The sequence below is a fragment of the Rhinoderma darwinii genome, chromosome 10, assembly GCF_050947455.1.
Source record: "Rhinoderma darwinii isolate aRhiDar2 chromosome 10, aRhiDar2.hap1, whole genome shotgun sequence".
NCBI lineage: Eukaryota > Metazoa > Chordata > Amphibia > Anura > Rhinodermatidae > Rhinoderma > Rhinoderma darwinii.
Genome location: NC_134696.1, coordinates 84,670,490 through 84,742,578, shown reverse-complemented (window position 1 = coordinate 84,742,578; position 72,089 = coordinate 84,670,490). Strand labels below are relative to the sequence as shown.

General features: G+C 45.5%; 1 protein-coding gene across 1 annotated transcript; it reads left to right on the top strand.

The window, feature by feature from the left end:
• Positions 1–20,921: 20,921 nt before the first annotated feature.
• Positions 20,922–41,070, top strand: IL10RA (interleukin 10 receptor subunit alpha). The gene is made up of 7 exons (XM_075838939.1): positions 20,922–21,024; positions 25,417–25,537; positions 25,971–26,143; positions 26,277–26,446; positions 35,417–35,564; positions 37,087–37,211; positions 39,151–41,070. Exons 1-7 carry the CDS (start codon positions 20,946–20,948, stop codon positions 39,880–39,882), a joined length of 1,548 nt encoding a protein of 515 aa, XP_075695054.1. The 5' UTR covers positions 20,922–20,945; the 3' UTR covers positions 39,883–41,070.
• Positions 41,071–72,089: the final 31,019 nt, after the last annotated feature.

Sequence of the window (72,089 nt, the reverse complement as noted above, 5' to 3'; positions counted from 1 at the left end):
AATCCAAAATGGACCTAAACTTGGACCTAAACTTGACCACTGCCGCTCATGCTGTATCTTCTCATTCACATGAAGGAAAGACCCTTACATACTATGGCACTCAATTGTATCCGTGTTCTTAGGACACGGATACAATTGACAGCGCTGGCGAAGCAAGGGAACCATAGGTTCCCTTCACTGCCATTCGGTGCTTTTCGTGTTGCAGGCACCTGCGTCATTCCACTGGAGCAGGCCTGGTCAGAAGAGTCCAGGCCCTCAACGCTGAAGGAAAAGACGGCGCAGGAATAGGGGCAGTAAAGTGATTTTTTTAAGCATGCGGCACTACCTACATGGGCAATTTGGCACTAGCCACTTGGGCACTGTGTGTGGCACTACCAACACGGGCACTGTGTGTGGCACTACCTGCATGGGCACTGTGTGTGGCAATACCTGCATGGGCACTGCGTGTGGCTCTATCTACAGGGGGCACTGTGCCACTACCTACATTGGCACTGTGGTACTACTCATATGACACTGTGTGTGGCACTACCTATATGGCACTGTGTGTGGCACTACCTATATGGTACTGTGTGTGGCACTATCTACATGGGCAGTGTGTGGCAATATCTACAGGGGGCACTGTGGCACTAACTTCCTGGGGCACTGTGGCACTATTGACATGGGCACTGTGTGTGGCAATATCTACATGGGCAGTGTGTGGCACTATCTACATGGGAATGGTTTGGTACTATCTACTGGGAGCACTGTGGCACTATCTACGTGGACTGTTTTTGACACTATCTTCAGTGGGCACTGGCACTATCTACAGGGGGCAATGTAGCAGTATCTATAAGGGACACTGTGGCACTTTCTAAAGGGGCAATGTAGATGTAACAGTACAATACTGCGCATTATTGTGAATTTGTCCGATTTTTTGCAATCAGAAATCACAGGTGCATGGAACGACATGTAGACATGCGATTTCATTCCCTCCAGAGACCAATATAACCAGCGATAATGCGCAATATTGCACCGTACTGATTTAGCAGTGTTATTCGGGCGCTGTATGGTGGTGATCATCAGACACTCTATGGTATCATTATTTGTGCACTGTATGATTGTAATATTTGGCCACTATAGGGCATATCATAATGGAATGGGGGTGGGTCTATAGTAGAAGGATGAATGGATGAATATGAGTGATGTGATAGAGAACATAAATCAATTAGTATATTGTACTATTGATATCAATAAGCACAGCTGATAATCTATAACTTTTTTTTTAATCATTGCTTCATTAACTTTTCTGTGTTATAATACAACAAAAGATATTACATATCAAATCAGACATATAAAATACCCCCCCTCATATAAGTAGAGTTTAAAAATCAATTACATCAATTTTCTTTTAGTGTTTTATTAAAACATTTTTTATTTATTTGTGTGTTTGTGTTTTACTTTTTTTTCTTTTTTCACTTTTTCTTCCCTATGGGGGCTGCCATTTTTTTTGCCATCTCTGTATGTGTCGATAAACGACACATACAGACATGGAATACGGCACATACAGTCCCATAGTGAATGCGAACGGGGCCCGTTCCATCCACTATGCTGTACGCCGTCTTTGGGGGAACGGCGCATGCGCCGCTCCCACACAGTCCAAATTGAAATGTGCACCGTCCGGCGCCATTTTCTTGTGGACCGGAAGTCGCGGCCGGACAGTAAGATTACTACTTCCGGTCGCGGCTTCCGGACTTGTGCACTTGGAGCGGAGGTAGCAGACGGAGCGGACGGACCGGAGGGAGCGGCGGCGGCAGGAGCAGGTAAGTTAGGTCTGTGTATGTACGTGTTTTACTGTATGTTAACCTTCTACACTGTGTGTTAGCTCAAAAAATGGCGACACACAGTGTAGGAGGTTTGACCGTTCAATCCCCTCGTTTCTCCCGGCACTAGCCAGGATAAAGGAGGGGGGATTCTGAGAGCTCACTAGAGCGAGTGAGTTTCCTCAAATTTTGCAGCATAAAGCAATGTGGTTGGTTTACCACATGCAATGCTGTAATTTTGGGAATTGCTCCATCTAGTGACCAGCACATGGAAATGTTATAAATTAGAATCTAATTTATAATATTTCCTGATAATTAGAACAATGTTTAATCACCTACACACTAACTGTTTAACTAAAAAAAAAGTTTAAAAAGTTAATAAACCAGGGTTTCCTCCATTTACTATAAAATGTATCTCTCATACATTTACCAAAGTAATATGATTATTCATATAGCAAAATCTTATAGACCTGCCCTTTCCATTCACGTAGGTGGGGAGATCGAAATGAAATCCATCTTTTCAGGATCTCCAAACGTGCTAAAAATAAGCAGTTGAAGAATCAATTGAACTCTAAATTTATTATATACTTTATCAATTTCAATAGAATCCCCTAATAGAATTAGACTAAGATCTTGATCAGGCCAAAGGGGTAATGTCAATTTAATACAATCTATTATCTGTGACCAATAGCAATGTAATTTGGGACATCCCCAAAGCAAATGTACTAGGTCTGTACTTGCAGATCCACATTTGGGACAGTCATCTATACTTCTATACCCCAAACCAAAACTGAACTTCTCGTATCACATAAAATTCAGATAAAAAGTTGTTATTCCATAATGGAGTGATTTCCATGAAGCCCCGAAAGGCCATTCTATCCCTCGCTTCTTTCCAGATCTTAGATTGTAATTTTAATAGTGGATTTAAAGAGTCATTTGGTTTGGATAACACGCCCGATTCCAGAAGTTGAATAATCTATTACTGATAAAGTCTAAAGATTGAGTTGTTTTCACAACATCTGATTAACCCCAGCGGTTAATACCATCACAGTCTTGTCACTACAAAGATGGCGTATGTTGTTGACTATACATGACATAAGTTTAGTCACGCAGACAGTTGAACTGTTTTATGGAAAATTCATGCAATGTGAGGGTTCACTGACTTGTGTCTGAAGCCTTTATGTGACCTATATGTATTTGGATATGAGTCTTTCCAGTCTGTTAAACAACTTCTAGATGTAATCCAGCACTCTTCATCTATAAAAACACTTATTTATTCCACATGAAAATTAAAGGGGTTTTCCCACTGATGGAACTAGTTCCTAAACTCCTGGTACCACATGAACTTTGTGAAGTAATACTAACTGACATGATTTCATGTAAAATTCTTACCGAGTGTTGACATTGCCGTCAGAGCGTTCAATTGGAGCTTCTGTCTGGATTCTTGGCAAGTTTGATGGAAAGAAAAGAATTGAGTATTGTTCCTGTGAAAATGAGAAAATCCACGATGGAACCTGACGGACCCCATTGTAAGTCAATGTTGCGGGTCCGGCGCCGGTTGTATCCATCGTGCGATGGATCTGACAGTGGGTTGTGGCTTTCATTATAAACAAAACACTTCCGCTCCAATGTTCTGATATGTGGGTGGTCTGTGCTGATCCCCTGCACTTTTGTGTGCAGTTCTGCACATTCCTAGACTCCACTTTCTCATTGAACATCCATGAAGATGTGAGGGAATGGCATAGTGAGCGCTCGTGTCGGCTAAGTCTGATGTGTTTATGCCCAATAAAGTTATTGTGATATTCTGGATTGACCATATATATATATATATATATATATATATATATATATATATATATATTATATATATAGCACACAAAAAATGGCGACAGCACACTGCGAACACTAATGTCACTTAAAGAGGCTCTGTCACCACATTATAAGTGTCCTATCTCATACATAAGGAGATGGGCGCTGTAATGTAGGTGACAGTAATGCTTTTTATTTAAAAAACCGATCTTTTTTCACAACGTTAGGAGCGATTTTGGTTTATGCTAATGAGCTTTCTTAATGCCCAAGTGGGCGTACTTTTACTTTCGACCAAGTGGGCGTTGTACAGAGGAGTGCATGACGCTGACCAATCGGCATCATGCACTCCTCTCCATTCATTTACACTGCACTAGCGATATAGATATATCACTATGTGCAGCCTCATACACAAACCCTAACATTACTAGTGTCCTGATAATGAATACACATGAAATCCAGCCTGGACGTCATGTGTACTCAGAATCCTGACACTTCTGACTCTTCTTTTGTGAGATTCCGGCAAGTGAAACCAAATCTCGCGAGATCACGGAGCTAAACGAGATTTGGTTTCACTTGCCGGAATCTCACAAAAAAAGAGTCAGAAGTGTCAGGATTCTGAGTACACATGACGTCCAGGCTGGATGGTCATGTGTATTCATTATCAGGACACTAGTAATGTTAGAGCTTGTGTATGAGGCTGCACATAGCGATATATCTATATCGCTAGTGCAGTGTAAATGAATGGAGAGGAGTGCATGATGCCGATTGGTCAAAGTCATCCACTCCTCTGTACAACGCCCACTTGGTCGAAAGTAAAAGTACGCCCACTTGGGCATTAAGAAAGCTCATTAGCATAAACCAAAATCGCTCCTAACGTTGTGAAAAAAGATAGTTTTTTTTAAATAAAAAGCATTACTGTCACCTACATTACAGCGCCGATCTCCTTATATAGGAGACAGGGCACTTATAATGTGGTGAAGGAGTCTTTTTAAGTCACTAAATATAAATAAATATGCATTACTGCTAAATCTGCTTACAATAGGGAGGTACTTAGCAAACATTTTGATCAAATTGTGTGAGCCCACCTGCCACAACAAGGCGACTTCTGAGGTGGGAACCTACTCTGCACATACGCCCAGAACTGGGACTAAGCCTACATATATCTGGGGATGGTAGGAACCAGCATTAAACTAATTCAAATCGCCTAGGGCAGCATGGGAGGAGTGCAAGATCAAAAAATGGTGTCAATTACAAACCATTCATATATGAATCACATAAACAACACAAAAGTTTGAACAGCGCATTCCAGCAAAATGGAATAGATAGATATGTACAAACATACAGATGTGGCCTTCTTTACCTGTCCTCTTATCTCAACACATCTTGAGATGTGTGGCGCGACATTATCTGCTTTAAAGAAAAACATTGTTTTGTGATGCTCTGTCACGAGATGTCTATGCTACATTTGTCTATGTGTGGCCACTCAGTGGTTGTGATGTGGGTTGCAGCCCCTTAAGGTTTTCGCTAGCATGTCGCTGTTATGACCAGCGGGTTGTAAATTACTCCACCGGTTTGGCTTAAGGCTACCTCTAAGGGGGTTTTCTAAGTAGCTTCCACTGTCTTCACTCTTTATCCCCAATATATGGACTTCACTGCGGGAGGCTACCAGTTCGGTACCTCTTGAGGGGTCCCAGTGCGAGCAGCGGCGGGCCCAGCAGACCAGGATACTACGGTGTAGCACACAGATGGTAGAGGCACTGGCAGATGGTACCTTGGCAGATGGGTGTGGATCAGACGACACAGTTGGTAATAGGCAGGAAGCTTCAGGCTCGTAACACATAGTTGGGTGCAGACTGAAAGTAGACAGCGGGATGCAGACTCAAGGTGGATAACACGATATGCCGCCGGCATAACAGTCGCCACATTGTATGGAAATGGAGAAATTAGAGTCCTTAACAAAATGTAAGCAAAAGTAAGTGTGGACACATCTATATATACAATTTTGTCCACTGTATTTATATGGGAGTTGGGACTATATTAAATAATATTTTTATGCTAAAATACATTTGCTTGTACAGAGGATTACCTGTATTCAGGGCTGCACTGCCCATCTGGCAATTGCGGCAAATGCCAGATGGGCTGGTGTCCCAATGGGCTGCTCTCCTCTTCCTCCCCAGCAGCACAGTGTACTCTCTGCACTATATAACGGAGAGACAGGGATAAGATACCTCATGTAGCTGCTCGGAGGCGGCACTGACATTGCTTCATGCTCTAATCAGCTGCTACGGACGGCAGCTAAGAGCTTCTTTTACTGAGCAGAAGCTATAATTGGTAGTCAGCCTGTCACCTGACAAGTGCTCCACCAATCAGCAAAAGGGAAGCTCTGACTGCACACTGACCAGTGCAGGACATGGAGGGGGAGGGCTCTCTGTCTGCACAAGCGTCTGTGGAGGGGGAGTCTTCCTGATAACATCCACTGCTTCCTGTCAAGGAATGAAAAAACACCAGCAGGAGGAGGAGGCAGGACCCTGCCCTATCTGCAACCTGGAGACACTGGAACAATCTCCTGCACATCTGTGGGCTGGTAAGTGTCTGATTCAGGGTCATGTGTTGTGGTGGAAGGTAGAGGTGACATTGTTTCAGATACTCTGTGCTTTATAGGGGGGTTAGGAATCTGTGTGATGTTGGTGGAGAAGGAATGAGAAGATACTGTGTGCTTGGGACTATATAGGCTTTGTATGAAATGGGAGTTGTATCATACCTCCCAACTTTTGAATTCGGAAAAGAGGGACATTTTAAGCCACGCCCAATATGCAGCATAAACACATCAAATCACGGCCAGATCGTTCTGAAAATAACACGCGCATTCTCACTGTGGATCTCTAGACTGTCTGGATATTACAGATATCATGGATCCGGTTATATCGTCTTTGTGTTACTTTTCCTATCTTGGGAATAACATTTGCTCATCACGGCAGTAGCTGCAGGACAAACCAAAAGGCTGAGAACAATGCAAGTCAAGAGGGAGACCCTGTGGTGGATGACTTTTCAATTGACAGGTACCAGAGTTACATGATGGGGATTTTTTTTCCCAGTTGTGTAACTCTGCTACCGGTCAATGGAAAAATCATCCACCAGAGCCCCCCTGTAGATAGCTCCAGATACAGCCCCCCTGTAATAGCGCCAGACACAGCCCCCCTGAAGATAGCTCCACACACAGCCCCCCTGTAGATAGCTCCACACACAGCCCCCCCGTAGATAGCGCCAAACACAGCCCCCCTGTAGATAGCTCCACACACAGCCCCCCTGTAGATTGCTCCACACACAGCCCCCCTGTAGATAGCGCCACACACAGCCCACCTGTAGATTGCTCTACACACAGCCCCCCTGTAGATTGCTCCACACACAGCCCCCTGTAGATTGCTCCACACACAGCCCCCCTGTAGATAGCGCCAGACACAGCCCCTCTGTAGATAGCTCCAGATACAGCCCCCCTGTATATAGCTCCAGACACAGCCCCCCTGTAGATAGCTCCACACACAGCTCCCCTGTACATAGCACCAGACACAGCCCCCCTGTAGATACCCCAGACACAGCCCCTCTGTAGATAGCGCCAGACACAGCCCCCTGTAGATAGCTTCAGACACAGCCCCCTCTGTATATAGCGCCACACACAGCCCCCCTGTAGCTAGCTCCAGACACAGCCCCTCTGTAGATAGCTCCACAAACAGCTCCCCTGTACATAGCGCCAGACACAGCCCCCTGTAGATGCCCCACACACAGCCCCCCTTTAGATAGCTCCACACACAGCCCCCCTGTAGATAGCTCCAGACACAGCCCCCCTGTAGATAGCTCCAGACACAGCCCCCCTGTAGATAGCTCCAGACACAGCCCCCCTGTAGATAGCGCCACACACAGTCCCCCTGTAGATAGCTTCAGACACAGCCCCCCTGTAGATAGCTCTAGACACAGCCCCCCTGTTGATAGCTCCAGGCACAGCCCCCCTGTAGATAGCTCCAGACAGCCCCCCTGTAGATAGCGCCACACACAGTCCCCCTGTAGATAGCTCTAGACACAGCCCCCCTGTAGATAGCTTCAGGCACAGCCCCCCTGTAGATAGCTCCAGGCACAGCCCCCCTGTAGATAGCTCCACACACAGCTCCCCTGTACATAGCGCCAGCCACAGCTCCCCTGTACATAGCGCCAGACACAGCCCCCTGTAGATTGCTCCACACACAGCCCCCTGTACATAGTGCCAGACACAGCCCCCTCTGTAGATAGTGCCACACACAGCCACACTGTAGATAGCTCCAGACACAGCAACCTGTAGATAGCTCCAAACACAGCCCCCTTGTAGATAGCTCCAGGCACAGCCCCCCTGTAGATAGCTCCACACACAGCTCCCCTGTACATAGCGCCAGACACAGCTCCCCTGTACATAGCGCCAGACACAGCCCCCTGTAGATTGCTCCACACACAGCCCCCTGTACATAGTTCCAGACACAGCCCCCCTGTAGATAGCTCCAGATACAGCCCCTCTGTAGATAGCTCCAGACACAGCCCCCCTGTAGATGGCTCCACACACAGCCCCCCTGTAGATAGCTCCAGACACATCCCCCTCTGTAGATAGTGCCACACACAGTCCCCCTGTAGATAGTGCCACACACAGTCCCCCTGTAGATAGCTCCAGACACAGCCCCCTGTAGATAGCTCCACACACACAGCCCCCCTGTAGATAGTGCCACACACAGCTCCCCTGTACATAGCTCCAGACACAGCCCACCTGTAGATAGCTCCACACACAGCTCTCCTGTACATAGCGCCAGACACAGCTCCCCTTGTACATAGTTCCAGATACAGCCCCCTGTAGATTGCTCCACACACAACCCCCCTGTACATAGTGTCAGACACAGTCCCCTTGTAGATATCTCCAGACACAGCCCCCCTGTAGATAGCTCCACACACAGCCCCCTGTACATAGTGCCAGATACAGCCCCCCTGTAGATAGGTCCAGACACAGCCCCCTGTATATATCTCCACACACAGCCCCCTTGAAGATAGCGCCAGACACAGCTCCCATGTACATAGCTCCACACACAGCCCCCCTGTAGATAGCTCCACACACACAGCCACCCTGTAGATAGCGCAACACAACCCCCTTATACTTTGTGCCACAATGCCAGCAGAGCGGTAGAGGTAGCCGGCCCTACTGCTGCCACTCTCCGCTCTGCTTTGATGTTACTCCCCATCAGAAGAAGGCAGGAGTCTTGCAGCGGCGTTCTCACTGGTGTCGATGCCGGCCCGGTAGTGGTCCAGTCACCTGACCTGTCACACGGCCGCAAGACTCCTGCCTTCTTCTGATCGCTTCTGCAGTCGTCTGGCATGCAGGGCGCCTGTCAGCAGCGATTTGCTGTTTTGATACAGCTGCAGCGCCCAGCGGGACATTTTGCAGACCGCCCGGGACGGCGGGAACCCGGTGAGAAACCGGGACTGTCCCGCCGGATCCGGGACGGTTGGGAGGTATGGTTGTATGTGGGGGGTTGTATAAGCCCTCTGTACTGTAAGAGGGGGGATTATAGGACCATTTTTGTGGTGTTTGTGGGGATAAGGGTATTGTAGTGGCAGGGGGTAGGGAGACGGACAAGTGAGCCCTAATCTACCCGCCACTCTGTCCCTGCCTACTTGCAACGACCCGCCCTAGGCGACGGGGTACAACTGGGCGGCGGTCCCTGCGCTCAGTAAGTGCACGACAAACACGACAAACATACAAGGAACACAAGCAAGGAAAAGGGGCCATTGCCCACGGCAACACCGTGAGCAACCAGAGTGGTGAACGAGCCGAGTCAAGCCAGGAGTGTGCGAGGTACCAAACGAAAAGCAGAGGAGTAGTCGGTAAGCCAGGGTCTGTATGGAGCAGGATCAAAAATAGCAGGAGCTGTAGCTGGGCCAGGAAACCACAAGGAGGGAAACACAAGCAATAACAAGCACCGAGGGACAGGAAGTGCAGGCTTAAATAGACCGAGGGCGGGAGCTAGCTGAGTCTGGCCAGGTTACGATAGGCTCTCCCACTCCTAAGCCTGCCAGCCTGAATGGTGGAAGCAGGAGTCAGTCTCAGGGATGTATTCTCAGGTGCTGACTGATTAGTTCTGGGAGTTAACCCCGCTGTGCCTGGCAGATCCTTTACAGTACCCCCCCTTTTATGAGGGGCCACCGGACCCTTTCTAAGTGGACCTGGCTTACTGGGGAAACGCAGGTGGAACCTCCTGACCAATACCCCAGCGTGAACATCCCGGGCGGGTACCCAAGTCCTCTCCTCGGGCCCGTATCCTCTCCAATGGACCAGGTACTGGAGGGAGCCTTGGACCATCTTGCTGTCCACAATCCTGGCTACCTCGAATTCCACCCCCTCCGGGGTGAGGATGGGAACAGGAGGTCTCCTCGAGGGAGCCAAGGACGGGGAGCAGCGTTTGAGGAGGGAGGCATGAAACACGTCGTGTATCCGAAAAGACGGGGGTAACTCCAGCCGGAAGGAGACAGGATTGAGGACCTCAATGACCTTATACGGCCCAATAAACAGGGGAGCAAACTTCTTGGACGGAACCTTGAGACGCAAGTTCCTAGACGACAACCACACCAGATCCCCGACCATAAACAGGGGGTTAGCAGAACGTTTTTTATCAGCCTGAGTTTTTTGTACGCTCTGGGACACCTCTAGGTTTTTCTGAACCTGGGCCCAGACTGTGCACAGTTCCCGATGAACGACCTCTACCTCAGGATTGTTGGAACTACCAGGTGAAACGGAGGAGAACCGTGGATTAAACCCAAAATTACAAAAAAAAGGAGAGACCCCTGACGAGTTACTGACCCGGTTATTAAGGGAAAATTCGGCGAGGGGAATGAAAGAGACCCAATCAAATTGACAGTCAGAGACAAAACACCTTAAGTATTGTTCTAGAGATTGATTAGTCCTCTCCGTTTGGCCATTGGTTTCAGGATGGAAGGCAGAGGAGAAGGACAGATCAATCCCCAACTTCATACAGAAGGCTCTCCAAAACAATGAAACAAATTGTACCCCTCTGTCCGAAACAATATTGACAGGGACCCCATGGAGACGCAGGATGTGTTTGACAAACAAGGTAGCCAACGTTTTGGCGTTGGGTAGTTTCTTGAGGGGCACAAAGTGGCACATCTTACTGAAGCGGTCCACCACCACCCACACCACCGACTTGCCTTGGGATGGAGGCAAATCGGTGATAAAATCCATGGAGATATGTGTCCAAGGTCTCTGGGGAATGGGCAACGAACGCAGTAAGCCCGCTGGTCGGGACCTGGGAGTCTTGGACCTAGCACAAACCTCACAAGCGGCGACGTAGGCCTTAACGTCTTTAGGCAACCCAGGCCACCAATAATTTCTGGTAATGAGGTGTTTGGTACCCAGGATGCCTGGATGGCCAGATAGTGCGGAGTCATGATTTTCCCTAAGTACCCTTAGCCGGAATTGCAGGGGAACAAACAGCTTGTTCTCAGGAAGGTTCCCGGGAGCTGCACCTTGATCAGCAGCAATTTCAGAGACTAAATCAGAATCGATCGAGGAAATGATTATACCTGGAGGCAAAATACAAGCAGGATCTTCCTCCGAAGGAGGGCTGGCCATGAAGCTACGCGACAGTGCATCAGCCTTAATATTTTTAGACCCAGCCCTATAGGTAACCAAAAAATTTAATCTGGTAAAAAATAACGCCCATCGAGCTTGTCTCGGGTTTAGCCTCCGGGCAGATTCTAGGAAAACCAGATTCTTGTGGTCGGTAAGGACCGTTACCTGGTGCCTAGCCCCCTCCAGGAAGTGGCGCCACTCTTCAAATGCCCATTTAATGGCTAAGAGTTCGCGGTTGCCAATATCATAGTTACTTTCAGTTGGCGAAAACTTCCTGGAGAAGTAGGCACAGGGGCGGAGATGGGTGAGGGAGCTGGTACCCTGGGACAAGACAGCCCCCACTCCCACCTCAGATGCGTCAACTTCCACGATAAATGGCTCCATTTGGTTGGGCTGAACCAGCACCGGGGCCGAGACAAAGCACTTCTTAAGGACCTCAAAAGCCTGGACAGCCTCAGGCGGCCAGTGGAGGAGATCAGCACCTTTGCGAGTGAGGTCCGTAAGGGGCTTAGCGATGACTGAGAAGTTAGCAATAAATCTCCTGTAATAATTAGCGAACCCCAAAAAACACTGTAACGCCTTCAGGGAGGCAGGTTGGACCCATTCCGCCACAGCCTGAACCTTGGCGGGGTCCATGCGGAATTCATGAGGAGTGAGGATTTGACCCAAAAATGGAATCTCCTGTACCCCAAACACACATTTTTCGGTTTTGGCAAACAGTTTATTTTCCCGAAGGACCTGGAGCACCTTCCTGACATGCTCCACGTGGGAGGACCAGTCCTTGGAAAACACCAGTATGTCATCAAGGTACACTACCAGAAAAATCCCCAGGTAATTTCTCAAAATCTCATTTATGAAATTCTGGAAGACCGCAGGGGCATTACACAACCCAAAGGGCATGACGAGGTATTCGAAATGGCCTTCGGGCGTGTTAAACGCAGTCTTCCACTCATCCCCCTCTTTGATGCGAATAAGGTTATACGCCCCCCGTAGATCCAATTTAGAAAACCATTGGGCCCCCTGAACCTGATTAAAGAGATCAGGAATCAAAGGAAGGGGATACTGGTTCCTTACCGTGACCTTATTCAGGCCACGGTAGTCAATGCATGGCCTAAGACCACCATCCTTCTTCCCCACGAAGAAGAAGCCAGCACCTACCGGAGAAGAAGAGGGACGAATGTAACCCTTGGCCAGGGATTCCTGGATATACACTCTCATAGCTTCACGTTCGGGACAAGAAAGATTAAATATCCTACCCTTAGGAAGCTTAGCTCCTGGTACCAATTCGATAGCGCAATCGTATTCTCTATGAGGAGGTAACACTTCGGAGGCCTCCCTAGAGAAAACATCAGCGAAGTCCTGAACAAACTCGGGTAGCGTATTCGCCTCCTTAGGGGGAGAAATAGAATTAACAGAAAAACATGACGTACAACATTCATTACCCCATTTGGTTAGCTCCCCAGTATTCCAGTCAAACGTAGGATTATGCAACTGCAACCAGGGAAGACCTAGAACCAAATCGTACGATAATCCCTGCATCAACGGTACAGAGCATTGCTCCAAATGCATGGAGCCAACAAGGAGTTCAAAAACAGGGGTATGCTGTGTAAAATAACCATTAGCAAGAGGAGTGGCGTCGATACCCACTACCGGGACAGGTTTAGGCAAATCAATCAGAGGCATAGCAAGAGACATAGCAAATTCCACAGACATGATATTAGTAGAGGACCCTGAATCCACGAAGGCACTGCCGGTAGCAGACCTACCACCAAAAGAGACCTGAAAGGGAAGCAAGATCTTAGTACGTTTCATATTTACTGGAAATACCTGTGCGCCCAAGTGACCTCCCCGATGATCACTTAGACGCGGAAGTTCTCTGGCTGCAACCTTACGCTTAGGACAGTTGTTCACTTGATGTTTGTCGTCCCCACAGTAGAAGCAGAGACCATTCTTCCTGCGGAATTCTCTACGTTGTTGGGGGGACACGGAGGCCCCGAGTTGCATAGGTATCTCTGAATCTTTCGGGGAGGAACGAAGCAACGGAGCTTCGGGAGGCATCATGGGGGAGTCGGAGGAGAAAACACATAAACGTTCACGTTGTCGTTCCCTGAGACGTCGGTCAAGTCGTATCGCTAAAGCCATAACCTGGTCTAGGGAGTCAGAAGAGGGATAGCTAACTAGCAGGTCTTTCAGGGCATTCGACAGACCCAACCTAAACTGGCACCTTAAGGCTGGGTCATTCCACCGAGAAGCTACGCACCACTTCCGAAAGTCAGAGCAATACTCCTCAACAGGTCTCTTACCCTGACTTAAGGTCACCAGCTGACTCTCGGCAAAGGCAGTCCTGTCAGTCTCGTCATAAATAAGTCCAAGAGCAGAAAAGAAACAATCAACGGAGGAAAGTTCAGGGGCGTCAGGAGCCAAGGAGAAGGCCCACTCTTGGGGCCCTTCCTGGAGCCGGGACATAATTATACCCACCCGCTGGCTCTCAGAACCTGAGGAATGAGGCTTTAAACGAAAGTAAAGCCTACAACTCTCCCGAAAGGAGAGAAAAGCCCTCCGGTCCCCTGAGAACCGGTCGGGCAACTGGAGGTGGGGTTCAAGAGGTGCGGTGAGGGGAACTACCAGGGTAGCATCAGGCTGGTTGACCCTCTGAGCCAGGGCCTGGACCTGTAGGGAGAGACCCTGCATTTGCTGAGCCAGGGTCTCACGGGGATCCATAGTGGTGTCAGGGACCAGGGGTAGACTAGGTATGGGCTTGTTATTATGTAGTGGCAGGGGGTAGGGAGACGGACAAGTGAGCCCTAATCTACCCGCCACTCTGTCCCTGCCTACTTGCAACGACCCGCCCTAGGCGACGGGGTACAACTGGGCGGCGGTCCCTGCGCTCAGTAAGTGCACGACAAACACGACAAACATACAAGGAACACAAGCAAGGAAAAGGGGCCATTGCCCACGGCAACACCGTGAGCAACCAGAGTGGTGAACGAGCCGAGTCAAGCCAGGAGTGTGCGAGGTACCAAACGAAAAGCAGAGGAGTAGTCGGTAAGCCAGGGTCTGTATGGAGCAGGATCAAAAATAGCAGGAGCTGTAGCTGGGCCAGGAAACCACAAGGAGGGAAACACAAGCAATAACAAGCACCGAGGGACAGGAAGTGCAGGCTTAAATAGACCGAGGGCGGGAGCTAGCTGAGTCTGGCCAGGTTACGATAGGCTCTCCCACTCCTAAGCCTGCCAGCCTGAATGGTGGAAGCAGGAGTCAGTCTCAGGGATGTATTCTCAGGTGCTGACTGATTAGTTCTGGGAGTTAACCCCGCTGTGCCTGGCAGATCCTTTACAGGTATGTTCATACATTGCATGTTTTTTTTTACAACTAAAGCATACCTCCCCACTCGATCGATAGCCCATGCCATTACTTTATGATTGGTGGGGATCCAATCTATGGGTCCCCGACCTGAGAATGAAGGGGCCGCAGTGCTGATTTAATACTGTGCCCCCTTTACTGTTTTTCCCTGTACAACAGCACCCCAGCTACCCGGTGGTGCAAGGAACTGCAGCACGACCCCATTCACTCGAATGGAGCGGCGCTGCAGTTCAGGACACAGCAGGTGGCCGAGATGCCGCCATGCATGGAAAAACAGTGAAGGGGACAGAAGGCTAAATCAGAGCTGCGGCCACTTCTTTAATTACTGTTGTTACATCTCAGAGTAGCTGTATTAATTATTCATGGTTTTTAAGATCTCTACTTGCTGCTATTCAATGTAATATTCATTGTTTACTTTCAGTGAATAAACTTCTGTCCATAGTCATGTGATGGACACACAGGTGCTGGGATTGTAAGGGTATCTTCACACGCAGTCAAAAACGTCTCAAAATACGGAGCTGTTTTCAAGGGAAATTTTTTGAGCAACTTGCGTATTTCGCAGTGTTTTTCGCAGCATTTTCGCAGCTTTTTTTACGGCTGTTTTTGGGGCTGTTTTCATTGGAGTCAATGAAAAACGGCTCCAATTACGTCCCAAGAAGTGTCCTTCACTTCTTTTGACGAGCCGTCATTTTACGCGCCCTATTTTGACAGCGGCGCGTAAAATGACAGCTCGTCTGCACAGAACATCGTAAGACCCATTGCAAGACCCGTTTGCCGACGTATTGGAGCCGTCTTTTCAGGCGTAATTCGAGGCGTATAAAGCCTCCATTACGTTTGAAAAGAGGTCGTGTGCACATATCCTCACACAGATCTGAAACACATAGGCTGAGTTCACACGTGGCGGATACACTGTGTAATAGCACACAGCGCATACGTCCTGTCTACCGCAGGGAATTCCGGGCAAAAACGCGCACCAAACTGGTGCAGTTTTCCGCCCGGAATGTCCGCTGCAAAAAGCTGCAGCAATAAAGCCGGCCAGCCTCCTGGGATGACGTCTGTGATTGGCTGCAGCAGCGGTCACATGGGATGAAGCGTCTTCTCAGGAGGATGAAACAGACTCCTAGGTAAGTTTAAAAACGTCATTAAAATACATCCGTCACACGGCTGATCTACACGCTCGTCTGAATAAGGCATGACTGTAACGAGCCGTGCACCTGTGTGTCATCACATGACCATGGACAGAAATATATTCACTGGAAGTGAACAATGAAAGTTCCTACTGAATAACAACAAGCCGTGAGGAATTAATACAGAAAGTATACTTTTAATGATACGAAAAATAAAATTTGTTTGCTAAAAAAGGACAACCCCTTTAAACGCTTCCCTACATCCGCCGTATATATGCGGTGCATGTCGGGTGGGGGAGTGTGGAGTGGCCTCACGGGTTACAGCCGACACTTCAGGGTAACGAGCAGTATCCCGTTTAACCCGTTAAATGCCATTGTCAATAGCAACCTTGGCATTTAAATGACTAGAAACAGACGGGCGGCCCCCTGTATCACTGCACCGCCCCAACCCCCCCCCCCCCGCGATGTGATCGCGGGGTGGCGTTGGTTGTCATGGCAGTCTGAAGGCCTGATAAGGACCCCCAGATCTGCCATCTTTGAAGGTCTTCATAGGAGAGTGTCAGTATCACGGTATACTGCAATGCATTAATATTGCAGTATATCCTGCAAGTTAGATCGCTGGTTCCAGTCCCCTAAATTAAAAAAAACATAATAATTTTTAAAAAAAAGTTAGAAAAAAAAAAAGTTAAGGTATCGACGCATCTGTAAAACGAGTCTGAACTATTACAATATATAATTATTTCGACAGCACGGTGAACGAAGTAAATAATTAAAAACACCAGAATCGCTGTTTTTTGGTCACTTCAACTCCCACAAAAAATTGAATCAAAAGTCATCAAAAAGTCTCATGTAATTAAAATTACAGCTCGCCCCCTAAAAAAATCGACGGAAAAATACAAAAGTTATGGCTCTCAGAATGTGGCGACAAAACTCAAATTTTATTTTTAACAATCAGTTTTTTCCTTGTAAAAGTAGTAAAATATAAAAAAAACTATATAAATATAGTATCACCGTAATCGTATTGAACCGCAGAATAACGTTAGCTGCCGTTTTTACCGCACGGTGAACGCCGAAAAAACCAAACCCCCCTAAGAATTGAGGAATCGCTGTTTATTTCCTATTCCACCCCACAAATATTTGTTTTCCAGTTTCCCACTACGTTATATGGTACAATAAATGGCCCTCATACAGCAATATTGATGGAAAAATAAAAAAGTTATGGCTTTTGGAAGCTGGGGAGGAAAAAACGAAAGTGAAAATACAAAAAATGGCTGCGGCGGGAAAGGGTTAATGGGACTGAGTTGTAATACCAGGTACAGCCGTAACTTTGTGATATAAAATGTAGCCATTTTGCTCTCACCACACCCTCTCATAACCTACAAGCGAACAAACAGGGTATGCCCGCACATAGCAATAAACACTGGATTTTCTGCATCGTAATACAGTAGCAGCAGTAATCTCATCCACACACTGCCAAAAAAATCGTTCATAAATTGACCTGCAGTGCTATTTTTAATCCGCATCATGTCAATTTATGTTTTGGAATCACTGCTTTTCTGTTGCAGATTTTCCCTATTGAATTCAATGGGGTTGTAAAACCTGCAACAAATAGCAATTGTTGCGATTATTGCAGCGGAAAAGCTCAGAAAAAAAACCCCTTACACTTCTCCGTCAAGGCCAGCCTTCTTAGTTGATGTTTCATCCCATTTGACTGCTGCAACCAATCACAGATGACGTCATGACTACGGAGACCGGGGTAAGTATAAGCTTTTTTTTTTAAACACTGTTTTCTGCAGTGGACATTCCACCAGAAAAATTGCACCACAAGTTGGTAATGTGTACGTTTACGCAGCGTATCTGCCCTGTGTGACATCTTAAATGTTGTCTCTTTTCTAAGTCATTCATTTGTAAACTTGCCTGATGAAGGGGTCTTTGTGCTCTGAAAACTTGCATTTATAAATTTTATGGTTAGCCAATAAAGGTATCATACCTACTATACTTTTGTCTTTTTTGACACAAAAGTACTAGTGCAGAAAAAATAATTTATATGGTCTCTATTCACATAACCACGAATGGGTTAGTGAGAAAACGCCTCTATAAACAACAATGAATATCCAAAGAAAACAAGGCAGTTACGCAATTTGGCCTAACAAAAGTTCTGAATATAGTGTATTGGTTCCTAGTCACATCCTCAGACAAGACTACTATACCCTATCCAGACCCCAGAACAGTCTACTATCCCCTAGACAGACCCCAAACCAGATAACTATCCCTTATACAGACCCCAGACCAGGCTACCAGTTTCCATGATACAGAACCCAGACTAGAATACTATCTCCTATAAACACCCCAGATCAGACTACTATCCCCATTACAGAACGCAGACCAGACTACTATCTCCTATTCAGACCCCAGACCAGACTACTAGTACTAGAGAGAGCAGGCCGAAGGAGGAATGCGCCGGCGCGCCTTCATGAGGTCATGAAGGAGAACAGTCTCTTTCACTTGCTGGATCGTTGGTGGTAGTTGAGCAATGGCCACACAGCCCCATGTAGATAGTGCAACTACCCCTGTAGATATCGCCTCACACCCCCCCCCCCCCCTGTAGATAGTGCTATATTCCCCCAGGGACCTCCCAACCATCCTGGATTCAGTAGGTCGTTCCCGGATTCCGGGCGGTGTCCCGGGCGGCCAGGGGTACGTTCCACTTTCAACTGTATCTGCGTCCTCAGGACGTGGCTACAGTTAAACCTAATGCTGAAGCAAGGAACAGTCAGGTCTGCGGTCTTTTTAACCGGGCCGAGTTTGAGATCCCTGCTCTAATGTCAGATCATACTGAGACAAAATGATTGAGGAGCAGTAACTGCAGATGTTGCCTTATACACTCATTTCTTATATTCATAACTCAAGTCATCTGTCTTCGTACATCCGTCAGGGTGGAGTATTCAGTATAGGACCTGCTATAACTTCATTCTACACACACAAGAAGCATCAGAAACACGTCTGTTTTCTCTACCAGAGATAGTATATTTTTTTATCTTGACCGAGCCCCATCCCCCATTTTCACTTCATGGTGCAATCAAAGCAGATACTTTATCTCTCCTCTTTATCAAGATGCTGCAAAGATGACTAAACTACAGACCTACACCACAGGTCCCTTGAGCCCTCCAGAGGAAATGATTCTGACAGCTCACCCTCCATCTATAGAGAACATGCACAGCTCATCTTTAATTGCCTCTAAAACTTATCGTTATCATTGTACACGCTGGACATATTATCAATAAGGTCAGATAGTTTCTTTATTAATGAACCCATAGGACAGGGCTTGGCAACCTTTTTTGTATGTTGTGCCAAAAAAAAAGAAAAAATCAATGACGAAGTACTAAGTGTGCCATGCATATATAAAAGTCATATAAGACAAACTGTTACCACGTATTTCACATAGAACAATCAGTTAATTAAACTTATATTTCAGTGTGACTCTCACGTTGGGTACGTGGACCCACTAGGCCGTATCGCCTTGACGGTATGGCAGCCGGCCAACAGGACTCAGGTCACAGTCTATAGTTCGTATAGTGTACCTGTGGTAGCTCGGACAGTAGTAAGACAAGCTTGGCTTGGACTAGGCAGCAGGCAGGCGCCAAGTGGAGGTATACAGCACAGCATGACTTCAACTCAACGCGGCACTTGACCAGGATTCCACGGGATACAGGTGACCGGTAGAAGGAACGGGAAACACTGGAAACTGGGAAACACTAGGAGACCATTTGCTTAGACAAACTTAAGGCAAGACAACAAGGCTCAGGCAAGGCAAGAAGGGGCTGTGCCCCTCTTATAGTCCAGGGTGCTCAAAGGTTAATTTTGACTTTAACTCAGGTGCATGCGCTGGCCCTTTAAGAGCGGGCACGTGCATGCGCACGCACCCTACGGAACCCGGCCGAGGTAAGCGGAAGTGAGCACTGGCGTCTCCTAAGGAGGAGGCTGGGGCCAGTGCTCGCAGATCCATGGCTGCGGCCGTCAGGAGATGAGTGAGCCTGACGGCCCGCGGCCATGGCCATGACTGACCCTTGTCCATGACTTTCTTTGCAAAGATGATCCATCTGTGGTGCGTACAAGGCTACTGAACAACATCTGGGGGGTGCACATAGGAGAGATCGTCGCTACTGAACACCTGCTAGGGGGAACTTCACACAGGAGAGACCGTGGCTACAGAATACCAGCTAGGGGGCGCTGCACATCGGACAGAGAGCTGACAACTTTTGCTAACTTCTTCTTCTACACAGCGGTTACTGAACGCCGTCCTTGTGGTGCTGATCTCTAGGAGAGAGCAGAGTTTCATTATGCACTTGGCGACGCTGAACACCAGGAGAGATACCGGTGCTGCATTGTGTGCTTGCCAAGTGTTCAGCTGGGACAAACACAATGAAGCACTGCTCTCTCTCCTAGTGATCACCGCCGCCAAGCGCCTTATGAGGGGCCGCTTTGTGTGCAATGCCCTTAAGCACATAACGGCTCTGGACACTAAGACAGGGAAGTGTGCCAGCAGACCATGCCCAAAGTGCTGGCTGTGGCACTGGTGCCAGGGGTTGCTGACCCCTGCCATAGGAAATAGACCCTAATTGTAAGGGATTGGCTCTAAACTCAGCTCCAAATCTGGTTGTGGACCTTTGTGTCCCTGTTGCATAAGGGGCCCATTATTGTGTCGGAGCCTAGTGAATTCTCTGGTGTGCCAGCTTGACAGGTGTCGCCATGCAGAATACAGTTCTCAGAAGTAGTCAATAAAGGAGATCCCGAGCGGAGGACCTACATCCATTACCGGCACAACCTAGGTATAAACTACCCTGACATACTGTAAAGTTTTCTCATCATTTCTTGATGCACGGTAACAATATTCAGACAAAGGCTACTGTTTCGTTGCTTCATACAGTACAATATGTTGCAACGTCACCACCCAGTTGCATACTGTACATCCTGCAGTTTGGAGGAAGTTCTTGTATATTTGAATCGCTTTCATTTAGCCAGTGTCTCATAACTGTTTCTCAGGAGTCTCTGCAAAATATCCCCTGGTGTTTCCTTGCGTGGGACATCAGGACACATCCTCCAAGGCGTGGAGAACAATGAGGAAGTATCGGGACTGATAAGTTTAGTTTAACTTATTAGTATTTCATGACTTAGCAATGATATTTGGTCTCTATGGCAAAGCTGTGTCTCTTCGTGCTGGGCTGTGTGCCATTTCTTAGTGTTGCTGAATATCTACTCCCACCTTCAAAAGGTAATTACACCCTGATCTCTTAATTTTGCAGATTTACTGAAAAATTTTAAATTGTTTTTAATGTAAAGGAATTAAGAGTTGTGACGATAGACAGACAGACATAGATAGATATGAGAGATGAGATAAAAAATATATTTTTTTTGCAAAAAGATAGTATTTTTTTTACAAATAAATTTTTCTGAGTTTTTGGTCCTGATCCTGATAGGCTTACACCCATCCATTTTTGGTGACTGTGCTGTTTTTTTTTGTTTTTGTTTTTTAATTTTTTAAAGATGGGTAAATAGATAAAGGCAGATAGATAGATAGATAGATAGATAGATAGATAGATAGATAGATAGATAGATAGATAGATAGATAGATAGATAGATAGATAGATAGATAGATAGATCTAATGAATTTCATAGCTCACAATTAGGGCTCAACCACACGCTGCGGACTTGCTGCATATCTTCCGTCAGCAATTGCGGCTGGAAAATACGCAGCAGAATACAGTAGCATCAAAGTGGATGAGATTTAACAGCGCTGCGTAAATATTCAGAGCAGAAATTGACCTGCGGTACGTATTTTTAGATTCGCAGCATGTCAATTCCTGCTGCGGAAATTGGACTGAATTGCTGCGTTTTTCAGAGGAGATGTCACCATCTCCCAGTGTTGTGAAAACAGGGAAATACGCACCATTTTCTGCAGTAAAAACCGCAGGAAATGGTGTGTTTTTGCCGCAGCGGAAAGTCTGCTACTTTCAGCGGAATTGCTGTAGAAATTTTCTGCAGCAATTCCGTTATGTGTGGACAAGCTCCTACTGGTGGATTGTTATAGAGACATAAAGGGCGCTCTATGATTTGAGTGCAAGGGGCCCATATACTGTTCTTGGACAGGTCCCTTTGCTGCCTAGGTCCACCATATGATAACGTTAAAAATTTTAATAAAAATATAAATTTTGCCAGCACAGGACTGTATAAGTTTAACAGTATATTATTTTCTAAAACCTATGGACCTATTTACCACATGGAAGGGTATAACACACAATAGCAGTCGGTGAGTATCACTCCTATCATGAGTATCATGATTACATACTGTAGGACAGTACAAGAATGGAAAACCCCATACAGGACGGATGACGTAGGACTACTTACACTTCTCTAATTCAGCCAGAGAACAATATAGAGGAACTTTTAAAGATTATTTATTATTTTGCAAGCTGTTAAACCTCACATATTTGAATTGATTTTACAATAGACAGTATTTTGTTACAAAAGGTCTGTCTTTTAGATCTGATACTGCAACTACTGAGAGGAACTAAAGATGTATCCTAATTCTTTAAAATAATGAATGGAGAGATGGTTATGGAACAGCAAAGATATCAATAATCCCTATACATGTGACTGTGCTCTTCTAGATGATGTTTTATTGAACGTCTATATAATAAATCCTTAACGGTTCTACTTGGTGGACCATGTAGGAGCAATGGCAGAGACGTACTGTAATTTTAAGATCTGGGAGCCTAATGCAAAATCTTTAAAAGAACCCCCCGCCTAACATGTGCCACCTGAGGTGTAAATGCTACCACTGCGCCCTTATGGCTTCACCTCTCTGCTATGGTATATATTTTGTATAAACCAGCTTAATAGGAATTGTTGCTTCAATATTCAACAACTGGCAATTACCAGAGAAATTAAAGTTGTCCATGCACGGGGCGGTCTTTCATACTGATCCACAGGATAGGTCGTCGGTATATGATCGGTGGGGTCTGACACTTCACCGATTAGCTGTTCCGCCGGGCGCCGGATGTCATGCCGGAATCAGATCGGGTCGCAGTATAGCGGCAATACTGCAGCCTTGCTCCAATTCAAATGAATAGTAGCAGAGATGCAGTACTGCAGCACAGCCACTATACAGTGTATGGAGTCATCTACTTCTGACACTGGCCAACTGTATAACTTTCGGTGCCCAGAGGCAGTTGGAACAGCTTATCGGTGCTTGGTCCAGGTGTCGGACCCCCACTGATCATATACTGCTGACCTATCCTGTGGATAGGTCATCAGTATGAAAAACCGACCCCTTTAACCTAATCCTCATGACTTTTTCCATGACACCAATAATATATTTATGCTCCAAGAAACTTCCGCAGTCAAAAAACCACAGCTTAATGTCTTACATTATGTTCTCAAAAGAAATATTTTCCTTTGTACACATCCTTAGAAAGTTTCTCTTGCCGTTTCCGCTCCAAACTGACTATAGTATTCAGAGTATATAAACTTACTGTAAAGTTGCGTAATGTTGTCAGTTACTGTTCCTGTTTAGCTAAGCGATGTAGAAGTGACGTAAGGAAAGTTAAACCTGATATAAATACCTTGCACTGGGTTCTACTAAACCGCAGATTTCAGTGGAATTTCAGAAAAATATGATAGAACAGGAGTTTGAACATGTAAATGACAAATGCCCTTGTGGTTGTAATTGAAACGATTGCAGGCTGCTTTCTTGCTGGGCTTTAGTACTGTATATGGCCAAGTAGATTTCTGAGACAAGGGTGATAAGGCAGATGGTGTGGATTCCCTGAAATGGGGCAGACACGGGCAAGTCGGTGCAAACAAAACAGATCTTTATTTCCCACGAGATACAACTCTTGGTAGTTTCTCAAAGCACAATGGTACTTACAAGGAGGTACATATTACACTTAAACAGTCTGTTATAAAAATGGCTGCAGCGGTTGCCCCTTTAGGTGCCCTCCCACTATCTTTTCAGTGGTTCCCTGGAGTGCGTTGCACTGGGGATAATATACTTCCCATTTCTGGAGGGTCAGTACTAACAGGTCTCAGTCACAGTCTCTATCACTCTAGCCAGCACACTACATTGCTGTCTATCTTTATGTACCCATGATTGCAGGGGTACTTTAACACCCTAGGGGGAACAGTGTGAGGCACAGGGGCTGATTAGACACAAGACTTCCTTTAGTTGCTCTTCCCCGCTGCTTCCTCCACCTCATCACCGCCGGTCACGAGGCACACACTAACTGTCCCTAACCAGCAGCAGCACCTTCGTTCACATCTGCGTTAGGGCTCCGTTCATGGGTTCCGTCAGAGCTTTCCATACAGTCCACTTGTAAGTAGTGCCACACAGCCCCCTTGTAGGTAGTGCCACACAGTCCCATTGTAGGTAGTGCCACAGTCCCATTGTAGGTAGTGCCACACAGCCCCCCTGTAGGTAGTGCCACACAGCCCCCTGTAGGTAGTGCCACACAGTCCCCTTGTAGGTAGTGCCACACAGCCCCCTTGTGGGTAGTGTCAGACACCCGCTTGTAGATAGCACCCCCCCCCCTTCCTGTAGATAGTGCCACTATAGCTCCCTGAAGGAGTGAAATCCCCCTGTGGCCGGGGATTCCGTTCCTGGACGGAGTGCTTGATTTCTCTGTCCATATATGGAGCAGAATCCCCGGCCACAGTGTTGCCGACGCTGCAGGGATTCCACTCCAGGAGAAGCCCCTAACGGCTCTGTCCACACAAATAAATGGCTAAAGGCAGAGTCCTGAAAACAAAACATTGCATTTTATTTTTCTTAAAGAGGACCTGTCATATATCCAAAAAAGTTAAATAGCCGCCATACCTTGATTCCTGACTTCCGCCTGATTTCAGAGTCTTTTTTTCGTCTATGTGCTCTCACAGTCAGTCCCTCTTGTATCTGCGGCTAATATGCTAATAGATGAATACACTGACAACTGATCGGTCTCCAGCACCCAGTGTCAACGGGGCATGAAACTAAGCCGCTAAGTGACAGAACAACTTAGGTTCACATCTTGTTGACGCTTGGTATATACATCCGACACTGGATATACACATCCATTATGACGCTGTGTTTATACATACAGTACATTACGTCTACACTGATTTTCTGTTCAGGTGGATCTCTATAGAAACGCATTCAGTACTGACTATGGCCCCATGATCCATTCATTTCTATTGCCCACGAACACCGGGAAGGTGTCTGTGCCGTAGAAAGGCTCCACAACAGATAGGACATGTCCTATTTTTTGCTTTTTACAGACCGTGCTCTCATACTTTATATGGGAGTACGGCCCGCAAATGAAGGTGGATGTCACCAGCCAGCCGTGCCCGTAATCACAGACAGTGATTACGGGCATAGTCGTGTGCCTTACACAGAAACATGTTGGATTGATTCCTCCTTTATGTACACATCTGCATCTACACAGTTAAATATCAGGTGTAATACCATTCAGTGATATTAGCTACAGCCAGAAAGGAGTGGTTGTCAACATTAATAGTGTGTAAATTTCATGAAAATTTTGAAATATACCCGGGAAAAATCTTACCAGGTGATGGTGAGACTAAGTTTGCATATATTATGTTGATTCAATTAAAAATGTTTTTTTTCCCATAGGAGAAAATGTCACATCTCCTACAAATGTCCACTTCCAAATGGAATTTTTTGCCCACGTTTTAATCTGGAATCATAACAAAACCAATGTTGATGGCATCTTGTATGAAATTCAGTATAGAAGGTAAGAGATAAATAGCATGACGAATAGCTAACAACATGTGTCCCATGACACCACAATGCAAAAAAAATCATATAATATTATAATTCTTTAATGGAATAATTTCAACAAAATGCACATTCACAGTAGGTAAATTAGAAAAGAATGCTATAATAATTTTTCCCAATAATTGACTTGTGATATGTAAGAGTTTGATCAATGGGTTCTAAGAGTTGAAAGCCCACCAATCTGAAGCACAAGTGGGCCCTGGTCCTTGACTTTAGTAGAGATCAGGATGTGCATGCATAATTGGTCTATATTGAAAGAATAGGAGTTACTAAACACTAAGAAGAATGGGAAATTCTAACATGTAGCCAATGGGTATAGCCAGTGTAATTGTATACATTTTATGTTTGTTTTTGATTTATTTAATATAATTTTACCTTTCTTCTTTCAGTTATGGCTCCAACTGGACCTCTGTGCCTCATTGTTACTTTACACGCCACCAATATTGTGATCTCACAGCAGAGACCTTGCCCAAGAGCTTAGGATATTTTGGAAGGGTCAGGAGTGTTCTTGGAAACCAGACCTCGAAGTGGTCTCGATCCACACGATACTCATTCACAGAAGGTGATTAAATATATGGCAACCATTGGTAGACAATTTCTTCAGGTTCCTACTTCTGTTAGTGACCTTCAATGTGCATTTTCTTGCAGACGTTGTGATTTATACAATGAATACTAATCATATTATTTTCACACAGTCAACCTCCCCCCACCATCTATAGTGCTTAATGTGATTGGCTCTTCACTACATGTTGACCTTGTTTTACCCAAGATCACGAAGAACAATATTACTCGTGACTACAGGGATATTTTTCGGCATAACCGCATATATAAAGTTAAAATCCGGCGAACCAAAGATAATCACACGGTAAGGTGGTGCAAATATGTGTGTGTGTTTCGAAGTTTTTTTTTTTAGATATTGCTGCATTCAGGACACATTTAGAAAAAAACTATAACTATAAGGATAACCTTGGTTTATATTTACTTAAAGTATAACTGTCATTTCATGACCGAAAAAAACGGGAAGTTGCTGTGTGTCTATCCCATGGTTTGGCGCCATTTCAGAGTACCAAAAATGTTGTTGGAGGATCCTGAAGGGGCAAGACATCTCTCCTATGACGTCTGCCAGTCTCAGTGTACGTTGCGGCGTACTCTCTCTTCCCACAATGCAGTGCGGCTCATTTGGGAGCATGCCTATGCTATTGTCCAATGAGCAAGCAGTAGCTCTGAAACACGCTCCCTGACATTAGAACTGATTTCATATTTGAGAGCACACCAAGGGGCATGACTCAAATAAGTCGAGTCGCTTCTCCCCTTATGTAAATCTACCCTCCCAAAGCAGACACTGAAACAGAGTTGGATTTTAATGGCCACAGCAGCCGTTTATTATTTAAATAACAATAACTTTAAATACCATAATTTTTGAATCCCCAAAAAAGGGGATACATCATAACAACAAATAACCCACTGCGACCCTATCAGGGTCATAACATTATAAACCAACCAGAATGACAGGGGCAAGTCCTTGAAGCCACCGATACTTAATTTTGGCCATCTGCCCACAAATACCTTACCCCCAGCCGTAACCCGGCCCAGGAGCACCAAATTACCTTTTTGCAGATGACCACCATATATATATAAATATATATAACCCAGCTTTCAAAAGGGGTAACACCCTAAGAAGCCGATAAATTGGGGGTGCATCCCGTGATGCATTCCCCCCCACCACTTTTTACGACCTACTTCAAGGACTCCCCCCCGCAGCTGCAATGACAAAATTTAACCTCCCCCAAAGACAAATGTCAATAAGCAAATAAACTTTGACGAGAAGAACCACCATCCGCAGCAACCTTTTGCCGCGGTCAACCGATCCACATCAGGGCGGGCGGGCGGGAACATGTTCCTGCTTCTGTGTCCTGGCGAAGAGAGGGAGAGCACAAACAGGAAACAGGTACATCCCCTTCAATCCCCACCCCTTCTCACTCAAGCCCTCCTGCTGTCCCCCCCCCTTTCCTCTCATAGGCCAGCCAACTCTGTGTCCCTCCCATCTATTTTAGTCATGGAGGCCTTCCCTTATTCCTTTTTTCTTCTTTCAGTACGGCCTCTTCTTGACTCAAATAAGTCGAGTCGCTTCTCCCCTTATGTAAATCTACCCTCCCAAAGCAGACACTGAAACAGAGTTGGATTTTAATGGCCACAGCAGCCGTTTATTATTTAAATAACAATAACTTTAAATACCATCATTTTTGAATCCCCAAAAAAGGGGATACATCATAACAACAAATAACCCACTGCGACCCTATCAGGGTCATAACATTATAAACCAACCAGAATGACAGGGGCAAGTCCTTGAAGCCACCGATACTTAATTTTGGCCATCTGCCCACAAATACCTTACCCCCAGCCGTAACCCGGCCCAGGAGCACCAAATTACCTTTTTGCAGATGACCACCATATATATATAAATATATATAACCCAGCTTTCAAAAGGGGTAACACCCTAAGAAGCCGACAAATTGGGGGTGCATCCCGTGATGCATTCCCCCCCACCACTTTTTACGACCTACTTCAAGGACTCCCCCCCGCCAAAGCGAAACAGGCCTTGACCACCTCACGCCTGCGAGCTCCTCCACACTCCCACCGCTCGCTCAATTCCATCGGTCAAAGCCAGACTCCACATATCCATCCCCACCTCATTGAGGTGCACACCGTCCTCTCTCCAGTAGCTGCCTGTCCCAGCCTCCAGATCCCAGTGGCGCACCGCAACCCCACCATTACGCGTCACGAAGCTCGATATGGCCCTATTAGCCTTAATGCGAGCCTTGTTAATTTTTCCCACAGAACGGGCCATCCGCCAGTTCTTCCTAGGGACCATCTCAGACCACACCGTCACCAATTTAGGATAAGTTGCCCATAAGCAGAGCAAATCATGCTTGACGTCCCGTACCAACTCCCGGAAAGGGCGTATACCCAAATCGTTGCCTCCCACATGCAACACCAGTACCTCCGGCGCCCTGTCAAGCAGTACAAAATTGTGAAACTCGGGCAATACCCTGTTCCATGTCATTCCCCGTATACCCATCCACCTCACAACCGCCGCGTCCCGCGGAATCCTGAGCTGTCGACCGTCCGGCCGTACATCCGCGCGAAGGGCACCCCAGTACACAAAAGAATGTCCCATAATCCACCCCATGCATGAGTCACGGCCTGCAAAACAAATGAAGAACATACACGCACCACCTCTTGCTGCCGCGTACCATTAATACTCAGGCGGAAACGCACGCACCCGGAACATGCTATACATCAATATATCACAACATGTTCAAGCGCACATAAGAACGGAAACGCGCCGACTCCCAACGCCCTATCCGCTGCACGCCTGCATCATCTAAACCCCATCTCACCGCCTCCGTCGCTGCCCCTATACGGAAAGAATGAGACGAGTATTGCTCTGCCTGCACCCCGCTAGCCACCAGACACTTTCTGAAAACCGAAATAAACTGATACCGCGACAGAAACGAGCCATCCTCGTGCCGCAGCAACGGCCCGTCTGAGAGATCTAAACCCGCCAAGTACTCCTTGACACACAACACTGGACAAACCGGATTCTTTGGGACCGCCAGCAAAACCACTCGACGTCCTGCCCCTCCTTGGTCCGTTTTGGACCTTCGCAACACTATCTCCACCCTGTCTTCATACAAATCGACATTATCCTGCAACAAGCCCCCCGCTCTCACCGAACTGGGGGAAACCAATTCCCCTACCCGAAAAGCTCCAAAAAAGGCTAACGCAAAAGCCAACCGGAAAAGCTTGCTCTCATACTCTGAACGACACACCTGCCGCACCACCACCTCCAGGGAACACAACAATTGAAATGACACGGGACGCCTCTTATCCCTCACCACTACACCCCGTCTCAGCCCTTTCAATGCCTGGCCCACCAAAAACCGCTTCGTGATATCTGCCAACCCCCGTAACTTACAACCGAAAGCAATGGCCGCCACGAAGCGATTAACCTTAGCGACCGTGCAACCCCGGGCGAACGCATCCCCCAACCAAAACAGCAAGGCCACCATCCTATCATCATCCGAGCACACATCTCCCAAAGATCTCACCCACTCCTCCCATTGCCTCCATCCAGCCGCATACGACGACCACGTCGCACTGGCCAGTGAACGTTTAATCAATGCACCTGCCGCCTGGATACCAGCTCCCACAGATGACTGGGACAGTCCACCCCTGTTAACTCCGCGTCCGGGACCAGCTGCCGGAAACGATCCCACTGCGAGCGAGAAAGCGCGTCAGCAATACAATTCTCTACCCCGGGAACATGCACCGCCACCACCCATGCATTTAAACTCAAACAGGAAAGCACCAACTGACGCAACAAGCGAACCACTGGAGGGGACGACGCCGAAGTATTATTTATAGCCATCACCACCCCCAAATTGTCGCAATGAAAACGCACTTTTTTGTCCCGGAACCTGTCTCCCCAAATGGTGACCGCCACCACGATGGGAAACAGTTCGAGTAGGGCCAAGTTACGCGTCAGTCCCGCCTCCACCCATGCAACCGGCCATTTTCCCGCGCACCATTGACCTTTAAAGAACGCCCCGAACCCCACCGCCCCAGACGCGTCAGTGAACAATTCCAAATCGAAGCTATCTAACGCCCGGGACATCCAAAGAGAGCACCCATTATACTGTGCCAGAAAATGGAGCCAGACCTGTAAATCTTCCCTGTGCTCTGCAGCCAGACGAATGAAATGATGGGGTTCCCGAACCCACGCCGTCGCCGCTGCCAACCGCCGACAAAAAACCCTGCCCATCGGCATGATGCGGCAGGCAAAATTCAACTTCCCCAATAAGGACTGCAATTCACGTAGCGTAATTTTCCTAATCCGACACGCTCGCTCCACTACCAACCGCAAATCCCCCAACTTATCCTCCGGCAATCTGCACTCCATTGCTACGGAGTCGATAGTAATTCCCAAAAAACAAATGGTCGTCACCGGACCCTCAGTTTTTTCCACAGCCAAGGGTACACCGAACTCCCTTGACACCCAATTGACCGTCTCCAACAAATTTGCGCAAACCCCCGAACACGACGGGCCAACCCACAAGAAATCGTCGAGATAGTGAATAACTGATTCCACCCCCGCGACCTCCCTGACTACCCATTCCAAAAAAGAACTAAACACCTCAAAGTACGCGCACGACAACGAACAACCCATGGGAAGGCATCGATCAATGTAATAATCCCCTTCCCAATAACATCCCAACAACCTCTGGCTGTCCGGATGAACCGGCAACAAACGAAACGCCGCTTGAATATCAGTTTTTGCCATCAGAGCCCCTCTTCCGTAACCACGTACCAACGCTACCGCCGCATCAAACGACGTGTAGACCACAGAACAGAGATCCTGGTCAATGCCATCGTTAACCGACGCCCCCTTCGGGAAGGACAAATGCTGAATAAGCCGGAATTTGTTACCTTCTCGTTTTGGAACCACCCCTAACGGTGACACCACCAAACCTGGAACTGGGATCGTGCTAAAGGGGCCCGCCATTCTGCCCAGATCAATCTCCTTCCGGATTTTTTCCGAGACTACCCCCGCATGCTGATATGCCGACTTAAGGTTGCGCTGCGTGAAAGGGACCTCATGCAAAGGGGGCGGAATAATGAAACCGTAACCAAAACCTAAACTAATCAACCGCGCCCCCTCCTTATTGGGGTACCTACTTAGAAAGGGGGCCATCTTTATGAGTTTCACCGGAGTCTCCCCCATAACCAGACGCACCGCTGGCTCCCCCTTGTCGTTTACCCTTCTTAAAACATTTAGACGCTCCATGTGACTGCCCGCTGCAATGTGAACACGCATGCTTGAATTTACACGTCGCTCCAAATTTGCACTGCCCCTCATTGAACTGCCAACACGTCCCAAATTTTGAACCTGAGGCCTGACTACCCCCGCCGGAAGTTCCTGCTGCATTCCCGCTCCCGGGAAAGGACTGCCCCTGCTTATAAAGTGCCGTCACTTTCAACCATAAGGCTATGTCCTTATGGTCCCACCGTATATTCGGCCGCACCGCTTTCCTCTGCCGAAACTGCTCATCGTAACGAAGCCAGGCCTGGCCCCCATAAACCCGATGCGCCTCCCCCACCGCATCCAAATAACAAAACAAGCCGGAACAATTATCTGGCGCCTTTTCCCCAATAACGCTCGCCAAAATTGCAAAAGCCTGCATCCAATTGACGAACATTTTTGGAATCAACCTGTACCGTCTCTTTTCTTCCTCATCCTTTTTTGTTTCATCCCGCTTCACCTTATCTAAATTAAACTTCTCCAGCGGAAGCAAGGAAAAAATCTCCACATACTCGTCCTTCCAAATCCTTTCCTTTACCTCCTGCTTTAAATGCGCCCCTAACGGGCCCTCATAACAAACATAAACCTCCCCGCGCGCACGATCATCAAGACGCACCCTATCAACCTCCTTTGGCGAGTCTGTTTGAACCGCCGCCGCCACTGCCACCGCTGCCCCGGCATTCAACCCCCCACCGTTTTGACGAAGCGGAGCGCTTCCAACACTGCCCCCCCACACCGCGGCCGGCGCCACACCTGACGATTCTTGGGAAGGGGAACCACCTAGCCGCCCCACTAACACTTTTAAACATCCCACTAACTCCGCCAAACTATCCCCCGCACCCGCCTGTAGCGACGGGACCCCCGACTCCGCCGCGACGCCCACCGCCTCGACACCCTCTACACAGATACCCGACATCAATAAAGCTGGAAATGGTAACGTAGGTGTCAACTCACCAGGCTGCCCAGGGGCTGTGAACCCGTCAGCCGGACCCCCATGTCCACGTGGAGAGGCCCGCCGCTCACCGTCCTCCAATGCTCCGGACTCCCTCTGGCGCTGTCCGCATTGGCAATGTGTGCACGGGGAATTCCGATTTTCGTCTGAGTAAAGGGGGGGTGACATCGCATCATCCAATTGGCCGAGGTCCAGTTCATGCCTCATCCGTCCCGCTGAACCAGCTCCAAGCTGTTCCGTCCCTGGCACTCCAACCACCGACCTCATCCTGCGACCTCTGGTCGTTTCCACCTCGACGACACCATGAGCCGACCCTCTGGCTGGCACATCACCATGCAGGGTCGCCGTTGCCCTTCCGCCACGTGCTGAAGAAGGAGAGGATGTGACCGGAAGTGAAGGCCGCGTCCTCCTCGCCGCTGCCGCCGGGCGCTGCCGCGTTTTGGGATTCCTCCCAGGACCAGACGAAAGAGCAGCGGCAGGCCGCCCTGGGGTCTGGCCTGCAGGGTCCACTGATGGGCTCCTCTTGCGCCGCCGCGCCCGCGGGATGTCTTCAGGACTCAGCCTTGCGGGCGGGCGCGAGCGCCTCGTGCTGCGCGTCACGCCGGGAGTGCCAGCCCTGGCCTGAGTCATGGGGGAAACGGGCTCTCCTCTTCTCCTGCCCGACCCCCTGGTACGCCGGTCCTGTACCTCGGCCTGCTCCTGCAGCCCCGCGACCACCGGCATGACAGAGCGCTCCCCGCTTGCTCCAGCCGACTCTGCTCGCTCCTGGACCGGAGCGCCCGATTGTCCCTGCAGCAGCGTCGCTACTCGTGCTCCGAGCCATCCAGGACCCTGAGAGGCTGCTGCGGCCCGCAACAGCTCCATAGCCTCCTCATCAGACGCAGCAGGGGTAACAAACATGTTCCTGCTTCTGTGTCCTGGCGAAGAGAGGGAGAGCACAAACAGGAAACAGGTACATCCCCTTCAATCCCCACCCCTTCTCACTCAAGCCCTCCTGCTGTCCCCCCCCTTTCCTCTCATAGGCCAGCCAACTCTGTGTCCCTCCCATCTATTTTAGTCATGGAGGCCTTCCCTTATTCCTTTTTTCTTCTTTCAGTACGGCCTCTTCTGGAAAAAAAAGAGTGCACAGGCACAAACTGTGACGGAACATAGAAACAGTGCTTTCGGTTTCGCACGTGAGCACGCCCGCTGAAAAGAGGGCATTCCCATTTTCAAGAATCAGTATTCACTGTCTATGGAGCCGAATATGGATTTTTCCTAACAATGGCCAATAGATGACAATTCTATATAGGATAGGGGCGGCCAGTGTGGATGGATTTTTAACAATGAACCTTCCAGATTCCCATAAACGTATTAAGAACGAAATAATATAAAATCGCTTATTCTGAAAAATGCTAAAATAAAAAAAAGAAATGACAGTTACACTTTAAAGGTACTAATAAAGCTAAGCAACATGCTGATCTGTTAAAAACAATTGTCTCAGAAATTGTAATGGTGTATGCAAAAGTTTTTTTAGTTGAATTTAAGATGTTTGCATATTATGTACCACATTGTTATTGATAGGAGGAAATACAGAAAAAAAATTGTCTTTCTCATGCGTAGTCTACCTGCAATTGAGACAGGCCATGATTTATCTATAATGGCTCTTCAGATGCCCCTTGAACTCAACTATTGTCTAACTGTCAAATAAAGGGTTCCATATGACCCAAGTCCCTCTACTCTAGTCCATCTCCACTAAGTCATGCCCCTTTTTTACTATATCAGCTCCTTCACAGATATGAAGATATGGGCCATGAGTGCAGATATCAGCAACAAGAGGGACCCCCCCCCCCCCCTGCCACCACCTGTCTTTGCAAATGCATCCCCGTCTCGGATCAAACCCTCTTTTCAAAAATTATAGTCAATTAATATGGAATGAGTTAGATTAAAGACCAGTAAATATAGAATACATGTTTCCTTACATAAAGAAACAGTAAGTAAAATCAGCTAATACACATTGAAAATTTCAGATCTTCAGATATTTTTCATTGTATTACTACCTATGGATGGGACGGCACGCAGTGCAAAGTGTTTGTGCGATGTTTTTCCCAAATGAAGCACTGTTTCTACACAATGCTAGAAATGATTGTGACCTTGAACTGCTCCTCGATCGTGCTTATAACCCCCATAGTTACTATGACCGTGGGGCATCCTATAACGTCTAACTAAAAACTGGTGCTTGGCGGCAAGAAGATTGTGTCAACATACTGCAGGCAGAAAAAATACTGGCTTCCCAAGCCGTAATCTGCAGCTGAGTACAAAGTCCTGTTTTGTATAATCAGACATATCAGGTTGATAAGAACCTCGCTGCACTGCTCTTCATTAAGGCTATGTTCACATCTGCGCTACGGCTCCGTTCCGACGTTGGGAGCTTTCCGTCAGATTGGAGCCCTGACTGACACAAACGGAAACAATAGGTTTCGATTTCCATCACCATTGATTTCAATGGTGACGGATCTGGTACCAATGGTTTCTGTTTTTCTCCATTGTGCAAGGTTTCTGTAGTTTTGACGGAATCAATAGTGCAGTCGACTACTTTACTGATTCTGTCAAAATGACGGAACCTTTGCACAACTGAGATAAACGGAAACCATTGGCACCGGATATGTCACCATTGAATTCAATGGTGACTCAAACGAAAACCTATGGTTTCTATTTGTTTCAGTCAGGGTCCCGTTCTGACGGAAAACTCAGACGGAACGTCAGAACGGTACCCTAGCGCAAATGTGAACGAAGCCTAACAAGAAGTACGATCAGTATAATAAAAGCCTCCCACAATCTTCCCAACATTGTCACATCCCTGAAAAGATCCATAAACCTTTGTGTGTGTATACAGTAAAAATTGCAGACACAATACTGTCTACTCTATATACCAAAGGTTATATTGGTTATTCAGATTGCATTTTTATGCAACTTGTGAAGAACATAAGTCAGAGTGTTTGCTATTCTGGTTTCCAGCTTCTTAGTCTCGTTTTTATTAGTTTCAGCACGTGGAAAATGTTGAACGTTTCAGTATTACCAGCCTCGCTGGGTCGAACGAGTACTGCTTGAGTGTTCAGCCCTCAATATCATCACGTCAAAACACTGGAGAAGCATCTCCAGAGATCTGCACTTATCTCCCAGAACAAGGTAAGACAGTGATAGGAACAGTTATATGGTGCTATTTCTAATGACTGTGAACACCCACAGAAACCCATATAATTATGTCAAACCAGATTAAGTCATTTGTCTGTTATGGAGCTGCTCGCCGGCTGATGTCTAAAACCCCATGTCTAAAACCTGCTACAGGGAATCCCCAGGCAGGGCCGATTCTAACTTTCCTGCTGCCTGAGGCGAAAATTGAAATGGCGCCCCCCAGATTTTGATTGACATTCCCCTGGCTGTTCTACATCACTAGCAGCCTCCTCCAACTCTTGCGGATGCGCCATTGACTTATTGCCCTACATATAGCTGCTCTGTAGATAGTGCCCCACATATAGCTCTCCCTGTCGATAGTGCCTTACATATAGCCCCCTGTAGATAGTGCCCTACATATAGCCCCCTGTAGATAGTGCCCTACATTTAGCCCCCTGTAGGTAGTGCCCTACATATAGCCCCACTGTATATAGTGGCCCACATATGCACCCACTGTAGATAGTGCCCCACAGGTAACCCATCCGTGTATATAGTGTCCCAAATATAGCCCCCCCTGTAGATAGTGCCCCACATATAGCCCTCCTGAAAATAGCACCCCACAAATAGCCCCCTGTATATAGTGCCTCACATATAGCCCCCAATACATAGTGCCCCACATATAGCTGCCGTGTATATAGTGCCCCACTTATAGCCCCCTGTATATCGTGCCTCACATAGCCCCCCTGTATATAGTTCCCTACAGATAGCCCCCCACTTTAAATAGTTCCCTACATATAGCCCTTTCTATAGATTGTGCCCAACATACAGACCTTTCAATAATGGTAGCGCTCTGATTGGCAGGGCAGAATGACTTGCCCCATTAATCAGCGCTTTTCAACAACGGAAGCAGGGCGCGTCGTTGAAAGGCGCTGATTGGCGGGGCAAGTCATTCTTCCCTGCCAATCAGCGTTATTGTAAGGTGCTGAATGGTCGGGCATTCAGTGCTTATACATGTAATTGTATCTGCGTCATATAGACGCAGTTACAATTAGTGCAGAAGGGGGTGGTTGGTTTCAGTGGCTCCGCCGCCCCCTTATCTCGCCTCATGGACGGTGTGGCCCTGTCCCCAGGTCACCGTTCCCAGAGTAATTAAAGTGCAGGATGGGCAAAGGCGTAAACGGGAGACAAAACGTAGTCGTTACCAGGTATCAATCCAGGGGGCAACAAAACCAGATGATGAGGTAGATGCAGGGTCAGAGTCAGGCCAAGAGTCAAATACCAGGAGAACAAGTACTAAGAGAGCAGGAGAGTAGTTAGACAATCCGGGGTTCAGTAACCAGTCTAGTAGTAACGACAAACAGAAGGAAAATCCAAGAAATGTATGAAACTTTATACAATAAAAATAATCTGAAGTAATAATATAATTGTATAACTATGGCTTTTTGTAAGATACTGTTTATTTATAATTTCCTGTCGGTCTACCGGCACTACCAGTTGTGCCAGTAATTTACTTCCATATCTACCAATGTCTTCACAGGGCTGACAAGCATTACTCTTCTGGTACTGGCAGCTTGCATCCTGAGCTTTTTGGTCCTATTGATCTGTGTCAATTTCTTCATCTGCTTATATATTCGTGGAGTTGTGAATACCCCTAAAACATTGGTAAGTTCATAGAAGATGATAGTGTTCCACAAATATAGAAATGTATTTCTTGATAGGAAAATATTAGTAAATTATTATCAAATATAATACTATAAAGAACAGTGAAAAAAAGAACTCTGTATGGTGCCTCCATGACCATGGGCAATGCTTCTAGGGGAGAATACCTTTGTAATACAGGTGCCTGTAAAATCAGAGGCAGACATAGGTACAGTATGATCCCATAGAGGGTCACTGTGTTTGAGATCCGTGTAATACAGATCCCGAACACAGCCATATGTATGAGACCTAATTCAGAAAAATTATTATTTTTACCTGATCTTATAGATAAAAATATATCTGTAATATCTTATCTTGTTGCAGAGTTCAGACCAATTTACGTGAGCCAATAATTGGCCAAACAAGAGTTCGTAATAATTTGGAGTTCCTGATCAATTGCCCGTGCAAACATGGTAGTGTTCATCCGACAAACAAGCAAATGCTTGTTTGTCAGCTGATCAAATCTTTTATGCAGCCTTAAAAACAATCCCTGTCGGCAGCGCATCTCCCCGTGTAAACAAGGGATGTGCTGCCTACAATATATAAAGTGTATGGGGTCCGAATGATCGTATTAACAATGGTTCGCCCCCATACAGTTTACATCGGCCCCTGTAAAAGGGCCATTAAACAAGCGCTGATTGACTTGGTATATCGTCGATCGACTCTCATTATGGGCAGAAAACTGCCCGTGTAAACCCTGCTTAAGAAACGTCTCCTATCACTCCCTAGACTAAAAACAATTACTTAACAAAAGTACGGTAGGGTGAATAAATAAATCGGGAACATCGGGCAATTGTACATTTGCACATTGCTAACACTTCAGCTATAGCGTTAAATATTGGATGACAATATCACATTTAGAAAACACGCTTTGGTGCTCATGTACCAGGACTGTTGCAGAAACAAGCTCTGGCACTATATAACATCACAAATCAATCATTTTACTTATGTCTGTGAAATATTTGTTCAAATGTTGTATGGCTCTTCATAGATGGCTCTAATACTTTAGACAGTTTTGAGACAGACAGCAGATCTCCACCATCTCTGACCTGTCTTAAAGGGGTTTTCCGGGATCTAAACATTTTTTATTTAATTTCGCCACTTTTATCTTTTCAATACAATGTTTGCATAAAAGAAGAAAAATTCCCTCCCTCAATACCGTTCTTACTTCAATTTTTACAAACATGGTATTGTAAAGCCCCTGGAGAACCACTTTATCTGAAATACACTTTTGTAAGACAAAATTCTGTCTTCGCATATTGATAAATACGTCTAATGTCTGAGACTAAGGGTGCCCATATACATTTGATTAGATAGTAGGCCGGTCCCGCTGAACTTACCGAACTCTCATGTGTATGGGGTGTCCCAATAATCCACTTATGGCAGATATCAGGGGAAAAAAAAGGATTGAGTACGTTGGATTTAAATATTCCAAATCCTTTGATCCCATGGGAGATTAGCTGCTGCCAGACCCCTCTTATACCCCTCTACCCATTGAAAAAACATGCACATTCAGCCAAGCGAACATTTATATAGGGGAAGTCGGGAGAAAGCGCCGTCGGCTGAATAAGCATTCGTTCAACAGCTATTGTAAGTGTATGGGCCCTCTAAACAAGACATGCCCAACCAGACTAACTCTTCACTATTTTTTTAAAAAGAGTACTCAACTTTGTCTTAAAAGTCTTAAAATGTCTCAGCTGTTTCATAAATATGGAGTAATTCTCCTAAGACTCTCTCCGAAGTTTGTAGGACACATGTACCCCAGATTATATAGCTGAATTCATTCATAAACCTGTGTCCTTTATGTTCAGTCATTTTCATGTGACCCTGCATCGTTATGTTAAGCATAGCACAATAAAAACTGCACATTCATCACTAAAATAATGAATTATATTCTCTCCAGAAGTCTCTCATTCAAAGAAGTTGGTCCTGGATGGATAAACCTGCCTCTCCTGTTATTGAGAAAACCCTATGCTGGGAGTCCGTCTTACAAGATCACTTGATGGCTGAGCCAAGAGACTCTCCCATGCGTAGCAGTGCAGATAGCGGATTTGGAAGTCAACTCTTCATGAACAACGTATTAAAACCTTCTCCAGTGTTCTTGGAGAGATCTGCAGACGAAAGTGATGTAAGTAAGCCCAGGGCAAATTTTGACTTTAAAGAGTTTTCGGTACAAGAAGAAGGCCCTGATAGACGTCTCCAAGGAGAAGACAGTGGTATCAGCCTATCAACAGGTTCCCCAACCCTCAAGCGAACGAGCAGCCATATTGAAACTCCCTACAGAGGAAATGCACAGAGTTCTGATGATTGCGGAGAGGAAGTAGTGGTTCATGTAGGACTGGGATACCTGAAACAACTAGAACCAGAGAAGAAAGCAAACTCCTTTGAAGATCAGGAATTGAAGAACTTATGGCAACCACAAATTAAAGACTACCTTTCTCAAAGAACAGAGAATCTATGCAAGGACCAAAAGGACTGTGATATATTCCAAGAACCATGGATTCAGATACCAGAAACATTTCAAACTTCTATTCCTCTTTCAGTAGCTTTCAGCCCTTTTAGCCGGGTACTGTGGAATTTAGGAGTCAGCGCACCATCCCTCGGAGATGTAGAGCTCCTAGAAACTAGATCCTGAATTTCTGAAGGGAGATATGTTCGTTCTGTATTTAATGAGCATGTCTACCAGGCATCTGAATTAGAGAGCACCTGTAGAGACTGACAACACTAGAGAACTAGAGAGATGCAAAGAACATCTAATCTCATACTGTAACAACATGTATTAATACGGTTAATTTAAGACATGGGGTATTACTAGTATTTTATGTATAAAAAACTAACCTAATTAAAAATGAAAACATTATAAACCATATATAATGAACATATATTGGTAATAAATCTAAGGGGTTGTCCGAGTACAGGGAACTGATGACCTATCCTGTGGATAGGTCATCAGTAAAAGATCGGTGGTGGTCCGACATCTGGACCCCGCACCGATCAGCAGCTCTGGGCATCGGATGTTATGCAGGGTATGCAGAGTATGGATGCAGATGTCCATGCCAGAAACAGATGGCTCCGTAGACTGCATGGTGGCCATGCTGCAGAACTGCAGCTGTGCCCCTATTCCCTTGAAGAGGAGCAGAACTGCAGCTCAGCTGCTATTCTGTGACCAGAGCCATCTGTTTCCAGCATGGACATCCGGTGCCTGGAGGCAGGCGGAGCAGTTAATCAATGCAGGGTCCATATGTCGGGCCCCCACCGATCATATACTGATGACGTATTCTGTGGATAGGTCATCAGTTGTCAATGCCTGGACAATCTCTTTAAGTTTTCTGAGACAGATGATAACTTACCATCAGTGAACAGTATTACACTTTATTCTAACGGACTATATCTTGACTTCCTTAGGGAATACGCCCAACTGAGCCATTATAGATTTTCATTCCCAAATAAGTTCATGAACTAGTTAATATGAAAAGATGACATCAGTCTGTAGTTGCCCTTTGACAACTTAATAGTGACTGCACTATATTAGTGTCGTCTTGTGTGTGGCATAAACTGAACGTAATTTCTTGCAAGATTTGGTGAAGACTTTTTGACAAATAATAACATATTAACTAATCTTTCACTACACAGCTCTCTAGCCTCTATTCACTATGCACTGGGCAATATAAACGGATCTACTTCTACAGTACAACTGGTTTACTAATAAGATATAAAGAAGTGCTTATGTTGTGGTCCTTTGCGTCCTCATAGGTGATGCACCTGCTGGTCACTCTGATATTTCACTTTACTCAATCCGTTTGCACACTAGTATGTACATATATTTATTTGTATAAATCGTTTAAAAAAAAAAAAGCTTGATTATTAGTATGTTTACATATTTTGATTGCTTTCATATTCATTTTTGTATTAATAAATTTAAAAAAAAATATTTGCTAATGTCCTCACTACAATAAGATGGAATACCACGGCAAGCAGGTTTAGCCGCTCTCCCTGGTGTCTTTTTGCTTGGTAAATTGAGCCATTTGTTATCAAAATTGTTCTGAGTCTGTCAGAAGACTTACTTGCTTGTGTTACATTTCTCACTGAAAATGTGGAACCTCTAGACCACAATCGGTTTGGAGCTGGCTAGACAGAGTTTCAGAGTCTAAGGAATTTCTGCGTTCTTCATCCTTTATCCCCACAAGGAGGTATAGACGTTCCCAGTCGAATTCCCAGGTCGCAGTCCCAGAATAGTCACCGATTGGTGGTAGGAATGTTGAAGGAGCAGTTTCGTAGTCAGGAATGGGGTCAAGGATGGGAAAACCAGCCATTTGAGACAGGGCGAACTATTGCCTTTTACTAGACATTTGGCCACAGTTGTAAAGGTTTGGTCAGGGGTGCCAAATAAAGACCACTCCTGCAAATTGTCCACTTTCACCCCACTCTTAGTCCCCAAAGTCCTTATCTTAAACATCTCCTGTAAATTACAGATAATTCTTTATTCTTCTTATTGGAGCCGTTACCAGGAAAATTTTATCTTTCCTCTAGCTGCCAGTTTTGCTATTAACAGTTTAAAGGAGAAAGCCAACCCAAAATTGATATTCTAACTGTAATGCCGTTTAATTAAGTCTCTAAAGTAATAGGGGTTTAATGTAACTCTTTCTTCTTATTTCGGCGCAGTGCCTCCACCTGAGTCTTGATAGGAGCTTGTGAGGTATACAGAAGGGCTTTTCTCTTCTGTCTGGGGTTGACTCAGGAAACCCCCGCCCAGCTTGATACACACTTGATACACTATGAAGTTATAACAGAGAAAGGTAACATGGAACCAGGAAACTATTTAATATTTCGATTTTGGATTAGGTAAAGTTACAACTTGGTTGTGAGTAAGCAAACAAAGGTAAAGGAATACAGCAATAACACAAATGTGGTAGTATACAATTCTCTCCCCCTGACAACCACCTAGGACATCCAGATAGGAGTAATGGTAGCAATCTTACAAAATATTAATAGTGTGACCACATTAATACAATAAACTCTGATGGATGACTCTGCTTATTCTCTCATACACAGCCACCGCACACTTTCTACCAATCTACTTATATACATGTGCACACTCTAAATATATACAATAAACAATATATTATGCTGCAGTCCGTTGATCAATATTTCGGGGCCCCGTTGCCGTGGATGTTGACAAGCTTTAGAAATCGGAGGTGCACTTAATAACAAGGGAAGGATTTGTAATGTGGACATTAGGTGAAGTAGTAGCTTTTGCTTGAGAAATCGATTCCAGCAGTTACAACGCCGTGAGTCTTTATTTATCAACTTTCAGGAGTATCACAACCTCTTCTGTTGACCCCGAAATCAGGCTTGGTTCAGGCCTCCGGCTGCCTACAACTATGTGCAGTAGTGGTTAAGTGTTAGTTTACAGGAAGAAAAAAGGGAAGGACCCTCTTCTGATGTCCACCCAAGATAAGACTCCTCTAAGGAGACCCACTAGTGTTGTCGAATCGTTTCTTCACTCAGTCTTTCTCCTTTCATTCTTAGATGTCCATCTTTCCAGTCTTGCTATAGATGGCCGTCTCTCCAGTCCAAAAAAAACTGTTACACATCTAAAATGTCAGTTGCTTGGCTCCAGCTTACTGAACCAAGGAGAGTGATCCAGCTTACTGCCCCAAGGAGAGTGCTCCAGCTTACTGCCCCAACGAGAGTGCTCCAGCTTACTGCCCCAAGGAGAGTGATCCAGCTTACTGCCCCAAGGAGAGTAATCCAGCTTACTGCCCCAAGGAGAGTGATCCAGCTTACTGCACCAAGGAGAGTGATCCAGCTTACTGCCCCAAGGAGAGTTGGGAAATGTAGTTCTGCCAGTACCGTACACCAATCACTGGCCACAGTAGTGCCTGTTGTTCTCCATAAACTTATTATAGGGGTTGCATAACATTTCATAGACACATGTCAGAAGATCGAATTGGAGGAATCTACGAGCTCCAAAACTATATTTGTGCCCAAAGCTCTTTAGGATGACTATGAGATTTAGTACTGGAAATCTCTGACACAGCATTTGAAACAAAAAACGATTAGGGTATGTTCACACGCTGAGTCAAAAACGTCTGACAATACGGAGCTGTTTTCAAGGGAAAATCGCTCCTGATTTTCAGACATATTTTAAGCCACTCGCAATTTTCGCAGCGTTTTTTGCGCCATTTTTCTCTGCGTTTTTTATGGCCGTTTTTGGAGCTGCTTTCCATGAAAAATAGCTCCAAAAACGTCCCAAGAAGTGACTTGCACTTCTTTTTCGCGGCCGTTTTTTTACATCGGAACAGAACGCCGTTTTTCCCATTGAAATTAATGGGCAGATGTTAGGAGGCGTTCTGCTTCCGATTTTTTGGCTGTTTTTCAGGTGTTTACGGCCCAAAAAACGACCGAAAATAGGCCGTGTGAATATTCCCTTAAAGTCAACGGTGATTTGCTCAGAATATTGTGCCAGAGGTTTTTAGTATCTGAAATCTCTCAGAAATACCTAAGAAATTTGTGGTTTCTATACAGAACTGCAGCACCTTCATTATGTAAATCAGTGGTGGATTGAGTTGACAAAATCAACTGATCTAATCTTCTGATATGTATCTATGAGATGTCAGAAGATCACATTTGGCTGGATTTCCTATTTAAAAATTCCATACAAGTACCATTTGACGACTGCAATATTTCTTTAACTCTCATGTGCTAACGGATGTGGCCTAGGCAACCAATATATCTATTTTGTATAAATAACTTTTAGTCTTTTACCAAGAAAGTTTTTTTTTTTACTTAAAAAATGTTATGCAAATATATAAGATCTAAGGCAGATAATAAAGCGAGCCTTAATTACCCCTAGCCACACCTCTAATATCCTAAACTTAATTCTTTGAATTGCATCCATGTCATTAGGACACAGGAGGAGGGAGCGACATGTGAGCGACTGCTGGTACTGTTTATTGCTGCGCTCTCTGACAGCCAGTGTATAGGGCTGGAATGGGACTTAAAATCAGCCCTGGCTTTTTTAAGCACACAGGCCCACCGCAGGCCATACGCAGCGACCAGTGTTAGGCTGGAGTACATGGGACCACCTTTCAGCTATACAGGACATGGGGAGATTTATTAAAACAGGTGTAAATGAAAAGAGGAATAATTCCTGATAGCTCCAACTCCAACGAATCCTCTGCATTTCCACGAGAGTAATAAACATGCTCATTAGGCCTCATTTACACGAACGTAATATACGCGCGTGCGACGCGCGTGCTTTGCACGCATGTCGTACGCACCTATATTAGTCAATGGGGCAGTTTAGACGATGCGTGAATTGCGCTCAGCGCGTGTGCGCAGAAAAAAACTCACGACATGTTCTATAATCGTGCGTTTTTCGCGCACTCACGCACCCATTGAAGTCAATGGGTGCGTGAAAACCACGCATGCCGCACGGAAGCACTTCCGTGCGAACTGCGTGATTCGCGCAAGAGCTGTCAAACTCCTGAATGTAAACAGAAAAGCACCACGTGCTTTTCTGTTTACAAACATCCAAACGGAGTGTCAAATTCGAGATGAGCGCACCGAACTTCACCGGGTTCGGCCAAACTCGTTTTGACCGAAAGCGGTAAAAAATGTTCGGGTACGCGACGTCAGGAGACAGTCACTGTCCACGGTGCTGAAAGCGTTAAACTGGTTCAGCACCATGGACAGTGACTTCCGCTCCGAAAATCCATGAACCTGTAAAAAAAAAAAAAAGTTCTGACTTACTGATAACTCCGGTCCGACCTCCCGGGATGACAGTTAAGTCCAAGTGACAGCTGCAGCCAATCACAGGCCAAGCACAGGCTGCAGCCAATCACAGGCTGCAGCGGTCTCATGGACTGCGGCGTCATCCTGGGAGGTGGGGCCGGATGACAAGAGTGGGACGCGTCACCAAGGCAACGGCCGGGAGCCCGGACTGGGGGAAGCAGGAAGTTCTTGGTAAGTATGAAAGTCTTTTTTTATTCACAGGTTGGTGTATATTGTGTTCGGCATTCACTGTCGAGGGTGCTGAAAGAGTTACTGCCGATCAGTTAGCTCTTTCATCACCTTGGACAGTGGCGGGCGTCGACTAGCCTCATCTCTATGATGGCGGCTGCGCGAAAATCACGCAGCCGCGCATCATACACGGATGACACACGGAGCTGCCAAATGCCTTTTGCGCGCGCAAAACGCAGCGTTTTTTGCGCGCGCAAAACGCACACGCTCGTGTAAATGAGGCCTTAGTCTAGAAAAATTCAAGCAGACTTATTTCCGCTGCATGTGAATGGGGTATAAAATAGCCCAGTCACTTGTAATGGATGCAGAATGTTAGTGGATCTGAAAGGGATTTAGGTGTGGAATCAGGGACTTAGTCCTAATCAATTCCTGATTGCGTGATCATGGCCTAATACTGACGTATAAAGATTGCAAATTATACGATTATACAATGCTAAAATATCACCACACTGTAACTAAATAGTATGATTTCAATATTATATTTAGCCATATACACACACTCACATGCTGGACACATGACGCACAGATGCAACCCACAAGTTGGACACATGCTGTATTCGTGCCACTCACACCTAGGACATATGCGCACGCACACCACTCACACCTAGGACACATGCTCACGCACACCACTCACACCTAGGACACATGTGCACCCACACCACTCACACCTTGGACACATGCGCACGCACACCACTCACACTTTTGACTCATACGCGCGCACACTACTCACACCTAGAATATATCCTCCACTCTCACCACTCACACCTAAGACATATTGTCTACCCACACCAAGGACACATGTTGAACACACACTACTCACACCTGGCACAGATGCTGTACACACCACTCACATACTAGACACATACCACCTGCACACTAGACACGTACCACACACTAGACACATACCGCACACACTACTTACACTAGACACCTACCGCACACACCACACAAATGCTAAACACATACCTCACATAACCCTTAGGGTATGTTCACACGGCCTATTTACGGACGTAAATCGGGCGTTTTTGCCCCGAATTACGCCCGAAAATAGCGCCTCAATAGCGCTGACAAACATCTGCCCATTGAAAGCAATGGGCAGACGTTTGTCTGTTCACACGAGGCGTATATTTACGCGCCGCTGTCAAATGACGGCGCGTAAATAGACGCCCGCGTAGAAGAAGTGACCTGTCACTTCTTTGGCCGTATTTGGAGCCGCTATTCATTGACTCCAATGAATAGCAGCGCTAATTACGGCCGTAATTGACGCGGCGTTCAAGCGCCTGCACATGCCGGTACGGCTGAATTTACGGGGATGTTTTCAGGCTGAAACATCCCCGTAATTTCAGCCGTTACGGACCCCCGCCGTGTGAACATACCCTTACACACTAGACCTATAGCACACATACCACTCACACTCACATTGAAAACAAAATGCACACAAATGCCACTAACACATTAGAAAAAGATACAAAACTCACAAAAATTGCATATTTCACTCATACAATTGACATACACTGTTTACACTGCATCAACCAGTCACACTACAAAAATCAATCCAACACTTCACTCACATTGCTATATTTACCTGCTTTCTTTTGTAGACTGCTGATTCTTAGGCACTGGCATGCAGGATGCTGGCAGTACATAGGCATCTCCACCACTAAGCCCCGTCCATGTGCCCACATAGCCACGCCACTTTTACAAAGCCCCTCCCATCTGTGACTCAAATTAACCATAACCTGATGTTCACCCTTTTAACTCTATAGCTCCTCCTATCTACAGTATCTGGACCCCCTCACCCACACAAGCAGTTCCTTGCAGATACTGTGTGCATCACCCATGTCCTTTACACTCACTTATGCCCCCCTACCCCCCTCATTGTAGAAGGCAGCTTACATGAAGCTGAAGCAGATAAAGAAATAAACCTTCTGGCGCTACAGCCATCAGCAACCTACCTGGCAGGGGCCGGAGTCTCCTTCTCCTCGGCAGCCAGACTGAAGCGGTGTTCAGGCGGCAGTAGAAAGAGCAAGCCCATCACTGATTGGCTGATGCTCAGTCAAACAGCATTAGGTTTGATTTGTACATGCAGACTGGGCAGAGATGTGCGCTAATGAGCGAGGCATCAGTGCAGAAAACTAAAGTCTAGAGCGGATTAGCTGTGGCTCGGCCAACAAGCACTATACTTCATTTCTGCAGTGCTCCTTCCCATCATTGAAGAGTACACAGCAATAAATCTCGGAAAGATGTGGTTTTAAACACCATTAGGCAGCAGTTATTGTAATCTTGGTGCTTGTGTTCACCACTGTCCGGAGGGCCGATTCTACCTTTTCTGCTGCCTAAGGTGAAAATTGAAATGGCGCCCCCCAGATTTTGATTTACATCCCTTTGGCTGTTTTACATCACATCAGCCTCCTCCAACTCTTGCGGATGCGCCATTGCCTTGTACGCATGCGTGGTGCAGCAGGGCAGAGTACACCTCGCTGCATGATGCGTGCCCAAGTAGTACAAGGCAATGGCGCATCCGAGAAAGTTTGTGCAGACTGGTAGTGATGTATAACAGCCAGGGGGATGTCAATCAAGCATGGAAAGTTGGGTTCGGAGGTAGGACTATGTGACTCTTCAGGATGGCGGCATTGCCCCTGAACCTTTAAAGGGAATGTGTTGCCAGCAAAACATGTTTTTTTTTTTTTTTAATTAAACAATTAGTGTGTAGGTGATTAAACATTGTTCTAATTTTTTTTTTTTTCACGAGTCAGGAAATATTATAAATTGGATTCAATTTATAATATTTCCCAGCACTGGTCACTAGATGGAGCAATTCCCAAAATTGCAGCATTGCATGTGGTAAAGCAACCACATTGCTTTATGCTGCAAAATTCGGTAAAGATCCCTCGCTCTAGTGAGCTCTCAGAATCCCCCCCTCCTTTATCCTGGCTAGTGCTGGGATAAACGAGGGGTTTGAACGGTCTAACCTCCTACACTGTGTGTCGCCATTTTTTGAGCTAACACACAGTGTAGAAGGTTAACATACAGTAGTAAACACACTGAAACACGAACATACATAGAAATAACTTACCTGCTCCAGTCGCCGCCGCTCCCTCCGGTCCATCCGCTCCGTCTGCTGCCGCTGCTCCATGTGCACAAGTCCGGAAGCCGCGACCGGAAGTAGTAATCTTACTGCCCGGCCGCGACTTCCGGTCCACAGGAAAATGGCGCCGGACGGCGCGCATTTCAAATTGAACTGTGTGGGAGCAGCGCATGTGCCGTTCCCACACAGCGGAGTACACGAAAGTGGATGGAACGGGCTCCGTTCGCAGTCCCTATGGGACTGGAGCTGCCGTATTCCATGTCTGTATGTGTCGTTAATCGACACATACAGAAATGGAAAAAAAAATGGTAGCCCCCATAGGGAAGAAAAAGTGTAAAAATAAAAAAAAGTAACACACAAACACACAAATTAATCCCAAAGTTTTTAATAAAGCACTAACATCTTTAACATATTAAAAAAATTTTTTGGGTGACACTGTTCCTTTAATGAGTAATTAGCATATAGTGTGCGCCATTTTAAAAGTTGATTTTATAGATTTTTCTGCATCTGAAAACAACATACAGGGGAATATTTGGAAATATTGTCATTTATTACCGCATGGTGGCGGTTCAAGGGGTTAAAATTACCAGACAGGTTCCCATTAAATATACAATGAATTGAAAACAATTCCATCTGCCCTGCAATTTTGTTATTATAAATATATTCTATATATTTACAGCTCTGACATATACGGCTACAGAACCAAGCTCAATAGATTACTTTTGGTGTAATCTATAGACCCCCCAATATAACTGAAGAGATAGAAGGTCAAATATATAAACAAATGGAGCGGGCTGCACAGGCGGGTACTGTAGTGATAATGGGAGATTTTAATTTCCGGGATATTAATTGGTGTCATGGTTCGGCTTCAACTGCAAAGGGGAGACATTTCCTCAACCTGTTGCAGGAAAATGTTATGGGCCAGTTTGTGGAAGACCCGACTAGAGGTGAAGCTCTGTTGGATCTGGTCATTTCTAATAATGCAGAGCTTGTTGGGAATGTCAATGTTCGTGAAAACCTCGGTAACAGTGATCATAATATAGTTATATTTTACCTATACTGTAAAAAACAAACACAGGCTGGGAGGGCAAAAACATTTAATTTTAAGAAAGCCAATTTCCCCAGGATGAGGGCGGCAATTCAGGATATAGACTGGGAAGAACTAATGTCAAATAATGGGACAAATGATAAATGGGAGATCTTAAAATCTACTTTCAGTTATTATAGTGCAAAATGTATTCCTACAGGTAACAAGTATAAACGACTTAAATTAAACCCCACATGGTTTACACCTTCTGTGAAAGGGGCAATACATGACAAAAAAAGGGCATTTAAAAAAAATACAAATCTGAGGGTACATCTGCAGCCTTTGTAAAATATAAAGAGCTTAATAAAATCTGTAAAAATGTAATAAAATCAGCAAAAATACAAAATGAAAGGCAGGTGGCCAAGGATAGTAAAACAAATCCTAAAAAATTCTTCAAGCATATAAATGCAAAAAAGCCCAGGTCTGAACATGTAGGACCCTTAGATAGTGGTAATGGGGAGTTCACGGCTTGCCACAGCATATTGTGTCTAATCGGGGGGTTCAGTTCACCTCGAAGTTCTGGAGAGCCCTCTGCGGACTCCTAGTTATAAAGTTGGACTTTTCCTCGGCCTACCATCCTCAGTCCAATGGTCAGGTCGAGAGGATCAATCAGATCTTGGAAAACTACCTATGCCACTTCATCTCCAAGTAGCATGATGACTGGGTGCAGTTGCATCTGTGGGCAAGTTCTCTTACAACAATCAAACCAGTGAGTCCACAGAAGACACTGTTCCTTATTGTCTATGGCCAGCACCCACAAATTCCTCTCCCGGTTCAGGTTACATCCGAGGTGCCAGCTGCTGACACGGCTTTTGGGGACTTTCTGCAGATCTGGCAGCAGACTCGAACCTCCATCCTGCTGGCGGTTGACTGCATGAAGCGGAAGGCGGACACAAGGAGAAGAGAACCTCCTCAGTTTCTTCCTGGCATGAAAGTCTGGCTGTCCTCCAGGAATATTCGACTGAGGGTGTCGTCATACAAATTTGCTCCCTGGTTCCTCGGTCCCTTTGAGATCCTGCAGCAGATCAACCCTGTCGCCTACAAGCTTCGGCTGCCTCCTACCCTCAAGATCCCTAACTCCTTCCATGTTTCTCTCCTGAAACCAGTGGTTCTGAACTGCTTTACCAAGACTCCAAGCCCTGCGGTTGCCTCCAGCAGCCCTTTAGACACCTTCGAGGTTAAGGAGATCTTGGACACCATTAGATTGAGAGGAAAGACTTTTTATTTGGTGGATTGGAGGGGGTTTGGTCCAGTAGAGGGGTCCTGGGAGCCAGAGGAGAATCTCAATGCTCCTACCCTCATTTAGAGGTTTCTCTCATGTTCTGGTCCCAAGAGGAGGGTGCATAAGAGGGGGGATACTGTAACATCCGTGGTCGCTGACCACTAACTCCTTCAATCCAGTCGACGCCCTTCTCTCAAGAGATGTCTGCACATACGGCTGTCCTGCTCCACAGTGACCACCAGGGTGCGCTCACGAGCTCAGTCCAGACTTAAGAAGCCAGAGCGCACACATGTTGGAGAATGAGCTAATTGCTCCCAGAGCACACTGGGCTATAAGAAGCCCCCAGCCCCATCCTCCCATGCCTGAGCCTTGTTGTCGTATTCCAAGTTTGTCTTGCAAATGGTCCCCTAGTGTTTCCTGCTCCCAGTGTTCCCTGTTTATGTATCCTGTAACCTGTATCCTGATCTAGTGCCATGCTGAGCTGTAGCCGTGCTGTGCTACATACCACGCATGTCCTGTTTTTCCACGCCTGACATCTACCTGCTGCCTAGTTCCTGCCAAGCCTGCCTTGCTACTGTCCGAGCTGCCACAGATACCCTATATGAACTATAGATTCTGACCTGCGCCCTGTTGGCCAGCTGCCATACTGCCAAGGCGGTACGGCCCAGTGGGTCCACGAACCTTACGTGACAGTACCATTCCAAAACTGACAAAAAAGGCAAAGGTTTTGACATTTGTTTAACTAAGATTCATGCTGGGGAATCGTGTCCAGTGGGGTGTTTTCTGCGTTTCATGGCTGTGCGTCCTCAGGGTTTTACCTCTTTTCTGGTGCATGTGAATGGTTCAGCTTTGTCCAGATATCAATTCATTACCGTCGTTAAGAAATGCGTACAGGGCTTCGGCCTTTCCCATGTGGATTACAGCTCACATTCTTTTAGGATTGGAGCCGCTACTGAGGCTTCTCCTTTTGAGCTTGACACTGCTTCAGTTAAGAGAATTGGCCGTTGGGAGTCCAGCTGCTTTTGTTCCTATGTGAGGCCGCATGTGCTAGAATGTCGATTTCTTTATCTTGGGGCTACTTTGGTTAGGGAGGTCATTTCTGTCCTAGTTGCAAGGCGTGCCTATGTACGTCCAACAGGGGCGTAACTAGATAAGACTGGGCCCCATAGCAAACTCTTGACCGGTCCCCCCCTGGGTGCCACAAGCAGCCCCCCTTATAAATAGTGCCCCGTGTAGAATGTGCCATTCAGACACCCTGTAGACAGTGCTATAAAGCCCCGCCTATAGACAGTGTCATACCCCATTTGTAGATAGCGCCCCCACCTCCCCCTTGTAGATAGTGCCATAGAGCCCCCTGTAGACATCGCCATAAAGCCCCCACTGTATATAGCGCTATACAGCTCCCACTGTATATAGTGCCACACAGCCCCCCTCCCTTGTATATAGTGCCACACAGCCCCCCTTAGTAGATAGTGCAGCACAGCCCCCCTTAGTAGATAGTGCCACACACAGACCCCTTTAGATTGATCCACACTCAGCCCCCTGTAGATAGAGCCACAGCCCTCCCCCTTGTAAATAGTGCCATACAGTTCCTCCATGTGTATAGTGCCACACAGCTCCCACTTGTGTATAGTGCCACACAGCCTCCCTTATGTATAGTGCCACACAGCCACCCCCCTTGTGTATAGTGCCACAAGGCAATGGTGCATCCGAGAAAGTTGTATCAGCCAGGGAGATGTCACTCAAACATGGAAAGGTGGCTTTGGAGGCAGGACTATGTGACTCTTCAGGTTAGCGGCACCGCCCCATGACCCTCTAATGAGTAATTAGCATATAGTGTGCAACGTTTTAAAAGTGGATTTTAAAGATTTTGCTGCATCTGAATAGAACATTCAAGGGAATGTTTGGAAATATTGTCAGGTCATGTATTACCGCATGGTGGCGGTTCAAGGGGTTAAAACTACCTGACAGATTCCCATTAAATATACAATGAATTGAGAACAATTCCATCTGCCCTGCTTATTTTGTTATTATAAATATATCCTATATAATTACAGATCCAGTACCAAGCTCTGACATATATACAGTACCACAACCAAGCTCAGTACATAAATACAGCACAAGAACCAAGTCCATACATATATACAGCACCAGAACCAACCTCAGTACATATATACAGCTCCAGAACCAAGCTCTGACATATATACAGCACCAGAACCAACCTCATTACATAAAAACAACACTAGAACCAAGCTCATTACATATATACATCCTCAGAACCAAGCTTAGTACATATTGTAGCATTGCAGCTACTGGACAGTGCAGAAACTCAGGTTTTAAGCAACCAGGGAACATGTACAGCAGAGAGGGTTTTCTCTGCTATTGCTTGGGTGTAAAGCCTGGAATAGGGCCTGGTTTGCTGGAGTGTGAAGGAGAAGGGCGGGCTTCCACTCCATACAGACAGTCCATGTCTTGGGCTGTCTGATGAGCTTAGTTAGGCTTCACCTGAGACGGCTCTTTAATTCAGGTGTGTACAGTTCACACAGGGCTCTCAGTCTGGGGAAGACAGGCATGCTAGCCTGTGAGAGTCATCACCGTGTGAGGTAAAACTGAAGGTTTTGAGGTGCTGGGCACAAGGCTCAGTGTCTCGTAGTGAGGGACACTGAATGTGTTAGTTAGAGGCTGGAAGGCCTAGGGTTTATTTTGTATGTTTATTGTTGTACCACTAATTGCTGTTGTGAAGACAATAAAGCTAGCTGCAGCTGGTTTAACAGGTTCCCGACCGCTGGCTGTATATATACGGCCAGTGGTCAGGGTCTCTGAAGTCCGCCGTATAGACTATTTCAGAGACTGTGCACGCGCGATCGCGTGCACACAGCTCTATGCCCTGGCTGTTGCTAACAGCCATGGGCACTGGGCAGAATGTCAGGGGCCAATCTTTTGGCCCCTGAACAAGTGATCGCTGTGACAACCAATCACAGCGATCACATGCATTTCTGCATATAAAACAGTGTGCACACGATCGCGTGCACACAGCCCTGTGCCCACGCTGTTACCAACAGCTCTGGGCACTGGGCAGAGTATCAGGGACCAATCTGATGGTCCCTGAACATGTGGTCGCTGTGAAAACCTCCTCAAACATTGTTTCAGTTTGAGGAGAAGAAGAGACTCGAGAGAATTGCTGCCAGAAGAATACTGTGAAAAAAAAAGTGTTACACTGTAAAACATTCTCTGTATAGATAGATTTCTATCTATCTATCTATCCATCTATCTTTTTTTCTATCTATATATCTACCTTTCTTTCTTTTATTCTATTAGAATAGGCAGGTAGGGAGTATATAATTATATATATATCCACATATATATAATATATATAGCAATAGCGGTTTATTTTTTTTGTTAGCGGTAGTGTAGATCTATATACCAGTTAGTTTGTGTGTTTTATAAAAATAAAATTTGTTTAGTTAGTGTTAGTGTTAGTGTTAGTGACGTTATGGCGAGGAAGTTGTTTAGCGCCGAGGAGGCATACGCCATGCTGTGGTCTGAGTCGGAGACCGCATCAGAGATGGCGTCCGAGATGGAACCTGTTTTAGGTAGTGACGATGACAGCGTCACTTCAGGTTCATCTTCAGGGGACGTTGTCCCTGATGCAGTTGAAACTGCAGAACATGAAATCGCAGAGCCTAGTAGCGCTGTAGCACGGGAAGGCCTGGTCCCTCCAGTCCAGGCTCTTGTATGGGCACCTGCCCCATCTTTTGGGCCTAGAATCCACGGATTTACTGCCACTCCTGGCATAACCGTGGACAATACAAATTTTGTCCAAATGGATTACTTCCATTTATATATAACGGACGACATCCTAAATCAGATTGTCCACGAAACAAATTTATATGCCACACAATATATAAGGCAGAAACCTTCATCCACCCATGCCAGAGATTGGACGCCCACCAATTTGCAGGAATTAAAAATGTTTTTGGTGCTCACCCTAAATATGGGTATTGTCAAAAAGCCCTCCATTAGGTCTTACTGGTCAACAAGACCCGCCCAAGCCACCCCAGTATATTCTGCAGTAATACTCAGGTCTCGTTATGAGACAATAATGAGGTTCCTCCACTTCAACGACAACGCACAGGCCCCCCCAAGTACCGATGCAAACCGGGATCGGTTGTTCAAAATAAGACCGCTAATAAATTCCCCGAATAATTTATTTCTGCAACTCTACACCCCTGAGCAGAATGTAAGTGTGGACGAATCCCTCCTCAACTTTCATGGCAGACTTAGCTTTCACCAATATCTGCCTTCCAAAAGGGCAATATATGGCGTTAAGCTTTACAAATTGTGTGAAAGCGGGTCAGGATATACCACCGCCTTCAGGATTTATGAAGGGCGGGACCGCTCAATAAATGTTCCTGGATGCCCCCCTGATCTTTCCACCAGCAGCAAAATTGTGTGGGAGATAATGCAGCCTCTGCTTCACAAGGGGTACCACCTGTACTGCGACAATTTTTATTCTAGTGTGCCCCTGTTTAGGCATTTGCATGCTGCAAGGACTGGGGCATGTGGTACCATGCGCAAAAACAGAATTGGTTTTCCACAGCAATTAGTGTGGAAGCGCATGGTAAAGGGGGACTCCTGTGCTTATGCATCTGAGGAATTGCTGGCGGTCAAGTTCAGGGATCGCAAAGACGTGTATGTGCTAAGCACGATTCATACCGCAGGAACAGTGGCAGTGAGGGAAAGAGGGGCAACATCGGACAAGCACAAACCAGTGAGCGTATCCGAATATAACAAGTACATGGGGGGGTGGATTTAAGTGACCAGGTTTTACAGCCCTATTTAGTAAAACGCAAAACTAAAACCTGGTACAAAAAAAGTGGCCATTTATCTGTTACAGGTGGCCATCCACAACTCATTTGTGCTCTACAAAAAAAACAGAGGCAGAGACACATACCTGGATTTCCAGGAAAAAATTATTGAAGGCCTCATTTTTGATGTTCAGGACACCCGAGAATGCCCCCAGTCTGAGGATGTCACGCGACTGACTGAAAGACACTTCATCAGTCGGATTCCCCCAACAGCAACCAGAAGCAACCCCCAGAAAAAGTGCCGCGTCTGCAGAAAAGACGGGCACATGCAAAGATTCCCGATATTTCTGTCCCTCATGTCCCTCACAACCAGGCCTGTGCATTGAGCCATGTTTTAAAAAATACCACACTGTTCTGAATTATTAGATTTTAGTTAATTCGTTGAAAATATATTTGCCCTACATAACTTTTTTATTTTCCCCCTGATTTTACTCCAAGGGTGAGGGAGGGAATGGGTGGGTGGGGGGTGGATGTCATGTTTGCTTATTTTCTAAAGTTCATCTGCTGAATAGCTCCATTTGCATAAACCTGCAATTTCTTATTTTAGAAAACCCCCAAAAATAAATTCCCATTATACCCCTAGATGAATATTTTGGGATTTCTGCTTCAAGAGCAGATATTTTGGAAGTGTTATAGCAACTCTGTTGAGTTTTTTAAAACCAGCTTTGAAAAAAAGCGATTTGTGAAATAAGCTTCTTGTATCGTCCGCCCTCCTACATCTCTATGTGATAATAAGGCACACATATTTGGTATCCCCATGCTCAGGAGAAGTGGAAGAATGTGAAAGGGGATGAATTTTGTCCGTGGTCTATGCCGTGTGTGAAAAATGCTGGTATAAACTGACGCATTTGCCAAAAAAATTGGTAATTTTATTTTGATCCATCTTATTCAAGAAACTTTCAGAAGAAAACTGGACTGTCTAAAAATATGATAAACCCCTTGAAGAACACCTTGTGGGGTCTACTTGCGTGAATGAAGTAATTTATGGGGTGATTCTAATCTTTCAGCAGCATTACACCCCCCAGAAAACAGTATGCGGCTATAAAGTCAAGTGCAGAATTCCTGGACCAAAAAGCCTCCTTTTATGCCAAGCCCTGGCACATGCCCGCACAGTGAATAAGGCACACATATTTGGTATCCCCATGCACGGGAGAAGTGGAAGAATGTGAAAGGAGATGAATTTTGGCCGTGGTCTACACTGTGTGTGAAAAATACTAGCCTAAACTGACGCATTTGCTAAAAAAGTGCTGATTTTATTTTGTTCCATCTTATTCAAGAAACTTTCAGAAGAAAACTGGACTGTCTAAAAATATGATAAACCCCTTGAAGGAAACCTTGTGGGGTCTACTTGTGTGAATGAAGTAATTTATGGGGTGTTTCTAATGTTTCAGCAGCATTACGCCCCCCAGAAAACAGTATGCTGCTATAAAATCAAATGCAAAATTCCTGGACCGAAAAGGCCAAAAAACCTCCTTTTATGCCAAGCCCTGGCACATGCCCGCACAGTGAATAAGGCACACATATTTGGTATCCCCATGCACGGGAGAAGTGGAAGAATGTGAAAGGAGATTAATTTTGTCCGTGGTCCATACTGTGTGTGAAAAATTCTAGCATAAACTGGCGCAATTGCTAAATTCTTGCATTTTTTTCCAATTTTGCCCACTTTAGAGAAAAAAATAAAAATGATATATACTGACAAATGCCACTAAAACAAAGCCCTATCTGTCCTTTAAAAAGAGTGTAAAATTCAAAGATGAACTTTATTCACCTGCATAGCAAAATTGTGAAATTGTGAAATTTGCTCTGGTCATTTAGCTGTAAAACAGCCTAGTCCTTAACCGGTTAAACCTTTTACTCAAGGAGTTGGAGTGAACTTTCTATGTGTGCCAACCATCTCACCTGGGAGATGGCGATCCCATGAGCTAAGTGGTCCCCAGGTTGTCACAATATATACAGCACCAAAACCAATCTCATACGTATATACAGCACCAGAACAAAGATCAGTACTTACATACAGCATCAGAACCAAGATCAGTACATATATACAACACCAGAATAAATACAGCTCAATTTAATGCAACTACTGCCGTATAGGTTTGTACGGCGTAAAACTATAGCTCCCAGCATGGCCCGAACAATGGTGAGGATATTCTGGGAGATGCTGTTTCACAAAAAAAAATCATATCATAATCTTACCACCTATCATCTCGCTGCAGATCATACAGTGACAGTGCTGATTAGAGGCAGAATAAACATTTACATTAAGTGACGTCTCAGATTCTAGTTCTTTTCTTCTCCCTCCGGTCCAGACCTCTATGATGGATTTCTCCGGGCCACGACCCATTTCTGCAGTTTTCTGCTCAGATGTCTTCAGCTTCACACTTTTAAAACATTTCTGCACCTATAAACAAAGTTAAAATTCTCAATACCTAAAAATATAATAAAGCGCCATACACTGCACTTCTAACTATAATAGCGCCATAGACTGTGTCCCTGATTATAATAGTACCGTACAGTGCACCTCTAACTATAATAGTGCAATACACTGTGTCCCTGATTATAATAGTACCATATACTGTTTACCACACACATCGTGCCCCCTGTACATAGTGCTGCCATAGCCCCCTGTAGATAGTGACACCATAGAGCCTCTGTAGATAGTGCCCTACATAGAAGCCCCTGTAGATAGTGTCCCACAACCAGCCCTCTGTAGATAGTGCCTACAGATGGACTCCAGAGCTGCAAGGCAATAGTGCTAACCACTGAGCCACCGTGCTGCCCTACATATAGCTTCCCCTATAGATAGTGCTCCACATATAGCCCACCTCTGTAGATAGTCTCACATATAGCTCCCCCTGTATATAGTGTCACCCCTGTAGACAGTGCCCTACATATAGCCATCCTGTAGCTAGTGCCCCACAGGTAACCCACCCCTGTATATAGTGTCCCACATATAGCCCACCCCTATAGAAAGTGCCCTAAAAATATCTCCCCTATAGATAGTGCTCTACATATAGCTCCCCCTGTATATAGTGGCCCACATATAGACCACCCCTGTATATAGTGGCCCACATATAGACCACCCCTGTATATAGTGGCCCACTTATAGACACCCCTGTATATAGTGGGCCACATCCCCACATATAGTCCCCCCCCTGTAGATAATGCTCCACAAACACACATATAGACCCCCCTGTAGATAGAGCCCCCACTATAGATAATGCCAGACACAGTTTTATTGGAAAAAAACTAAAAACTTTACATACTCACGTGATCCCATTCCCGCGCTGTACGATGGCAATGCAGATCTGCTCTCTTCTGAGCAGGTCTGTTGGAGCTGAACGACGCTTTGTTCAATGACGCTGATTGGCAGGGCAGAATGACTTGCCCCGTCAATCAGTACCTTTCAAGCACGGAAGCGGCACAATGACGTCATCGCGCCGCTAGCAACATTGAAAGGCGCTGATTGGCAGAGCAAGTCATTTTGCTCCACCAATCAGCGTCATTTTTAGGTGCTGAATGCATGTATTTGGCTGTCGCTAGCACCAGGGCCCCATCCGGTGCTAGCGACGCCTACGGGCATGAGAGGGCTCGGTGGCGCGGGCCCCTTAGTACCGGCGCTACCGCTGTAGCAGCCATAACGGCTGCTAGCGGCGCCACCGGGCATATGGGGGGGCATGTCGGCTGGCGGCAGGGGCCCCCTCAAGCCGCGGGCCCCGTAGCAGCTGCTACCGCGGTAGTTACGCCACTGGGTAGAGGTACACTGGTTTGGAGGCTCGTGGCCTGACCTGGGATCAGGTAAGGCCTTTGTTTCAGGATGCTGTTAGATCCTGGGGTCTTCCTGGCATTTTGATAGTTCATGCAGGGGGTAATGACATTGGGAGCTATCCCATGAGGAACCTTATTAAGAAAATGAAGAGGGATTTCTTATGTTTTTTAGACGCACATCCTGGGCTTCCGATTATCTGGTCTGAAATTATACAGCGGGTAAAATGGCGCAATGCGCTGTCAGTGTCAGCACTGAATAGGACTAGGGTTAAGATTAATAAGTGGTGGCCAAGTTTGTCCGGTTAAATGGCGGGTTGGTAGTTAGTCATCGACTGTTGGAGGATCGTGGATCTTACATTGGTAAGGACGGGGTTCACTTGACGGATGTGGGCCTGGATGTTTTTAATTTTGGGCTGAAAGAAAGCTTGGAGTTGGGTGTTCAGGTGTGGCGGCATATGAAAACTTAAGGTGTCAAGTTTTCATGCTGTGGCGGGTCCTTGGCAACAGTATCTTATGTTTTTATATATTGCGGTCTTAGACACAATATATTGGTTTTTATTTTAAAGCAATTGATTTGGGCTTCTGTAAGGGCCGGACCCTGGGAAGCATGATGCTTTAGCATACCCGTGGTGACGCCACTGTAGCTTGTATGGTCACGGCTAATGGTTAAAGGGTATTGATTTATTTATGTTTGTAGGTTGTCAAGGACTTAGCCACAGAGATGTTAATTATGTTTATAATATGTTTATACTTGTTTTTATATATTTTTCAGGTTCTGTAAAAGACAACATTTAATAAAGCTGTGACAAGCACCTTCCAATTTTATTTGTGTCATTGTATATTTATTAGTTAGGAGGGTGTTTGTGTGGCCCCTTGTCGCCCTCGCATCGTCATGGTTTGCTAAAAAAAAACTTCAGTATCCTGTGCTGAGTGGAATGTTAACACTTTATAGTTACACCCTTTACATACGACCTTTCCACACGTGATATGGGATATTTCAGAAGGTAGGTGAGAGCAAACACAGTGATGATGTGAAGCAGAAATACATAATCACAGTATAAGGCCTAATTCACACGACCGTGTTCGGTCCGTGATGTAAGGTCTGCATGTCGGTCGTATTTCCCGGACCGAACACAGAGCAGGGAGCCGGGCTCCTAGCATCATAGTTATGTATGACGATAGGTGTCCCTGCTTCGCTGCAGGAAAACTGTCCCGTACTGTAATCATGTTTTCAGCACTGGACAGCAGTTCCATGGGGAGGCAGGAACACCTAGCGTCATACATAACTATGATGATAGGAGCCCATTGCCCTGCACTGTGTTCGGTCAGGGAAATGCGGCCGACATGCGTACCGTATATCATAGAACGAACACGGCCGTGTGAATTAGGCCTAATACTTGCCTCAATAAAAGGGGTTTTATAGGTCAAATCCCCCTTATCTGATAAATCTCCAAATAAGAAATATCCAAACAAAATGGGGCAAAGCTACGGTAAGCTAAGAACAGATCAAACAGAATGACAGTTCTATTATTTTTAATCAGCAATAAAACCACAAAATATAAGACATTATTTCATTATTTAAAACATAGAATCCCATATATGAAACATTCTTGTTACTGTATCATTAATGCATCATGGAAACTCACTGACCTAAACAGAATGGATTAGATTACCAGCAGTTGTATGGAAAACCACAGGTAACACTTTGACCACGTGTGATAACACTGTCTCAAAGTTCAGCTTTCATTGCATAAAGGAAATGTATCGCCTTTATTCTTTTTTTAATATTTTATTATTATTATTATAGAGATTGACTTCATGCTTGAGCTGTGAGAAGTTCATAGATTTGATTTACATTAGCCACCAGGCTTAAATAGGATCTGTCACTAGTTTAGTAATGCCCTATCTCCTAGCTAATCTAATAGGCGCTGTCACACTGATAACGCTAGTGAAAATTGTGTCCCAAAATGTTTATTATTTTAAAAGTTCTGAGATTTTGTCTAAATATGTAAATGAGGCTATACTAGACAAGTGGGAGGTAACAGCAGCGATTCTCCTGAGGTGGAGCCTCCTCACAACATCTGACGCTGTCCTATCAGCATGAAGCTGCTTCACACAGTGTGAGAGACTGAGGCTGGAGGGAAGGGGGGTGACTTCAAATACCCATATCTCGGGCTGTGGACCACCTAGAACATCGGTTCTGGAGGCAAATGAAAGAGTAGATTCTAATCTACCAGGATCGCAGCTGTGACACAAACGCAGATATCGCCAGTTAAATTCACAATCGGGAATAGAAGCTGTATACTATATGATTACGTGGTGTTGCTGGGCAGGGAAGGGGGAGAAGCTGTATGCTGATTGGACAGCGTCTTACAGAAAACATTACACAACATTATGTGCAGAGGTCACTGTCCAGGAATTTTGAGGCAGATTTTGACCTGCCTATACTTTCTTGCCGCGTCTTTCGCAGCATTTTTCAACCCCACGGCCATTGAGCATCGTGGTAAAAAAACACTGAAAAAAAAACGTTTTTTTCTGCCTCCCATTAATTTCAATACGAGGTCAGAGGCGGAACCTAAAGGCCACTCATGAAAAAAACCTGCCTCCGCCTCCCATTGAAGTCAATGGTTTTCACGGTTTTCGCATTAAAATCAGCGCCAAAAAACTCTGTGTAAACTGGGCCTAGAACAGGAGTCTCAAACTCGGCTGGGTACATGGACCACACATAGAAAAAATGTGAAGTTGACGGGCCGCATTACTTTCAAATTTGATACAATGCAAAATTAGGGTATGTTCACACGTAGTGACCAAAAACGTCTGAAAATATGGAGCTTTTTACAGACGTTTTTTAAGGCACTCGAAATTTTCACTGCGTTTTTCGCTGCATTTTTTACGGCCGTTTTTGGAGCTTTTTTCAGTAGAGTCTATGGAAAAACGGCTCCAAAAACTTCCCAAGAAGTATCCTGCACTTCTTTATCGCAGCCATTTTTTTTACAGAAAAACACCACGATAAACGCTCCGTCGGAACAGAACGCCGTTTTCCCATCTAAATCATAACAATATATTACTATAATACTACATTACTATGACAATACTACATTACTATAACAATACTACATTACTATAATAATAATACATTACTATAATACTACATTACTATAATAATACTACATTACTATAATACTACATTACTATAATAATACTACATTACTATAACAATACTACATTCCTTTAAAAAAAAAACTACTTTATCATAACACTAAATTACTATAACAATACAACATTACTATAATAATACATTACTATAATAATAATACATTACTATAATATTAATACTACATTACTATAATACTACATTACTATAATAATACTACATTACTATAATATTAATACTACTTTACTATAATAATACTACATTACTATAATAATAGCGCTAGGTTTAAACTTAATGGAAATTTGCGAGTTTACTCCACGTGCTTATTTTAACAATCCAGTTTTCCAGTTTAAGTTTCACTAAATGCATTCTGGCTGCTCAGTTGGCAGCGTTTGGCAGACACAAGAATGTCAAGATTGGGCAGCCCCTTCTAAGATAGTGCCACAGTGCCCTCTGTAGATAATGCCACAGTGCCCTCTGTAGATAATGTCACCCCCCCCCCGTAGATAATGTCACACCCCTCCTAGATAATGCCACAGTGCCCTCTGTTTATAATGCCACACTGCCCTCTGTAGATAATGTAACAGTGCCCTCTGTAGATAATGCCACAGTGCCCTATGTAAATAATGCCACAGTGCTCTCTGTAGCTAATGACACACTGCCCTCTATAGATAATGCCACAGTGCCCTCTATAAATAATGCCACACTGCCATTTGAAGATAATGCCACACTGCCATCTGTAGATAATGCCATACTGCCCTCTGTAGATATTGCCACAGTGCCCTCTGTAGATAATGCCGCAATGCCCTCTGTAGATAATACAACTCTGCCCTCTGTAGATACTGCCACAGTGCCCTCTGTAGATACTGCCACAGTGTCCTCTGTAGATACTGCCACACTGCCCTCTGAAGATACTGCCACACTGCCCTCTGTAGATACTGCCACACTGTCCTCTGTAGATACTGCCACACTGCCCTCTGTAGATAATACCACTCTGCCCTCTGTAGATACTGCCACAGTGCCGTGTGTATATACTGCCAGTGCCTTCTGTAGATAATGCCACACTGCCCTCTGTAGATACTACCACACTGCCCTCTGTAGATACTGCCACAGTGCCCTCTGTAGATAATACCACTCTGCCCTCTGTAGATACTGCCAGTGCCGTGTGTGTATATACTGCCAGTGCCCTCTGTAGATAATGCCACACTGCCCTCTGTAGATTTTGCCACAGTGCCCTCTGTAAATAATGGCACAGTGCCCTCTGTAGATAGTGTCACGCCCCCATGAAGATAGCACCACCCCCTGTAGATAGTGCTACCCTCTTCCCCCCGTAGATAGTGCCATTGGGACTCCCTCTAGGAGTGGAATCCCCAGCTAGAGCATAGGCGCCAGGTATTCCGCTCCTAGAGGGAACCCCTGATGTCACTGTCAATATATTAATAGTAACGTCAAGGGCTACTCCTGGAGCGGAATCCCCTGCCAGAGCTTCGGCAATGGGGATTCCGCTCCAGTAGTAGCCACTGACGTCACTGTCCATATATGAACAGTGATGTCAAGGGCCTCCCCCAGGCACAGCGCTTAAAGTAATGCTGTGCCCGAGGAGTCCTCAGCAAGTGGAGGAGCTCCCTTTGCTTCTCGCACTCTAAACTAATGCTGAAGCAGGGAGCTGATGGTTCCTTGGTTCAGCATTGGGTTCAACTGAATCTGCGTCCTGAAGACGCAGATACAGTTGAAAGCGGGACATACCCCTGGCCGTCCGGGACAGCAGGGCACCGCCCGGAATCTTGGACTGTCCCGCTAACTCCGGGACGGTTGAGAGGTATGCCCCGTGGGGAATGTAGCGCTATCCACAATGGGGGTGTGCGTGGGGCTATATTTACAGGGGGGTTGCCCTATCTACAGGGGGCTGTGTGGCCATTGCTCACCTACCACCAATGGACTACACTCCTTCATGATGTCATGAAGGGAGCACCGGCACATTACTCACTCCTCCTGCTCTCTACTCTCACAAGGGAGCTACGGTATCCCTGGCCTAGAGGGCAACTAAACTTTTAAAAAACTTTTGCCATGTCATAGTGATATATCAGAAGTTTTTATCAGTGGGGGTCTGAGCACAGACAACCCCACCGATTGCGAAAATGAAGCAGCAGAAGTGATCAGGTGAGCGCAGTGCCATCTAGTTTCTGATCGGCTTTTCACAGAAAGTCGAATTGGCGGTGTACGGACTCATGAACTTTCTATTGCGCCCATAAACCGCTCACTCTACTTTCAGAGAAAAGCCCATCAGAATCTAAGCAGCACAGCGCTCACCCGTTTTAGCGATCGGTGGGAGTCTTAGTGCTCGGACCCCGACCGATTAAAACTTCTGACATATCACTATAATCTTATGGCTTGCTCTGTTTTTGGGCTAGCTGAATTAAGTGGCTTGTGATATAAGTGGAGTTATTAAACTGGAGTTAAATAGAGGAGTTAAAGTTCCAGTAAGTACTCTTCTTTACTTTTACTTTTTCAATTGTGCACAGTTTTTTTTTGTAACTTGGATAATGGACATCAAGATTGGAGGTTTCCTTCAGTGCACAGTTTGCCATATGTATACACGACTGGAGACGGAGTTCCAGGGTGAATATCTCTGTGGCAGATGTGAGTATGTTGTTCACCTGGAAGCTCGCATTAGAGATCTGGGGAGCAAAATGCAACACTGAGGGCGATAGACAATCTTGAGCAGAGCATGCTGCTCACTGAGCAAGCAGTTAGTGGGGTAGAATTGGCGAGCGAAGACATGGGTCAGCAGGATCAGGTAAGTAGCTGTGTTAATGTAGTTAAGGGCAGTAGAAAGGGGTTCAAGAAAAGGAAGGCCAATCCTGTTTCAGATATTCCAAGCAAAATTGCCAAGTTGGGTGATGATGCGACGGTATCGGTCTCAGAAATGGCAGCCCTAGTGGATACTGATCTCTCTAACAGCCATGAGAACAGCCCAGCTAGTAGTCGGTGGGATAGTAATGCAGTTAAAGCACAACAATTGGTAGTTGTAGGGGATTCTATAATCAGGAAGACGGATAGAATAATTTGTCGCCATGACCGCCTCAACTGAATGGTTTGCGGTCTCCCTGGTGCCAGGGTTCGGCATGTGGGGGAACGGGTGGATAAATTACTGGGAGGGGCTGGTGATGATCCAGCTGTCGTGGTCCATGTGGGAAACCTGTCCCAAACAAATGGCTATATTAGAAAATACATGTTGCTATATGATAACAGCTTACCCATGGATATATGTTGTGCTGTCTGCGTCACACCCTAACAAAATGTGCTAACCACTACACTAGAGTGTCTGGTGTGACGCCAGACAGCACAACATACATACATGGGTAAGCTGTTATCATATAGCAACATGTATTTTCTCATGCAGCCATTTGTTTGGGACAGGTGCTAATATGCATCTATGTTCTCACCTGTGTACTCTGACCTGGGACTTTATATACTATCTAGAACAATGACTATTTCTCTATGTCTGGAGTTGCTCTAGGTTTACTCATGATATTTTAAACACATATATTTCTATATATTATCCAATTACCAGTAGTTGTCTGGCCTCCATTTTGTGACACTGTGGTAATTATCTTTGTTTTTAATATGTGAGTTTTTATGTTTTGTATTAATAAAAATTATAAATTTTATCAGCAATAGTGTGGTTTTGACTCTATCTTTAGGTTTTCAGTCTCATTTTTTAGGAGTCATCGCTGATGTTATCAGTAGTCATGGGCGTTTTTTATTACATGCCCTTCCCTTATATATGACCAGACAAAATGTATCCTACTTTTAAGAGCGGTACTTAGGTTGTCCTCCATATTGGTTTGATATACTGAATTGGCTGAATGTAGATATGGTCCAAGCTAAATTAAATAAAATAAATGCACACAAGGCCCCCGGGACCAGATGGGTTACACCCTAGAGTTCTTAAAGAGCTTAGTTCAGTTATCTCTGTCCCCTTCTTCATAATATTTAGAGATTCTCTAGTGACTGGTATAGTGCCAAGGGACTGGAGCAGGGCAAATGTGGTGTCTATTTTCCAAAAGGGCTCTAGGTCTTCCCCGGGTAATTATAGACCAGTAAGCTTAACATCCATCATGGGGAAAATGTTTGAGAGGCTATTGAGGGACTATATACAGGATTATGTAACAAAAAATAGTATTATAAGTGACAGCCAGCACGGTTTTACTAAGGACAGAAGCTGTCAAACCAACCTGATCTGTTTTTATGAAGAGGTGAGCAGAAGCCTAGACAGAGGGGCCGCTGTGGATATAGTGTTTTTGGACTTTTCAAAGGCATTTGACACTGTCCCTCATAGACGTCTAATGGGTAAATTAAGGACTATAGGTTTAGAAAGTATAGTTTGTAATTGGATTGAGAATTGGCCCAAAGACCGTATCCAGAGAGTTGTGGTCAATGATTCCTAGTCTGAATGGTCCCCGGTTATAAGTGGTGTACCCCAGGGTTCCGTGCTGGGACCACTATTATTCAATTTATTTATTAATGATATAGAGGATGGGATTACTAGCACTATTTCTATTTTTGCAGATGACATCTAGTAATGTTCAGTCTATGGAGGATGTTCGTAAATTTCAAGCGGATTTAAACAAACTAAGTTTTTGGGAGTCCACTTGGCAAATGACGTTCAATGTAGATAAATGTAAAGTTATGCATCTGGGTACCAACAACCTGCATGCATCATATGTCCTAGGGGGCGCTACACTGGGGGAGTCACTTGTTGAGAAGGATCTGGGTGTACTTGTAAATCATAAACTAAATAACAGCATGCAATGTCAATCAGCTGCTTCAAAGGCCAGCAAGATATTGTTATGTATTAAAGAGGCATGGACTCGCGGGACAGGGATGTAATATTACCACTTTACAAAGCATTAGTGAGGCCTCATCTAGAATATGCAGTCCAGTTCTGGGCTCCAGTTCATAGAAAGGATGCCCTGGAGTTGGAAAAAATACAAAGAGGAGCAATTAAACAAATAAGGGGCATGGAGAATCTAAGTTATGAAGAAAGATTTAAAAAAATTAAACCTATTTAGCCTTGAAAAGAGACGACTAAGGGGGGACATGATTAATTTATATAAATATATTAATGGCACATACAAAAAATATGGTGAAATCTTATTCCAGGTAAAACCCCCTCAAAAAACAAGGGGGCACTCTCTTTGTCTGGAGAAAAAAGGTTCAACCTGCAGAGACGACAAGCCTTCTTTACAGTGAGAACTGTGAATCTATGGAATAGTCACCGCAGGAGCCGTCACAGCAGGGACAGGAGATGGCCTTAAAAAAGGCTTAGATAATTTCCTAGAACAAAAAAATATCAGCTCCTATGTGTAGAAATGTTTCCCTTCCCTCCCCATCCCTTGGTTGAACTTGATGGACGTGTGTCTTTTTTTCAACCATACTATGTACTATGTAACTGTGTAACATGTCAAAACTTTTTTTTAAACTTTAGTTACCCTTTAATGGTTTTATCATGTATTGTGTGAAGGAAATCTGGGGAATTAGAGATGTATAAGGGGGATTTACAATGTACTTATACCTGTTGTCTGATGTGAATACATTTAAAAATATTGTGTTCAGATTGAGCGCTCTTTTTACGAAGCCCCTGTTTTACGAGTTGGGTGAAGTTGGTGAGTTTCCGCAGACCTGCAGATTGCAACTTGTTTTTTAATTAAAGGCTATGTAAACCTTTGAAAGGAAAAACATTTTTTAATAAAAAAAGGTGTATCAGTGTGTTTTGTGTAACTTTGTAAATACTTTTTATTAAAAATACTTTTTAGATACAGCTGCTCCGTATTCTCTATACAGAGCAGCGGTAACCAGCGCTATTCACTGAATATGTCAGTCCCATGGACCTGACGGGTTCAGTGACCGCGGGTCCTGTGTGCCTCTGACACGCAAGATCCATCTGTTATCTATTAACATCTAAGTTCATAGGATCAAATTACTACATCTAGCAAACTCTGTTTTTGTACAACTAATAAACACGTCTTCTACATGTGGCAAACACCAATGCTACTTGATCAGTGAGGTTGCGACTCTCAGGACCCCCGCCTATCAGCAGAATTAAGTTAAATGGGACTGAGATGTCACAACCGTATATATGGCACTGTGTCTGTTTAAAGGATGTAGGGGAATGTGGCACAACCATATGTGCTGCGCCATGGCCAATTTATTCAGCTTCTCAGCTGGACCCCCACCAAACGTGGGTATTTAAATCTAAGTCAACAGTCAGAAATAATATTATACATCTGATATATCCCATTACACTTTTTTTACCATTTCAATTCACTTCTATTTTTTGCTGTCACATGAGCCTCGTGTCTCTCAGACAAAATATTTTAGCTGGAACAATTATGTTGGTTTTATGGGGGAAAAAAAGTGGACAAAATAATAGATGACAGTGGGGCAATCAGATCAGGGAGGCCCTGTTATACGTTACCAAACCTCTAATTTTATATGGAGGCGTTCAGAGGTTTTTTTCTTGGAACTATATGGAATCCAGCAGAAGAGCAGTTTGTGCCATGTTTCATCTTATGCCATATATTAGAGAAACATATGAAGGCTCCAAACCATTTCTACCTACATCTGCAGATCTGATTAGCCTGACACATAAATGAAGCTGAATCGGCAATGGACTAACATTAAAAAAGGTTAATAATAATATACAAAAAAAAAAAGAGTTTAATAAATCACATGAATAGCAAATGACAATATAGAGCAGAAATAAAAAAAAACTGGAAACAACCAGCAGGCTAAAGACCCTTTTACGCCTCATGCACACGACCATTGTGCCACTCGGGACGTTTTTGACGCCATCCGAGTCGCACCCAATCGTCTTCACGGACCCATTCACTTAAGCGGGTGAATCGGGTCCGTGAAAAATGGTCCGAGACGGACGGCACACTCAGTCGTGGTCATAAGGATTTTCACATGGCAATTGTCGGGCAGACAGGCGTTCATAGAACGCTCGTTGCGGATAATTGCCCTGTGTAAATGCTTGTTTATCTGCTGATCGTATCGTTTAAAAAAACTGAAATATAATCGTTGTCGGCAGCACATCTCCCTGTGTAAACAAGGAGACGCACTGCCGACATGATAACAACGCATGGGGACGAGCGATCGGAGTAACGAGTACATGTCCCCATAAATACATAAATAGCTCCTTGTGACAGGTGCAACGAGGCGCTCGTTGCACCGGCCGAAATTCGCCAGTGTAAGGGTATGTTCACACACCCTATATGGACGTAATTCGGGCGTTTTATGCCTCGAATTACGCCAGAAAATACGGCTTCAAACCGGCTGCAAACATCTGCCCATTGAATTCAATGAGTCTTACGATGTTCTGTGCACACAGGCTTTTTTTTTACACGCCGCTGTCAAAAGACGGTGCGTAAAAAGACGCCCGCCTGCATGTCACTTCTTGGGACGTAATTGGAGCCGTTTTTCATTGACTCCAAATTACGTCCGAAAAAGGCGCGGTGAAAAACGCCAGTACATGCAATTACATCTGAAATTCAGGAGCTGTTTTCACCCTTAGGGTATGTTCACATGGCCTATTTTCGGCCGTTTTTCGGACCACAAACGCCCGAAAAACGGGCGAAAAATCGGAAGCAGAACGCCTCCAAACATCTGCCCATTGAAATCAATGGGAAAAACAGCATTCTGTTCAGATGGGCCGTTTTTTTACGCAGCCGTTTTGAAAAACGGCCACGTAAAAAAATGGCCACGAAAAAGAAGTGCAGGACACTTCTTGGGATGTTTTTGGAGCTGTTTCTCATAGACTCTATTGAAAAAAGCTCCAAAAACGGCTGTAAAAAAACGCAGCGAAAATCGCGAGTGGCTTCAAAAACGTCTGGAAATCAGGAGCTGTTTTCCCTTGAAAGCAGCTCCGTATTTTCAGACGTTTTAAGTCTAGCGTGTGAACATACCCTCATAGCGCCTTAAAGATGGCAATACCTACCAATCTACCGATAGCATACACCTGGTATCTATCCCCTACAATGACATATGTAGTCTAAAAAAAAAAAAAATAAATATGCATCAACACTGTCAAGTGTATAAATGTTTGAACAAAACACATATGTATAGTACAAAAAAGTTATGAAAAAACTGATGCGAGTAAAGTTGTTATAGAGTATGCAAATATTGTAAACCGGGTCAACTATAATATAGATCTAAAGTGCAAATGCACACAAAGTATTAAAGGTAAGTGACAGTCGTGAACACATGTCCTGACGAAGCGTAAACGAGCGAAATGCATGTCGAAGACCCGATTCTTGCCAGGTATTTCCCCTTTTTTGTACCTTGTCTCAGGGTAATTTTGGTTCTTCTGCAACTTTATGCTAATGCACCAGTACTTTGATTACTGACTCTAAGGCCTCATTTACACGAGCGTAATATACGCGCGTGCGACGCGCGTGCTTTTCACGCGTGTCGTACGCACCTATATTACTCTATGGGGCAGTGCAGACGATGCGTGAATTTTGCGCAGCGCGAGTGCGTTGCGTAAAACTCACGACATGTTCTATAATCGTGCGTTTTTCGCGCATCACGCACCCATTGAAGTCAATGGGTGCGTGAAAACCACGAAGGTCGCACGGAAGCACTTCCGTACGAACTGCGTGATTCGCGCAAGAGCTGTCAAACTGAATGTAAACAGAAAAGCACCACGTGCTTTTCTGTTTACAAACATCCGAACGGAGTGTCTTAGACATGAGCGAACCGAACTTTACCGGGTTCGGCCGAACTCGTTTTGACCGAACCCGGCAGGAGACAGTCACTGTGCAGGGTGCTGAAAGAGTTAAACTGGTTCAGCACCCTGGACAGTGACTTCCGATTCCAATATACGTGAACGTGTAAAAAAAAAAAAAAGTTCTGACTTACCGATAACTCCCGGCTTCTTCCTCCAGTCTGACCTCCCGGGATGACAAATCAGTCCAAGTGACAGCTGCAGCCAATCACAAGCCAAGCACAGGCTGAAGCGGTCACATGGATTGCTGCGTCATCCAGGGAGGTGGGGCCAGATGTCAAGAGAGGCGCGTCACCAAGGACGCGTCACCAAGGACGCGTCACCAAGGCAACGGCCGGGAAGTTCTCGGTAAGTACGAACCTCTTTTTATTTAAACAGGTTACTCAATATGGTGATCGGAATGCACTGTCGAGGGTGCTGAAAGAGTTACTGCCGATCAGTTAACTCTTTCAGCACCATGGACAGTGACTGACGTCGACTAGCCTCATCTTTATGATGGCGGCTGCGCGAAAATCACGCAGCCGCGCATCATACACGGATGACACACGGAGCTGTCAAGTGCCTTTTGCGCACGCAAAATGCTGCGTTTTTTGCGCGCGCAAAACGCACAGGCTCGTGTAAATGAGGCCTAATGCTTATACACGACAGGGTTCCGCCCGAGCCCGAGTGTCGGCCGATAAAATCGGCCGTTTTTCCCGGACGGTTTACATTCGTTTTGCATCCGTTCCGGGCCGGGCATATCTGGACAGTGACATCAGGGGCAACTCCTGAAGGGGAATCCCCATGTGTTCGGGGATTCCGCTTCAGGAGTTTCCCCTGATGTCACTGCCCAGATATGG

Bases quoted from the DNA above. Each gene is read 5' to 3' on its own strand.
- IL10RA (XM_075838939.1), top strand. From the start codon at position 20,946: ATGGCAAAGCTGTGTCTCTTCGTGCTGGGCTGTGTGCCATTTCTTAGT. The intron at 26,144-26,276 runs GTGATTAAATAT...ATTTTCACACAG, and splicing joins ACGATACTCATTCACAGAAG to TCAACCTCCCCCCACCATCT. The intron at 37,212-39,150 runs GTAAGTTCATAG...TATTCTCTCCAG, and splicing joins TGAATACCCCTAAAACATTG to AAGTCTCTCATTCAAAGAAG.